The sequence below is a fragment of the Mya arenaria genome, chromosome 12, assembly GCF_026914265.1.
Source record: "Mya arenaria isolate MELC-2E11 chromosome 12, ASM2691426v1".
Lineage (NCBI taxonomy): Eukaryota > Metazoa > Mollusca > Bivalvia > Myida > Myidae > Mya > Mya arenaria.
Genome location: NC_069133.1, coordinates 45,673,349 through 45,745,437, shown reverse-complemented (window position 1 = coordinate 45,745,437; position 72,089 = coordinate 45,673,349). Strand labels below are relative to the sequence as shown.

The 72,089-nt window shown below is 34.5% G+C and overlaps 3 protein-coding genes across 7 annotated transcripts in view; 1 reads left to right on the top strand and 2 right to left on the bottom strand.

Moving 5' to 3' along the window:
- LOC128211125 (uncharacterized) overlaps positions 1–5,718 on the bottom strand; it is a 6,434-nt gene extending 716 nt beyond the window's left edge. Inside the window, exons 1-3 of the mRNA XM_052915549.1 lie at positions 5,552–5,718; positions 2,166–2,220; positions 269–370 (exon numbers count right to left, since the gene is read on the bottom strand). Coding sequence (XP_052771509.1) covers positions 269–370; positions 2,166–2,220; positions 5,552–5,677 — 283 coding nt within the window. The 5' untranslated portion in view covers positions 5,678–5,718. The remainder of the gene's footprint in view (positions 1–268; positions 371–2,165; positions 2,221–5,551) is intronic.
- A 5,826-nt stretch (positions 5,719–11,544) lies between these two features.
- Positions 11,545–42,432, bottom strand: LOC128212404 (uncharacterized). Of its 5 annotated transcripts, none has more exons than XM_052917854.1 (14): positions 42,339–42,432; positions 28,236–28,507; positions 26,752–27,983; positions 26,104–26,276; positions 21,418–21,459; positions 20,856–20,939; positions 18,861–18,947; positions 18,128–18,295; positions 16,252–16,406; positions 15,541–15,672; positions 14,901–15,015; positions 14,472–14,649; positions 13,873–14,069; positions 11,545–13,153 (listed from the first exon to the last, which is right to left on the bottom strand). In XM_052917854.1, the coding sequence occupies exons 2-14, from the start codon at positions 28,428–28,430 to the stop codon at positions 12,993–12,995; spliced, it is 2,919 nt and encodes a 972-aa protein (XP_052773814.1). In that variant the 5' UTR covers positions 28,431–28,507; positions 42,339–42,432; the 3' UTR covers positions 11,545–12,992. The 5 variants fall into 5 exon arrangements, with proteins under 5 accessions (XP_052773814.1, XP_052773813.1, XP_052773815.1 ...); XM_052917853.1 differs by lacking the exon at positions 42,339–42,432 and adding an exon at positions 38,718–38,815; XM_052917855.1 differs by lacking the exon at positions 42,339–42,432 and adding an exon at positions 35,244–35,299.
- Positions 42,433–44,890: 2,458 nt separating this feature from the next.
- LOC128210203 (kinesin-like protein KIF11-B) lies at positions 44,891–65,289 on the top strand. Its single transcript, XM_052914391.1, has 23 exons — positions 44,891–45,029; positions 48,396–48,623; positions 49,297–49,432; positions 50,037–50,162; positions 50,485–50,609; positions 51,114–51,204; positions 51,696–51,841; positions 52,583–52,679; positions 53,368–53,463; positions 53,880–53,968; positions 54,542–54,629; positions 55,042–55,251; positions 55,690–55,897; positions 56,930–57,102; positions 57,290–57,415; positions 57,959–58,126; positions 58,414–58,491; positions 58,884–59,045; positions 59,639–59,818; positions 60,211–60,433; positions 60,830–60,987; positions 61,685–61,846; positions 63,358–65,289. The coding sequence occupies exons 1-23, from the start codon at positions 44,968–44,970 to the stop codon at positions 63,508–63,510; spliced, it is 3,285 nt and encodes a 1,094-aa protein (XP_052770351.1). The 5' UTR covers positions 44,891–44,967; the 3' UTR covers positions 63,511–65,289.
- Positions 65,290–72,089: the final 6,800 nt, after the last annotated feature.

Sequence of the window (72,089 nt, the reverse complement as noted above, 5' to 3'; positions counted from 1 at the left end):
CTTTAATAATGTTCATACATGTCATAAGTCACCTTCTATTAAATAACTGTTACAGTTACATTACAGTGCCGCTTCGACTTTGGTTGTGTCTGCTTCCTTGTACTAGGCTCGGCAATACATTAGCACAACTTTTGGTCATTTTTTTTAAAAGCTTGTTTGTCAGGTAACGAAATCAGAAAGCTAACCTGTAAGTTTAGCGATCGCTTGACGATAACATCCAATTAAGAATAAGATGGCAGGTAAAAACCCTGTTTAAAAGGCTACTTACTTGCTCCGTATTCTCGGCGGTATTTCTTTTCCCGCTCTGCCTTGAAGTCAGTTAATGTTTCATACAGTTCCGTTACTGGCTTCTCCTTCTCAGTAAGGTATCCTGAAGAATTTATAACAATATACATGATCATTCAAGTAACAAGGTAATACCGGGTAGTTTAAACAATTTTACAAATTCAATTTGGCTTATTTTTGGAGACAACAGCGAGCAATTTGCTGCACGGTTTAAGGAATTTGGCTTTTTGTGTGTAAAAGAATAAGTGTTCTTCATTCCACAAGAAAATGTTCCCCTGGTAGAGATCAATTTCTGAAAATCTTCTTCAAAGGCAGACACCTTTACTACAAGACCATTTTAACCTTCTAAATCACAAGTGCCCTGGAGCAGGAGCCAATGCTTCCTCACCTTAATGCAATAAATCAAAATCAGCATCTACAAGTATTTCTATATAGTTGTTCAGTTATTACACAAGGGAGATGTATTTTTTCATTACGGTATATTTTTTGTAACAACCATTGGAGAATGGTTTAAAGTAAGCTTCTGCATAATGCTTAAAACATTTAAAGCACATATTAAAACACACACTTAAATTTATATATATATATATGTCTTTTAACAACTGACTATCAAAATTGTGTAGGTAGGGTCGGATAGTCTGACCCAAATGTATTGGTACACATACATGTAAGCACTGTATCTTGCAACATGTGTTCAAAGTATCATGTGGATATCTTGAACAGTTTTGAGTTAAGGTTTTGCATGCTGATCCAAAATTCAGACTAACAATGGCATTGGGTTGCAAATAATTTATACTCCGGTTCTTTAGTACTTGCAAACAAGCTAAGCTAAAGCATTCTACTACCATGGTGTTGTCAAACTACACATGGTAAGTGAGTCATAGTAATACTTTATTACTATTGACAGAATCTTGCCTTAGCCAAAATATTAAAAAGGCGACCCGCGAATAAAACTAAAAAAAATTGAAGTGCTTGGGGCTGTTTGTATAAGTTTTTATTTGTAAAGTCAATGATCTAACATCTGTATAAATGTAAAAATATGGCAATGGATCGTAGTTTGTATTTTTTGTTCATATTGAATACTGAAGTTCAGTTCACACAATAATGTAGCAAATAAGAGCTGTCACAGAGACAGCGCGCTCGACTATTCCGCCGCTTTTCGGTGTATGGATTGAAAAGTTTTGGCGAAACATGCATGGATCACTGTTAGATTAGATTTCAATGCAATACATGATGTGCTGAGATATTTACATAAATTGAATGGAAAATATTTGAGGTAGAACGCAAACTTTAACGTAAGTCGAAAAAGGGGCATAATTTTGTCAAAATGTTTGATAGAGTTACCTCCTCCTGTGTACAGGCTGGGCGGCATGATTGTGAACAAGCGTGCAAAGTTTCAAAGCCAAATGTCAATGGACTTTGAAAATATTTGAGGTGGTACAAAAACTCTAACAAAAACTTTTAACATAAGTGGTTACGCCGACGCCGACGCTAGGGTGACAAGGATAGCTCTCCTTATTCTTCGAATAGTCGAGCTAACAATTGGAGCTATGACTCATACAATTTCAATTTAAGACTTAACTCGACTAAGATCTTGATTGACATCAGTAGTATATAGCAGATTTTTTTTAAATTAGTTCTGAGCCACCCTCTTTAGATCTTTAATATCTTCATACGCGTCTGCCATGTGGTCATTGTGTATCTTGTCATTAGAAAAGATTAATTCATTTAAACAGAAATATCTTAAAGAGTTAAAACGATAACTTACAAATCATCCGTCTCAAATGGTTTAATCAAATAAAAATAAATGTACCTTTAACGAGTTGTATTTCGATGTGACTGTGTTTAATTAACAATATGAAATAGTTTAGCATACTCACGTAGTCTTGTAAATCCATAAAAGAGACCAGAGGCAAAAAGAATCCATCGCATACCCTGAAAACAAGAAGATCCTTTGAATGTGTTTGAAATATGATAATGAAATCTGTAAAATAACATTATAAACTTTAAATTAAGAAGACATGCAGACTACCATGACAACATATCAGTGGTCGAAATTAACACCATTTAAGTCCGCAAGCCTGGTCAAATGTTTTCCAGATTTGCTCAAATTCTTAATTCTAAATAGCAGGGCTTGTTTTTAAAATTTGATGCTAAGCAATAGTGTAAGTATTCTAGCTTGTTCATCAAAAAGTCTTTATTTTGATGACTGCAGATATTTTGCTTTTTCTTGCACAGACTAATCTGCTACAGTTTAATAAGGGATTCCGAATCAGGGGTAGTTCCGAATCAGTCGTTTAAATTTACATGAAAATATCTGAGAATGACCTGCATATGAAAATTTTTCTTACATATATATTGTGTTTGACGCTTTGTTATTGCTTACAACAATTTTAGAACGTGTACACATCAAAACTACCTTTGTGTACATGTTTACAAATATCGCGCATGGAACAATTTTACCGACGCACCGGTAATGGAAATGCGCTTTGGATGAAATAACATCAAATAAATAGGTAAATAAGTGGTAAATACTTGTTATTTTGGGTTTTAACATAAGATGGATATTAACTTTAACAGATGCTAGCACCCCACAAAAATATATTGAGAATGAATATTGATTTTACATTGAAAATGAAAGTGGGTTATTGCGGGAATTCCGGGTCACATGTTGGGGGCTGTCTCAAAGTCTAGTGCATTGTATATTGTACAGTAAATAACGTTCTGGTAAACAATTCTGCATACTTGTGTAAAAATATTTGTTGAAAACTCAACTTTCTACATAAAATCACTTTTTAGTTGCAAGTAAAATTCATAGTGAATGGTTTAAAGCTGCACTCTCACATGTACACCATTTTTACAACTTTTATTGTGTTTATCTCAGAAAGAGCAAATTTTTGCATAAATATCTGCAAACCAATGATATAAGATTGCTGACAAAAAATCAGATTGTAGACTATTATATTTCCGTTCAAAAATTTATGTTTTATGGCTTAAACCCTTACTTAATACGGTTAACGGTTTAAGAAAAATGCATAAAACATAATTTCTTAACTTAAATATAAAAATCTGTGATCTGATTTTTTGTCAGCAGTCTTATATCACTAACTTCCAGGGTTTTTTGGAAAAATTGGCTCGTTCCAAGACAAAAAATAAGATATAAGAAAAGTTGACAAAACGTTCAATCTGTGAGAGTGCAGCTTTAAGAAGTTTGAACCAAAAATACTTGTCTGAAAATTAAATGATAGAAATCATGGCCTGAAGTTTACAGAACATTAATAAGCCATTGGTTCAGTATATAAATTTATGTTATAGTAAACTTGTTATAAAATTTTAAATGTTGCTAGATTTTATACTTAATAGTAGAAGCAACTGATGGCCATGAGGTTGTGGGTTTGCAGGGGCAAACCTCGAAATTGGAAGTTAAGAGGGGGGAGAACTTGTGGTTGCAAATTTGTAGCTCATTTTAGTTAGAAATCATCAGTGAGTATCTTGTAAGTTATTTAGTGTTTTCTTTTTACTTAATTTCTTAAAAACTTAGATGAGTTTAATCACCACATACAAGTACACAAATTTACATACAATTCATTGACACAGTATGAAGTGTTTTACTAAAAGTGTGTTTTATTTCCAATTTTATGGTGAGAGGAACTGTGTATGCTGAAACATGTGGTGATCCAGTACCAAGTACATGTCAATGGCCAGAGTAAAATGAAGTTACATGGTGATGGTGTGGTGCTTCAAAGTCAATACACCATCCAGCCAATGGCATCATGCTTTGATGAAACTGTTAAGAATTTGGAAGATACTGTTGCTGAAATGACATCTGGGAGTGCAATGAACCTTGTGATCAGAAATATAAACAGTTAGATTTACTTTGTATTGAAATTTTATCAGATAATGGGACAATCATACTTTTAGCTTTATACTTTTAGCTTTTCTTTTTTGAATTTTAAGAAAACAGTCGAGGAATTGTGATACCCTTGGCATTTCAGATATGATAACGTTTAAGATATTCAAATGAAACTTTGTACACATGTTTCAATAGCAACTTCATTGGGCAAAACTCCAGCTTAGAAAATGAGTGAGTAGTAATGCCAATTTTCTACTATTTTCAAAACCATCATTATCTTATTCCATCATATCACCATTTCATAAATACCATGTTTGTTATCTTTATTTGTTACATATTCTTTTTATTTAATTTCTAGTCAGTGACTGGTACTGCATGTGTTAAAGGTATTAACAAAGCCAGTAGACACTGGTTTATATATTCCATGTATATTTTGTCCCAATTTATTTTTGTTACTGGTCTGTGTTAAAGGTATTAACAAAAAATAAATATAGTTACAAAAGATATTTGTTACATTCAGCCCTACTTCAAATACATTAACAAGATTGATGGCAAAATCAATCATTTTGGATTTTCACTTGACCACCTGTCTGAAACCCCACATCCTTACTTTAACCCACCAGCCTTACTTTTTCATTTGACTTGGACAAATGATTATATAAAATAAAGTTAAATATGACCAACCTTCATATTTATAAGAAATAAGTGCCTGTCAATGAGAGACTGCAAGTTCATTATTTCTAACTAGCCTTTTTTTCTAAATAAAATCCACCCAAACACCCAATTTAATTTTTAAAGTCCGCATGAGAATTAAAGAAAAAAAATCTTTGGCCTTTTCCATGTTTGTATCGACATGTGTTTGACAGTTCAAGTTGATTTTGAAACGACCCCCAACTTCAGAGAACAGAAGATTCAGTGATAGGATAAAACAGCCTAACATAATATCACGTGATCCTAAACACCTTCAATTGATTCGGAATTCCTACGACGAGTGGGTATATTTAGACAACAAGATATATGGACTTCAGAAGTCTCATCATTATTTGAAAGTAATAAAAATCTAGTCCATATATATGAGCTCATGAACATGTATTGTTTCATTTAACTGACTATCCTAATATTTATACAGCACTGGATTTGTCCTTACTGATTCGGAATCCCTTAATCGACTGTATGACATATTGCCTTTACAACCAGTCTCTGTAAGACAAAGACTGTAAAGGCAATAAGTCAAAGCAGATTAGTTTACATGACATAAAAACATAACAAAAATGCAAGGGCACAGTTATTCTACTGAAAGAATGCTTTTAAATGGAATAAGATGTACTTAATGCAGAACCTTTAAAAATGTTTACTTTACCCCACCCACTCGGTTCAACCTTGTACAACTTTTCTGACAGCATTTTTTATTACCCGAATGAAAACTGTAGGCTTTCTAGGTGCCAACTGTGTTAATGGGTTGGGCGCACCGGTCTGAGAATGCCATGTTTTACTAAGGTTTGCAATGTAATCGCCGGTAGATTTGTCTGGGAGACTCATGTTGCCGAGGTCAAACCGGTGTCGGCCGAATAAACTGCCTGAGTAACTAACCCTAGTTAGAGCATAATCCCGTACATTCTCCGTACATTCATGTTCCTTTTTATCAGTATTCGTTATTCTGCTTCTATTCGTTTAAGGGCTATTTTTATTAAACGATTTACGAAAAATCGAGTCGGGTTGGGGTATGGGTCCAAGATAAAAATCAAATTCAAAAAGTGAGTGTTTGACTGAAAGATTTAAGGGTCCATGCCAAAGGTAAATGTTGATTTTTTATGATAATTATCATGATATTTAGACAAGTGATCGTTCCAATTTAACATTGAATTTTTTCAACTTTTTATTTATAACTTTCGGATTGTTTTTTAATGCAATATATACAGGTAGGTGAAAATGCAGTAAAACTGTCCTACATTTAAAAAAAATCTCTAGAGAGCCTGGACTCCCATAACAAACCGGTCCTGCACCCTTGCTTTCCTGTGCTTGGGTAAGAACCGGCCTTGTCTGCTCTATTGGTGTGAGCACCGTGCAGCCAGTGTTTGTTGCGGAAGTTGTAGATTCGAGCCACGCACCGGGCTCACTTTCTCCAAGGTAAGGTTTTCTCCGATTTTTAGGAAAATGAGTAGGGAGTTTAGAATGTGTGGGTAAGAAAAAGCGGCGGCGGGTAAGGTTAACTTGTAAGAGCGCCGGTCTACTGTTCCAGCGGTTTAAGGTTTAATGCACACCAAAATTATTTTGATTCCCATAATGGCGAGTCAGTCGCAGTCACAATGGCTTAAGGTAAATGCTATTATTGACATTTAATGTGTTGTGTGCTCGACTATTAAAATTAATATCTACATATACCAGTATCTACTTAGGCTTGTTGACATCAGCTAAACAATCTGCTGCATATTGCGATATTGTCTTAATTAGGCGGATTGATAAGTTTGATTAAAGTTTACTCTTAACCGTTTAAAATAAAAAAATGAATCATTGGTTGCTTAAAAAGAATATGTGGCTAGGAAATAAGTGTTTGCTGAGGAAGTATTGGTTGCTAAAGAAGTCATTGGTTGGTTTCTAAAGAAGTAAGTGGATGCTAGGACTTATTTCGTTGCATATATAGTCATCGGCTGCTATGAAAGTCATTGGCTGCTATGGGGATCATTGGTTGCTATGCATGTAGGTAGTTGCTAAGGTTGTCATTGGTTCCTAAGGAAGTCATCGGTGGCTAAGGTAGCAAGTTGTTGTAAAGAAAGTAAGTGGTTGCTAAAAGAGTCATTGGTTGCTAAGAAGGTTACTGGTTGCTTAAGTAGTAAGTGCTCGCTGAGTTAGTCAATGGTTGCCATTGAGGTCATTGGTCTCTAAGGTAATAACGTAAAAAACGTTAATGATATGCTTCTTAAAATTCAATTTGGAAATTCCTATGATGTCATAGCGCGAGAGGAAAACATACTGTTGACTGTGGAAACAGTCATAGAAAAATGAAAAACAGCAGACATGAACAGATTTGTATACTGTCCTTTGACACAAACATAATAATGCTCTTAATTGCAATTAAAGCACATATTTACGTTGAAAATGTGGAACCTGCCACACTACGCCTCATCATGGTTATCCTACATGGCAAGTTTTTGAAAATCCTATGATGCATGGTAAAGATTACAGCCCGGCCAAGGTGCAGTCCAGACCAGTCCTATAAACAGTACACATTTCGACATTTAACCTCTAAGTGTAACCTTGACATGAGATACAACCCTGGGTTTTGCATGCGACATGCCACTTAATTGTCATAAACATTCACGTCAAGTCTCTTGGAACTCTTGTGATGCTTGGTTAGGTGGGCTTCTAACAAGAGTAAATATTTCAAATTTTGACCTCTAGGTCTGACCTTGACCTTTGAGATACAGACCTTTGTCTTGTGTTCGACACGCCACCTCATCATTGTGAGCCTTATGGTAAGTTTTTTTTATAAATCCTATAATGAATACATGGTCAAGATACAGTCCTGTAAAGGTTTAGTCCGTACTGTTTAAAGGACGCATGTACGCACGCCAACAGAACTGCCATCGTGACAGCTATGTTTCTCTCACCGCACGTAGTCTCCACATTTTCACGTTTCAAACTTATTATAGAATGCAAATTCTAAGAAGTGTATATTAAGTTGTAGGGACTGTATGATGACATGGTGCATGCCAGGCTATGGGTACGGAGAACTCAGGATAATCGAGAAAATATTACATGTTATAACCATCTGGTACAATATATGATGGTCTAAACACTCGCACTAAACAGTAAGTCAATCAAGCTCTTTTTGCAAGGGAAATGGGGGCTACATTTGGTCATTCACAAGTTCTTCGGAGGTAGTCCGGACAAAACCAACATGTGGCCCATCTGAATTATTCCTCCCTGCTTATCTGATTGGATATATTCGGCGTACTGCTGAAAAAGTCGAGTGAAAAAAGCGGTTGGGACTTAAACCGAGTGCTCTCTGGATAAAAATGTTTAAATCCATGTAAACATTAATTCAGCATGAACTTAGGACAGCTCATTATTCTATTAACTATTAAAATGCTCATTTATCTGGTATCCTTATTACTAACATAAAAACAAACAGGGGAGCTAACTCAACATCTATTAATGCAAGAGTTATGGGCCTTGCTATGCATGTGGGTATAGTCTCTGACAACGTAAGTACTAGGATAATTTGATTATTATGAAAGTTTTTGTTTGAGTAATGGCAAATATTTTGCTGATGAGAACAAGGCTATGATAACACAACATTTTTTTGTAAAAAAGATGCATGAATCTATCACAGAAGCGACTCCTACATGTGCATACCAGCACCCTGGAGCTGGAACGGAAGGATGTAAAATAACATTTCAAAGCTGTTTTTTCCACAATATTGTTTAAATACTGGCATTAATTGAAATTTCGTGTGAATCTCTATAAGTGTTTTAGTCAAAGTCAAGTTGTTAAAAGCTTTTGCATGAGGATGCCACAGCATGACACATGACAACAACTGGCCTATGAGATTATGTACAGGATGCTCATTTAATTTCTGAGCCTTCAAAAACTTGAAATTTGCCGTTTCATATTCAAGGAAAGCCCTACTAAAAAGCCCTTTCCTCATAAAAAAGGAAACAAGTTTAAGAATTTGAGTACTCAATTTGGGTGTATAAAATCAATATCCAATATACAGATATTTGCATTTAATAAACAACAATGCATCAACTAAATTATCAATAAATACAGGGTAAAAATATAAATAAATAGTGATCAATAAATTAAGACACTAGCACAGAAACAAGATCAACAGAAACAAATACTAAAATTCACAATTCATTATGATCAAGTCCTCATTTAACATTTTGTCACATGTATGTATGGCATTGTCATTGTCAACAGCAAGCTATACCTCTGAGAATAAATATGGGTATAACCATGGAAACAGAACTATGTAGCCCTGTTCATCTAATATTGAATATATTTTTCAAAAAAAACATTTTTAAGTTAAATAATACATACTATTTTAAAATCAAGGCCATAAGTACATCTATAATGTCATTGTTTTCTACTACAGCTTGTAATAGTTTGTTTTCTTCAGAATAATGTATTGATTATTTATCATTGGGTCTTAAAAATTAACCAACCAAATCATTAATGGATTCACTATAATATATGTCAATTAAAAAATGTTTCCTTAAGTTTTTACGCAAACTACACAAAGCAAATATTCACTACCACTTTCAGTATCAAACAGGACCAATACTGGTCAATATTCACTAACATATTTAGTACAGAACAGGGTATGAATTCACCAACATCTTTAGTACAGAACAGGGCCTAAATTTACTAACTTTTAGAGTACAGAGCAGGGCCCAAATTATCTAACATCTTGAGTACAGAACAGGGCCCATATTCACTAACTTTAAGAGTACAGAGCAGGGCCCAAATTTACTAACATCTTCAGTACAGAACAGGGCCCATATTCACTTACTTTTAGAGTACAGAACAGGGCCCAAATTAACTAACATCTTGAGTACAGAGCAGGGCCCAATTTAACTAACATCTTGAGTACAGAGCAGGGCCCAATTTCACTAACATCTTGAGTACAGAGCACGGTCCAATTCACTAACCTCTTGAGTACAGAGCAAGGCCCAATTCACTAACCTCTTGTGTACAGAGCAAGGCCCAACTCACTAACCTCTTGAGTACAGAGCAAGGCCCAATTCACTAACCTCTTGTGTACATAACAGGGCCCATATTCACAAGCATCTTGTGTACAGAACAGGGCCCATATTCACAAGCATCTTGAGTACAGAGCAGGGCCCAAATTCACTAATCTTGAGTACAGAGCAGGGCCCAAATTAACTAACATCTTGAGTACAGAGCAGGCCCAAATTCACTTACATCTTGAGTAAAAACACAGGGCCAATATTCACAAACACTTTTAGAACAGAACAGGGCCCAAATTCACTAATGTTTTTAGTACAGAGCAGGGCCCATATTCACTAACCTTTTGAGTACAGGACAGTGCCTTTATTCACTAATGCCAGAATGTAAATTAATATGGGCTAAGAAATATGGACTACCTCAGACTTAGAATGATAATGAATACTGGGCCCAGAAATATGTACAACCCTAGACTCAGAATGATAATTGATAAGGACACAGAAATATGAACAACCTCAGAGTCAGAATGATAATTGATAAGGACCCAGAAATATGAACAACCTCAGAGTCAGAATGATAATTGATAAGGGCCCAGAAATATGAACAACCTCAGACTTAGAATGGTAATTGATAAGGACCCAGAAATATGGACTACCTCAGACTTAGAATGATAATTGGTAAGGGCCCAGAAATATGTACAACCTCAGACTTAGAATGATAATTGATAAGGACCCAGAAATATGGACAACCTCAGACTTAGAATGATAATTGGTAAGGACCCAGAAATATGAACAACCTCAGACTTAGAATGATAATTGATAAGGACCCAGAAATATGGACAACCTCAGACTTAGAATGATAATTGATAAGGACCCAGAAATATGTACAACCTCAGACTTAGAATGATAATTGATAAGGACCCAGAAATATGGACTACCTCAGACTTAGAATGATAATTGATAAGGACCCAGAAATATGGACTACCTCAGATTTAGAATAATAATTGATAAGGACCCAGAAATATGGACTACCTCAGACTTAGAATGATAATTGATAAGGGCCCAGAAATATGAACAACCTCAGACTTAGAATGATAATGAATATGAACCCAGAAATATTAAAACCATGACTTACATATGATTACATGTATACACCCTTGCAAGCATATTTGATCGATTTATTATTTTTATAGCTAAAGTTGCATATTTTGTGATGCAGTATGAATACATATTTTGTTATTCACTTGTCTTATTCATCTACACTGCATATACATGTAGGATATTTTATATCACACATCACATTGCCATCTTGAAATAATGTCATTTTATATTTCTGGAAAAAGTGTGATGTTACGTCATTAATAAATTGCTTGAAAATGGCTGCAAAATTACAAAGGTAATAAAGAATGTAAATTTTAATGTGGCCTAAAAAAAAAATACATTTGGTTCGGGCTACCCGACCCTACCTACGGAATAGGCGCCGACCCTAACATTTTTATAGTCAGTTTGAAAAAAAAAATTAAAAATTAAAAAAAAAAAAAAAAAAAAAAAAAAAAAAATCTTTTTTTTTTTGCTTTTCAATATGTAGTTTAAAACCTTAATTGCTTATATAGAAGATAACTTTAACACCATTCTCCAATGATGAAAATGACATTCTTATATAAAGCCTAATAAAAAAAAAAAAAAAAAAAAAAAAAAAAAACCTACCTACCCTACCTATTTTTGAAAAGGATGTAACCCTAACCAAACAATTTTTTTTTTAAGGCCTGTGTAAAAAAGTTTAAAACAAAATACATGCATGCACATTGCAGATTAAATGTATACACAGTCTCAGTAAAACTTAAGCCATGTATTTGCAATCAGACTAAGGTGTTCAAAGTAAGATTGTAGTTTACATGTAGCCCTCATAATTATTTTTTCTATACACATATCTGACTTTCTTAGGACATAATGTTCAAAAAATTTATGAGACTACAATGATTTAAGCAAAATTATCTTCCTTAAGCAGGAGGATTGAGTAACTGAAGGCAACAGCATTAAATTTGAATAAGTATGTAGAATTTTAAAGGACACAAACTCACAAGCAGTTATTGAGACATCTGGGGCTGATTTCTTGAATGATAATTAAACTTGTTTTAGCTGCATAACGTATAAATCATGAACATGTTAATTTTGCTATTTCATGATCTATCATCTACTGCTTCGCATCTCCTTTTAAAGTGGCAACACTTTTTAAGCAAAACTACCTCATAAATAATTGTAAGAATCAAGTTAATATTCAGCAATCAGGTTTAAATGAGATTTTTCAGCTAAATTGTGTAAGGGATTTCAACCTACTAAATAAAGTATTTTCAAAAAAATGAGCCCCTGACTACTGAGCATTTCAAAGACTTTATTATCCAAATCTAAGGCAAAGTGCATGACCATTAACTTGGAAAGCCTTATTCTCAGTTTCTGCACATGTATGACTTTTGGTTGGCTTTCCCAATATTTTCTCATTTGGACCAAATATGAATGAAACATAACAGTTATAAAACAAAAAAACAACCTGTGGATATTTCATAAAGACGTGTAAAAATATAGCTGCTTTTAAGTGCTACCTATAAATAATCTCATTCTCTGGTTTGAAAATTTATCTCAAGATTGCCTTGCGTAGCATTTACCCCACCAACAGTCATCAATTCATCAATTCGAAATATGTAGGGCTGTAAGTCAGCCCTGTAACACACATCAGTTTCACTGTGTTTTGTGGTGATCTCAGCTTCACAAAATGTCAATAAGTCCATGTAAAGCAGTGGTAAGTTGGATGATCTTGGATAAATGCAGCCATCAAATCTCAGAAGGATCAGGGGTGAAGACATTCCAGAGATAGTTATTCCTTGAACCCACCTCCACTGTCCAAGACACATTAAGGGTCAGGTTAAGCCTTAATCAGCCTGAGCTAGTCCTCCATAGCCACCCTACACAAATTGTGTTCACTGTAGATTAGAGCTAAGACATCTTGAAATACTTTTCTAGCTCCTCTCCCTCCATCCATTCACCTGGATGGCATGCAAGCCAGGCATAAGGGTTATGAGAGCTGGAGTCCATCTTCCTCATTCACATCCATCAATTTGATCTGGTTACAGCCCCCATTTCATTCATTATGGATCAGGGTTCAAACTTCACTGTGGATCAGGGTTAAGGCATCCTGATATACTTCTCCAGCTACGCCCTCCTCCATTTACCCGTAGGGCAAGCCAGTCGTTGGGGTTAGACACATGACTGATACAGTCTTCACTCTCGTAGACGGATCGTTCACCTTGGATATGTGCACTGTCTTCATCTAAAATAATCCAATTTTTAATTATAAAAGACATTGTCAGATTGAATTGCTTAATGACTTGAATTGTGTAGTTCAGTGGGCTGTTATCATCTTATACAACCCAGTTAATAGATTTGACATTAATCAAGTTCATGGCTTTAAACTTGCCTATTTTATTTTACTTTAACAAACACAAAAGAGCACAGCCTTTTATCAATTTCTCAGTCAATAAAAACATATAAATTGACAAACATTTTGCCAAATTTATGGAACTGGGCAGAAAAATTCCTATTGTCAAAGTGAGCATGTGCAACACATTTTGTATTTCTGGAGAGAAAGCAACACTTAGGTTTTTGAATGCTTCCACTTTACTGTGACAAAAAAAATACATTTTGTCTATCAGAATACCAAAATATTTTCTATTTACGGTCACCATGACCTTAACTTTTGACTGAAATCTATGGAGGCATACCACATTTGAAGACTACAACTAGTCATTTTACAATAATCTATCAGAAATGCCCATATATTTTCAAGTCAAGGTCACTTTAACCTTTGACCTATGCACCCTAAAATCAATATGCAGCATTTACTGACCATGTCATACCAATGTCTCCAAGTTTGAAGAATCTTCACCATCTATTATTATAGTTATTGATTGGAAATGAAAGCAATCTTTAGGCATCTGCCATGTTTTGCGAGCAACACAAAAATAATAAGCAATTGCCCTTAATTATTACCATTTTCTGGTTCTCCACGGAACTTGCTTGCAGAGCGTTTTTCTGGCTGCCTCATGAGTAATAGTACCACACCGGTCAGTGTTTTCAACACAGGCAAATCAAGGATACTCTGTTGAACTGCTTCCATGGCAATACTCCGCTTCAGCCAGGTACGCATATAGCGGGCATCTACACCCAGCTGACAGGCTCCGGTGTAACTGGAGAAAAAAGCATATATAAGTGCATGTGACAACAGTGAGTTCAGTGAGCATCGCCCTATTTTTAAAAAATAATAATAATAAGCTCAATGAAAATGAAATATCTTTTTGGTACTCTAGGAAAAGAACTAGAACTCGATAACTACATATAGAGATAGAAGCTGTTATTGAATTCTTGCACTTGTTGATGATTTGTAATGGACTAGTACCATGATTTTGATTCAAGATTCAAGTTTGATTGTGCTTTCAGGCATAATATAATATAACAGTGGCTCAGATTTACTTAATACAAGGATGAAAAAGGATCACACATAGATGTAATAAATGACAAAAATTGACAAGCGTCTAAATACCATAAAGCAACATTTTATTATATTATGTTTCACAGAAATAGATCAATACCTGAACTTGATCTTCTCCTGCAGTATAAAGTTGAGCCAGGCCTGACAGAGGGCCTCCACAGCCTGGGAAATAACGGTGAGCTGCACAGTTTGTCTGAGTTTCCCCACCCCCTCTAACACTGGCTCCAGCACTGTCTCCAACACATGCTCAATGTAGATGTTGTGGCCGGATACTGCCCCTGATAAAAGGCATCTTTCATGAGAATTAATCGTAATTGTGACATTAGTAGTGAAAATACATACTGTTATGGTTAAAGCGACATTTTGTATCGTGCTACATACACAGACTTTTCATGGCCACAGTTTTAACTCGGATGACAACAATGACACCTTTAACACTAAGCTAATTATTAAGCAATCAAGCAGATTGTTTAAATGAACACAAAAGCAACTCAATGTGCTAACAGATTGAAGCATTGTATGTACTTACCACTGTCTGGTTTCTTTCTCCACTGTTTCCCGGTGGCCATATTGGTCTTGAAGTAATCATGGGCTGCGCTTGTACAGTTCTTGGCAAACTGCTTCATGCACAGAGATGAAAGACTCTGCAGAGAAATGAAACAATTGTAAGAGCTTACTACAACAGTAAACATAATGCTCTCTAAGTGCTATTTAGTCAGATTCATGTGAAAAATTGAATAAATATACGCATGTTTTAAGAAGAAATTCATTGATAAATAATGGTTCTTTTATAGAGTGAAGCCAAAACAATGAAATTTTGAACTGCAGTCAAAATTTTCATAATATTGTTGAATGTGACCTTGACCTTTGACCAACTGATATATGTCCAAATAAGAGGTACTTGGCGATCTACCACAAAAGTTTCGAGGTTCTAAGACTGTTGACTGTGACCTTCTGATCTAAAAATTAGTGGTCATCTAATGGTCAATGGGAATCAACCAACTAAGTTTCAAGATTCAAGGTCAAACCATTGTTTTTGCAAACCTATATGCCCCTTTTTTCATCAGAGAGCATAAAAATGCATTGACCAGGGCGTGCAAAATCTATCATTACCAATATTTTCATTATTTCTTTCCTTCCTAACAACCAACCTCATAACATTATTTTACCTGTAGGCTGTCCATAAGATTAGAGAGCTGGCCAGCTATCACACTGAGATTCTCTGTACCCTCTCGCTGTCCAAGAGCCTTAATGACCATTTGAACCTGGTACAAGGAACTTCGCGTCTCGTCTACCAACATCTGGAAAATAGAAAAAATCATTTTAATGCAATCTGAATCAACGGGCTCACAATTGGTATTACCAGAGTTATGTACCTTGTTACTCATGTGCTTATTGACACTGGTAACATAATGAATTATATACTAAGTTTCATGATTATGTCTTGAATGTTTTTAAGGTTGAAGTTTATTCGCATTTTTTTTCATTCAAGGGACATAACTTGTCAATCACTTTAGCACTTGGGGAGTTATGCCTTTGGGTATACATGTGAGTATTGTCATAGGCAGCATGTGCCCTAAGCTTCCTTCATCTTAAATAACATACAGTCAAACCTTGTTGGCTCTAACTCCCACGCACTGGCAAAAATATCTCAAGCCCCGAAACATTCTAGCCAAGCAGGAACGTTTACCAGTACCTTCAGTATAAAGAAATCGGTCCTTAACATCCAGTTTGAGCAAACAAGATATTCCAGCCAAGCGAATTCAAGCCAACAGGGTTTGGCTGTTTTGCCAAGGTTAAAATATCGGCATGCCCCCAAGAAGGCAATGACCAAAAAACAACAACAGATAAGCTTAATTGTACATAGTTATCAACAATACCTTGAGGTCTGTCTGTGAGATAAGGAGGAAGTTGGCGACCGCCATGCTGGCAAGGTACTGGTGTGTCTTGTAACGGCACCACTGCAGAGATGCACTGGACGTCACCACCAGCCTCATAGACACACTCGCCATTTCACTGACTGAAGATGGGATACCTGACAATATAAATAATAGGTGTAAATAAATAAATTTTCTGGAAAGGTACTGGTGTGTTTTGTTGCGTTTGTAGAAAGGCCCTTGACATAGCCACCATGTGAACACACTAACATTTCAACTAGAGCTGTCACCGGAGTGACGAATACCCCCAAATGCCGCCTGGACACAGAAATGGCAAACCATTCCTTTGAAAAGAGGCCATAACTCTAAGGTTACTGCACACTGCATCTTCTTTTATCATGCATGTATTGTTTGTCCGGAAACCTTTTTTGTATTTTTGTAACAGTGCACAAAAACCTTTACTCCACTGGCCCCATTTTCAATCACAAGCATTGTCTTCACAGAGGCTGCCTATACAGCAAGTTTCATCACAATATCTCATGCCCAATTAAAGTTATGAAGCAGAAACCATTTTTCTATTTTTAGTAACAGTGACCTTGACCTTGGCCCCACCAGCCCCAATATCGAACTTGACCTGTATCTTCTGACGTTACACCTGTGTACCAAAAAATGTTCAAATCTGTCAAGCCTTTCATGAGTTATCGTCCGGAAACCATTTTTCTATTTTTAGTAACAGTGACCTTGACCCCACCAGCCCCAATATCGAACTTGATCTGTATCTTCTGATGTTACACCTGTGTACTTAAAATTGTTCAAATCCGTTTAGCCTTTCATGAGTTATCGTCCAGAAACCGTTTTTCTTTTTTTAGTAACAGTGACCTTGACCTTGGCCCCACCAGCCCCAATATCGATCTTGACCTGTAGCTTCTGATGTTACACCTGTGTACCAAAAAAATTTCAAATCTGTCAAGCCTTTCATGAGTTATCGTCCGGAAACCGTTTTTCTATTTTAAGTAACAGTGACCTTGACCTTGGCCCCACCAGCCCCAATATCAAACATGACCTGTATCTTCTGATGTTACACCTGTGTACCAAATTTTTTCAAATCTGTCAAGCCTTTCATGAGTTATCGTCCGGAAACCGTTTTTCTATTTTTAGTAACAGTGACCTTGACCTTGGCCCCACCAGCCCCAATATCGAACTTGACCTGTATCTTCTGATGTTACACCTGTGTACCAAAAATTGTTCGAATCTGTCAAGCCTTTCATGAGTTATCGTCCGGAAACCGTTTTTCTATTTTTAGTAACAGTGACCTTGACCTTGGCCCCACCAGCCCCAATATCGAACTTGACCTGTATCTTCTGATGTTACACCTGTGTACCAAAAATTTTTCAAATCTTTCTAGCCTTTCATGAGTTATCGTCCGGAAACCATGAAAACCGACCGACCGACCGACCGACCGACAAGCTCACTCCTATATACCCCCTCAAACTTTGTTTGTGGGGGTATAATTATGGATGGTTGGAAACCAGATCAAGATAAAAGTTGTTTTTTTCTCGATTTCTTAATTAGTGTTACAAATATTAAAGTACCTGAAAGTCAATATGAACTGTTACTATTTTTTGAAAGAAAACTTATATACTCATTGGTCAAAATTAATAATGGCACATAAGCTTTGGTCATACTTTAATATACATGTATATACAGGGGTTTTAACCGCTGATAATTCTCGAACCCGATATATGTATAAATCTTTAGCAGATTAAAGTTTTATTAAGGTTTGACTCAAAATTAACAGATATCGAAATTTCTTCAGCAAAATATTTTTCAACAAAATGAATCCAAACGAATATTGCATTATTTCATCCCCACACCCTACCTCCTTGTGATGGCTCAATGCTCTCGGCAAGTTGCTCCCTCAGCAAGTTTAGGACTGGCTGGAAGGTGTCACGCAGCAACATCCCAGTCCTGGTGCTGTAATCTCCACCCACCAGCGGGCACGGGTAACACTTGTCTGAGCGCTGGGATGCAAGGGCTTCACAAATACCTGCAAAAAAGTGGGATATTTAAGCAACTGATTATAAATAAAAAAATGCTATCTAGCTAGGACTGGCTTGAAGGTGTCACATAGCAATGTAAAGAGCAAAGTATTTTGTTTATAACTTATTGGTATTGGTGTAAGTGACTGAGTCGATTCATACATTGGGTCGTTACTTTATACATTATTATCGACATCATGGGTTTCAATGATAAACTATAATTTACGTAATATTTAAAAAATTACAAATTAACAAACATATTTCTTCCATTGCTATGGCTCCTTTGGAATGAATTTGTTCAATTTGTAATACCAGACTATAACCTATAAATTGAATCTCAACTACATGACTTTAGGCGGAGCTTAACCATGCAATAAACAGTATGCAGAAAAATTAAAATGTTTTTTACTAATATTCATGCTAGTTATTGAATGTTGACCTTGACAACATGATATAAAACACATGCTCCCCTCATGATTGTAGTAATACGCTTGATCTGAAGTGCTCATTTAGAACTTTGACTACTTGGGTGGTCAGGGCAGTAACTATTACATGTTTGCTTGTAAAACTTACACTTGTCCCAGGCTCCGAAGGCTGCAATATGCATGCTCTTTTTCGCAGCAGTCAACATGGGCGTTACACTCCCGGGGGGAAACAAATCTGAAAACAAATTTAAACTTATTTTACTTCTATGTCTTAAATAAGTAATTAATTCCTCCATTTGTTCTTGCTTGGAATGGAAATAAAAAGTTACAATGAGTGCATTAGATGCTTTTAGAATTAGGATTTTACCATCGCAAAAAGAAGCAAAATAAATAAGAAAATTAAGGCACTTTGGGTTAACTACCATACATTCATTTAACTTTAATCAACTTAACAGCTTCATTTATTCTTCCCAAACTCACTTGAAAAATTCTAAAGGAAACATCACAAATGGACTAATTTGCTTGAAAAAAATAGATTTGTCATAATACAGTGGGATTTTGAACACCATTTTAGGAATGGGGCCAGGAACTCTCTGATATTGGAAATTGCAAATGTGATGAATCAGGCAGCTATAAAAAAATTGATAAAGTATGTATCATACAACAACGACTCAGGATCCAATTTCTCATAAAAAAAACCCATTTATATTTAAATTTTATTTTCATATTTGGTAAAAAAACCCAGTTAAATTGTTTTAACATTAGGATTGGAATCAATAAGTTTCGGCCCTGAAATTGGTCAGGATAAAACACTGCAATTCGTGATATAGTAATAAAATGCTAACATGCCACAACCACACACACACGCATCATGCTAATGTAAATCTGTGTATTAGCTCAAACTTCAAATATACCCATCAAAATAAAACAAAAAACATGCAAACAACAACAACAGCAAGCAGCAGCAGCAGCAGCATTCAATATGAGCATCTGGCATCAAAAACATAACTTTTGCTTTTTTCATACTCCAGGTATGTGTACAAAATGGCCATGTTTTGTGCCCTTCATACTCCAGGTATGTGTACAAAATGGCCATGTTTTGTGCCCTTCATACTCCAGGTATGTGTACAAAATGGCCATGTTTTGTGCCCTTCATACTCCTGGAGCTCGTTCTATCAACAATTTGTAAGTTTATCATAAGCTTCTACATACATTTTCAACTTACATAAAAAATATATAAATTCTGTGTGTTTTTTTTATAAAATTTGGTAAGTGTAAATATTTGCGTAAGGGTAATTAATTCTCAGATTGGAGGTAAAAATCTAATACCCGTGCAGCTGTCAAAATAGTAAACAATCGCCTGAGTAAAAAATGGCGCTGACTGCACCAAAACATTATACAGGTTTAGATTGTTATGTGAGTATCAGCGAGTTTACAAGTAAAAGTTTAAAGTGAAATTACTCAAACAGTTTTTAAACCCAACTGTAACTATTAGTTAATTTATGTGTAACTATGTGTACATTATTTAAAGTACATACATGTCATGTTTCGTCAACTTTCTTATAATTGTTAAACAACTTCCATATACTATAGCAATGTGGTTTTATCATTATTCTGTTTATTTTAATTGTAGCAAAAAAACAAATAGCGTATAATTTGCTGAACACCATTGCAGATTTTGTGCAACTTTCATATACTAGCAATGTGTTTTTTTTAATTATTCTGGTTTTACAATTATTTTAAATCTAGAAAAAAAAACAAATAGCTTATAATTTGCTGAACACCGTTGCAGATTTTATAAGTTGGTGTTTAGGGAAATGGCAACTATGAAAGCCACACTTGAAGCATAAAGCCCTTGCCATTTTATGATAATTGAAGCATTATATAATAGCCCTACCTGCTAAGGTTACAAAGCACTATTAACCTCCTTAGAACCCTGACTTTTTGTTACCATGGCTATGAAGACTCAATAAAGGTCGAAATCAGTTTCATACAACAACGACCATTTACAGCAAATACGGTAAAACATCTCCAACTCACCAATTAATCTTTTACCATGGAATTCCAGACAATATTTAGGAACAAGATAATATGCATAATGCCATGGTAACAAGGTCAATGCTTTGTGGCATTAAATACGAACCTGGTTTGGGTTCAGGTAAAAATAGAGGGACCCCAAAATTGGGGTATAGAGGGTCTATAAGATGTTGATAAAAGTCAACAGGACCTAAAACAAATCGCTCCAGCATTAAAAATATTAAAAATTAAAATTAATAATTTCAGCCTCATTACATAAAATAAAAGGCTCTTAAAACTTTTTGAAATGTTAATAAGTGACCAACGATAATGAGGACATCAAAAAAATTTTTTTTAATGTAATAGGAAACTACAAACAAAATAATTGTAGGTTTATAAATATACAACTCTGCAGAAACCGTGAATATGTTTCGAGTTAAAAGAAGTTTTACATTTGCATTCAACAAATGAAGGAAAGCGTTCAAATTTGTCGTTGTTTTTACATAATTGACTGTTATTAATAATAGCAACTTAACATAAAGCTATAAAACTGACATAAGCCATTTTCTGTAAGAAATTTTCTTCTCTTTTATAAGCTGAAAATATAAACCAATCAAAAACTGTGCAGGGTATAAAACAAGCATGCTGATTGGCTCATACTGAAATGCCACACACATGTAACAAAGTACCTGGTTGGTTAGAAGCAGATTCTTTCTCAGGTGGAGCCCACACTACGGAAATGCATGCAAAAATATGAGACATGAAAAACTATCTACACTGTACACAGAACTTCCAAGACGTACATAGGTAATTTACACTAACTAATTTTTTTAAGCCTGTTATATGGAAACTGCCCTCTTGATTTTGTCTAGTAATATGTGTGTATATTATTTCCTATCAGCCTTGAAAGTATATAATTCTAATTAGTGATTTCTAAATGCAAATATAATTATACTGCTCAAAATAAATTCAAGACAACAAAGAATGAGAGAATATATATAAAATTATAAATATATATGGAAACCTAAAGTTTTTCTACGGTCATGGCGAAGAAAACCTTGGTATGATATTTGTACCAAATTAAAAATTCATGATTAGTTTTTAAAAATATATATGACATCCCTTAATAAATCATTGTCATTTTAATTTTGAGCAGTATAAATCTTGCGGTACATAAAACAAGTCTAAAATCAAAACAAAACAGTTACTACACTGTGCTGAAAATAATGACTCTCTGACTAAGAGCTCAGGGATGCCAACATTACATCAGATTTTTTTTCTTTATTCATTTAATTGATAAAGGAAGCCTTACTTAAAAACAAGGCTTAAAAACTCTATGAGACTGCGGGTGATTGGACAGGTTCCTATGTATGAGTACACTGTGGTATAATGTTTTATCCATTAATCAAGAAAGTTTCTCTTAATCTACTCATTATCAACCATTTACCCCACATCATGATCAAAAAAAGATTAGAATATGTGTGTATGATGATTATTTTCAAGTATTAAAATTACTGACAAGAAAGAACTTTGTCCCTCATAACTGAATATTCATGAACCAGAAACCATACTGCTGCATATTTTTAATTAGGCTTGTTTCAGGGAGAGCACTGTATACAATAACTTAAAGGCACATTTCGTGCAGTCTCTTAAACTTTTATTTCAAATATATAAAAAATAGTGTGCCATTTTTTTAATGAAACAATTTTCAACCTCTTTTAAAATAATATGTTTAATTGACAAATTATTGTTCTTATATACACTTTTGAATGTTTTTACACAAGATAAAAAAACAACATCTATACAGATGTCAAATCTTAAAAAAAAAACTCTGATCCCATGCATACTTTAATTATCAACCTTTTTTAGAAGAAAAAAATAGTTTTCCAAAAATCTTCTGCTTACTTTAAGTGTGTCCCTTTAATAAATGCAGGCATGTCAGAACTGTTCAAGGTCAGAGATTTAAAGGTATAATGTTATATTGATATATCAATCAGTTGTGCAATTTCTGTTTGTTTGAAGTACATGTACATATTAACATATTGCTGAGGTCTGTTTACTCAAGAAAGTATTGTAGAATGGCAGTTAGCCTTGAAATATTAATGCCGTTCCCATTACCCCGGTAAGTATGTGAAAAATGTTAATTGAAATCAAAGACCAAAAAAAAAAAAATCTAGCAAAGTCAAATGAGCTTTGATACCAAACATAATTAAATCAAGTTGAACGCTTTCATGGGCTTTAAACCTGACATACACAGTCATGTACTACAATAGGAATAGTGTACTATATGATATAGTATATAATTATACAAATACAACTCTCAAATATCTAACTTATAATTATTATTTTCTTATAATATTGTGGACAACATGAAATAAGGTGAAATAATGTACGAAATTATAGGACATACAATACACAGAAATACATTATAGGGTGCTTACAAAATTCAATTTCCTCATTTGATAAACTAACATGGAAGCACTCCTTTCACCAAACTTTAAGTTACAATAATTATCAAATGATAAAATAAATAAAATAATAAATTTGTTAATAATTAGATATTCATAAAAAAAACTGTAAAATTCAAAGCTGAGCACATCAGTATTCATGGACAATGCGTTGATCATTCAGGGCTTTGTTACACAGTTAACAAGTGATTCAGGGCTTTGTTACACAGTTAACAAGTGAATAACGAGATAGTTGTTAACTTTTAATGTTAACTATTTAATGATGTGCAAGTACATTTAAATAAAACAATTGCAGCTACAACAGTTGTCTCAAATCTTGTAAGAAATACTGCAGATTACAAATATATTCATTAAACTTCCACAGCAGTCAAGATTTGATAGAAAAACATTGTTAACTTTAACAATTCTGAACAATCGGCCCTAAATATAGTCTCCGTGGCCTAGTGGTTAAGGCATCCACCTACGGAGTGGGAGGTCGAAAGTTCGAGTCTCACACGGGGCTTGTTCTGACATGGCTGGTTGCCGACCCAGCAGCTAGTTTAATCGAGGGGTACCGATTGCCTTCCTGCCAGGCGCCTGGCATTTGGGATAGGAATCGGGGTAAAAGATGTTCACGAATGTAGGTGTCTCATAAGCCCAACGGGCTGGCCCTTAACTAAGAGGGGTGACACTATAATAAACAAACACTTTACTTTTATAGTCACCAAAAAAGGACTGAATGCTACCAGATTTATCTAAAGCTACCATAATAATTGAGAAATTTTAACAATAGCATTTATAGATATTTTTTTTAGTTTTTAGCCATTCCATATGCAGTTGAGAACATATGTTTTTTAACATAGTCATTTTATTCTTTCGAGAATTACAACTTGTGTATATGGCTATCTTCTAGTCAAGTCCTTAGAATTAAAGGAAAGACTAAAAATTCAAGGTTTGATTTCAAACATATTAAAGTTATAACAAAATTAGTCTTTTAAAATTGACTTTCACGTATGGAAGACTTTAAGTAAACTACATTTTAGAACCTGACTTATTAACACCTACATGTACATGTACTTAAGAAGCACATATTTTCGTGACCCAAGCTATCAATTCCCCTCATTAAAATGAAGTACTAGTAGCTAATTGTAATGAGACCCATAACAGCCAATATTTGTATTCAAGCTGAGCAAAATCAATAGACTGTTATGTATACACTGTACATCGTCTTTTAAAAATAGCAGGAATTTTATCTAATACTGAAGACCCCAATGGTCATCTTCAAGTTCAGACATTTGAAAATTCCCATAAAAGGTCAGTTAAGATGCAAAAAAAGGTTGAATACACTAATTCCTATTAGTAATTACATATTTTTGCTCTAAAACAATACCTTTATTTTTTTTACCAAAACTACTTAATATTCTTATACATATTGGAATGAGAGCTCACCCGGAGCCCCCCCCCCCCCTCCTCAAAATTGTCCATTTTACTTTTTATTTCAATACAGGAGAAAAGTAATAAAATATACCCATAATGCACCATTTTGATCAATAGACATTGTAAAAAAATTCTGTAGGCAAATACTGCCAAATCTCTCTCCCAACACATTAAGGTAAATAAATTTCGGTTCTTAGGAAGAGGCCCAAGTCAAAAGGTTACGCTCCTAAGTTACACTCCCTCTTAAGTCAAATCCTTGATCCGCCCCCACTACATGCAGTATGGTAACTAATTGCAATAAGACCTTTAACAGCCAATGTTTGTATAAAAGCCAAGCAAAATCAATATGCTGTTTATGTATATATCTTCATTTTACATTGTGGCAGGGAACTTTATCCAATATTAAAGAGCCCTAATAAACTCATCATCGTAAAGTCAGTCATTTGAAAATTCCAATTGATTGAACCCTGAATTCTAGTTTTGATGATTACTTTGAGGTAGAGGAAAGTGTGTATAGATATTTTTGATGTCATTTAATGGCAGTTTCTTCAATGAAAGTTAATGGATTTCAAGCGCATACCAATCCTCTTTTTTTCTATTTCTGCTATGATGAAGAGACTTAATCCATTTTGTACTCTCCCTAGATTTAAAGACATTTATCAGTGAAAAGTGGAAAAAATTAAACTGTTTGAATCAATGAAATATTTTCTTTTTTTTCACTGATAAATTTGTTTGATAGTTTTTCAAACTTCAAAAGAATTCCTTTCTGTCAGGTTCAAATAAAAAGTCAGTGCATACAGGGTTAGGACAACATTTCAATGATGTCATAAGTTATATGATCATAAAAAAGCAAAGAAAATACCTAAATACCTATATCTTAAGCATTCAATGCTATCTATGCTGGTGTCCTAAAGGGTTTATTACAGAGAGGGGTGCTACTGAAAAAGTGCAGGGTGCAACACCCTTACCATATAACTCTTTAAGGCGCCCATTATATAGGTTGATGGGTTTAATATTTTAATGCATTATCATATATTAACCCATTTGACATTAGTGACGAAAGCAAACAAAAAAGCATATGATTTAGGTACTGATAAAAAATGTAAGCCATTATAAATGTTTGTTTTTATAATTACTAGCAACAAGGCCACAAATTCTCCTGTTAAAAAGGTGCTAAAATATCGCTAATTCTTTTTATCTGTACCTAAATCATATGCATTTTTTTACTTTTTGATCATGAAAGTTGAATGATTTAAACAGAATAATGCATTAAAACTAAAAAACAAAACAAATTTGTATCAACCTACCTGGTATATTATGCGCCTTTAAGCTAAAACCCCAAACTATGACACTGCCTTGAAATGCTTGTCACAAGGTGCTAAATAAACAGATATATATGCTAATATTGTTTTTTAACAAATCTATAGTTAATAATACCTAATACAATTACATTAAAAAAAAGAGGGGCATAGTTTTACAAGGTTGTGGTACCTTTGAGGCAAACATGCTGCATCATGTGTTTGACAACGGCGATGATGGTTGTGTTGAGCGGTATTACACTGCCGATGTCGGAGTAGTAAAGAGACTGCTTGCGGATCCAGCATGGTTCATAAAACATTGTGTGAAGATTGGCACCAAAGTGACTCCAGTATAGGTCCATATACCTAGAAGAGAATATTCAAGTTATGTCTATCTAGAACATCTAAAAACAATCAGAAACTACTATCAAATGGTTCCATTCAAAAAGCGATTGTAGAATTTGATCCTTTGGAAGCGGTATAACACCACAGATTCATTAGTTAGACGAGGCATTTTCTAGACTTGGACCCTAAAATTTAAATTGGGGAAAACTATTGCTAAATCAATCCTTGTTTTGAAGGATAATGGTAACGTGTCAAGATTAAAATTTTGGATGATGTTTTTTTGCCATTTGGAATGGGTCCGAAAATTTGGCCCTTTGGATGCCAAGAAAAAAACCCATAGAGTGATGGTGCTTTCTAAAATTGAGTGTGTTTACTCTTGAATATCTTAAATGGTTTCCAAGATATAGTAAAATTTCAAATTCCATCACTTAGAAAACATGATGAAACCAGGGCCATGATCATACTATATAAATAAAATTACAATTGAATATTCTACCTTGAGACAAGTTGAGACTTTATTGAACTATCAGCAGAATCACCCCAGGATACAGACTTCCGGAGAGAATCGCTGCGGGACAAGACTGGAGTATCCCCTTTCGGTGGTTTGGCACTTGAGAAACTTTGAGTTAACTTAACCGCTCGTCGCGAACGCTGATTATCTTTTTTCTGGAGCAAATTTGTTGAGCTACAAACAACATAGAGAAAATTCTCCGCAAAATTATGTTCTCTCCGACCCAACTCCACCAATGGTGAATCGGAGTCTGTAAGATCAGGGGCACGAATGCTCCCGACCTTCAGTATAGCTGCACTTAGTGATGTCATACTGCCCGTCGCCGTGTGATAATCTGAGGTCTCCTTTTCAATCTTATCATTTGTGTGACTAGACTCTTCCGTCCATATATAATTCGGAAGTCTTCCTGAGTACAATAATTTCACAAACTCTCCATTATTTGTGAAAAATCTGTGAGTCTCGAGAGCGGCATATTTTGATCGTTCATTAGCAAGAATACTGAGCACCCTGGTAAATGGCAAAGCTTTCACATGCTCCCCTAAGCATGCAAATGAGTTAGAAGATTCGGCACTAAGAGAATAAAGTCTGAGCACATTTGTTGATTGTAAACCATGTCTTGAGGTAGGTGACGGTGTCTGAATGCCATTTACGATGTTATTAAAATCCTCTAATCCGCGAGTTATATTCCAAATCATTTCATGGGTCACGGCATCCACATTTCCATGAGCGAAAACCTGCAGGCCAACTATCACAAACTTTTCAAGCCACCAAATGGCTTTTTCTTGTAACTTCAGTAAATTCACACGAATACGATCCAACTGAAAGACCATAGAACCAAGCACAGGTTGAAGCCAGCGATTTGTGTGCAGTTTCTGTTTGATACACTTCCAATGCCCAACCAACGTTCTTAAATCCTCACACAAGGCATTGAGGCAAAATATCTTACTTACAGGAATTTCGTCAACACAATCATGCGTTATTTTGTAAATCTCTTTATATTCATCAGCCACAAGTATTTGAAGATCACGTACAAACGAGGCACTAGTTTTGAGTCGATACAAACAGTCACGAAGGAGTTCCACTCTTGCCCGCTCCTCAAGGTGGTGTCGGAGACTGATGTATGGCCGCCCCAACTGAGCGGAGTGCCTACAGTGGACGAAACTGCTGCCACCATTCTCCGATGGTTTTCTGCTGACATGGTCACCAGGGCGCAAAATCTGAAACATAAATGTTGAGAGTGGTCAAGTATTTTATATATATATGTACCTGCCTCTCATTCAGGAGACTGTGGTCATACCCCACTAGGGAAACTTTCTCTTAAGCTCTCACAATGGACTCCTGTAGTGGGCTGTTCTCACAAGTTTCTATGCACAGAACAGATTTGAGAGGAATTTTCAGCATATCATGAGCTACATTGTATTTTAAAGTAAATTATCGTGAACTATAATGACACGCTTTGTAAATATTACCTGGAAAGCTCGACGTAGACACTTCACCGCTTCCTCTCCATCATTCACGTTGAAAGCTCTAGTTTCTGTACCACTTTCGTTCACATGTTCACGCTCAGATATGAACCCTCCGACTCCAAATCCATCGCTAAACTCCACTGAACTATTGGCAAACGATAACTGGCCCTGCAGGGGTGGTAACGAAGACAAATCCATATGCTGCTGACGGAGTTGTCCCTACCTGCTCTTCAGAGTTATAACCCTTTTCAGAAATCGATTCATGCTTTCAGTGTCTGTAAAAGAGAAAACAAATCATTGAAAATACATTAACGACAAGCTGTATGATGGTTTACATTGAAAACAAATACTTAAGTTAATGACTACAATAACCCATTAATATATTAACTTTGAAGAACCATCAACAATGGATGAAAGCAAGAAGGTTCTATTTGCCACTTTTTTAAACACCACTTAAAACCTTTTTCTCTTTCACTTCCTTGCATTGTTCATGTTAAATTCTTCTATTTCAAGCATCAAGTCTTTTCTCATCAAATATTAATAATTAATATAACCTATTTTACCATCATCCACTTCAAACAGAGAAAAATATCCCTTTAGGTATATAACAACTTCCGATGACCGATTTCACAAAACCTTTTCTATAGAAGATCAGAATTACAAATATACAAAAATTAAGTGAACTTCACATTGATGACTTTAATTAATATTCAGTACACAACCAGTATAATCCATGAGTCCAAAATCCATATACCGGTATTCATAACTTAAATATTACTAAACTCACTCTAATTCAAAACTTAAACATCAATGTCATTGCACACTCAATGTATCATTCTTGTGATTTAAGTAAATCCGCATAAAATAACTGTCCATCCTTCAAATACAAATTGACCAAAATGTAAACCATTATTTGGAATAAAATTCCGACAGAATAACTGACCATCTATCTAATACAATTTGACCGATATGTAAACAAAGCCTATCTCTAGATAAATGTTTCAAAGTAAATATTGATCAGACTGAAATATGATCATAAACATTTTGTAACAGGAAGAATCCATTAATTTCCCAGACCTATCTCACACCAGGCCACCAAATCATCACCTCCTAGAGTTGTTTTACATTTTCAGACTTAATTACAGCTAACTGCAGGAACTTGATAGAAGATCCGTGGGGAACGAAAAGGCTTTTGATTGTTTTTTTCTTTGACTTAGCCATTTTTAAATGCATATACTTTTTTTTATATGTTTCTTGGTTCATGCCAAAAGCCATTAGTTAAAAACAACTTTACCCATTATCAAAACTTACCCAAGTAAAAATGTCAGTGGAATACCAGTGGAATACCACATAATACCAGTGGAATACAACTGCATTTCAGTGGTTAACATTATTACTCTGGTAACAAATTCTACTGGTAACCAATAATCAGTAGTGGCATGCCACTGGTCAAATTTATTTCAGTAGCATAAATCAAGGAAATAACACCATCAGTCTAGTCTTAAGTATATGTTTGTATATTAATCACTTATCAAGTACCATTCAAACATTAAAAAACATGTCGAATTATAAATTAATGTTTATTATTATTCAGTATTACTCATGATAAGGCCGTTTTTAAAATAAATGTTTGCTTGCAGTGTCTGACCAAATCACTGATAATATACCTAGCACTCAAATTCAATGAGTAACAAGAAACACTGCAATGCGACGAAACCAGGTTTTTTATGATTGACAGAAGAACTTCAGCCTGTGTCTGTTTTTCTATTTTTAGTAACAGTGACCTTGACCCTAGGGAACCCAAATGCAATCCCATGAAAGGTATCCATAAACTCTTCCTATAGACCAAGTTTGGTCAAGATATGTCGACCCTAACTAAAGTTATTCAGTTTCAACTGTTTTTCTATTTTTAGTAACAGTGACCTTGACTTTGACCCTAAGGACCCCAAACGCAATCCCATGAAAGGTACCCATAAACTCTTTCTATAGACCAAGTTTGGTCAAGATTTGTGATCCCTAACTAAAGTTATTCAGTTTCAACCGTTTTTCTATTTTTAGTAACAGTGACCTTGACCTTGACCCTAGGGACCCCAAACGCAATCCCATGAAAGGTACCCATAAACTCTTCCTATAGACCAAGTTTAGTCAAGATATGTCATCCCTAACTTAAGTTATTCAGTTTCAACCGTTTTTCTTTTTTTAGTAACAGTGACCTTGACCCTAGGGACCCCAAACGCAATCCCATGAAAGGTACCCATTAACTCTTTCTATAGACCAAGTTTGGTCAATATATGTCAACCCTTACTAAAGTAATTCAGTTTCATAGGTGAGTTTGACGCCGCCTGTCCGCCCGCCCGAACAACGACTTTCGTTGTTCTAATAACCAGGTTTCACTATGTGAAAACCTGGTTAAAAACAAATTTCAGCATTATATTGTTGTTGAGTGCTTAAGAAAATACCCATATTATAGGGGTTTTTTTACCAAAAGAGATATGGAAGGGCCTGATCTTTTTAGGTAGCACCCTTCTCCCCTCATTGAGACCAGCATGGGCACATGTATCTAAGGGTTTTAGCTAGAGAGTAATTGAAGGGTTCTTACACCAAGCTGCACCCTGTCTTTTTTGGTAGCACCTTTCTGCCATAGTCATTACATGATTAAGCTGTCTACTTAATTGATAGTCTTCTGATATGGGAATTGATGTATAGACAAAAACATGGTACAAGTCAATAATATATAGTATAATCAATGTGCACCACACAAACTGTATCTCTCATCATGTTTTCATATCACAGTTATCATATATTACCTTGGCTGAATATGTTTTTGATTTTCTTAGATTAGTCTCCAACATATTTTTTGGCAAAACATGATAAACAAGATGGTGTGTGGGGATCTGTTAGCCAGGAATTGCTGATTTGTTTACATGAGATGCCGTTAAAAGAAAAACATAAGACTTCTGCTGATTTATTTCAAAAGTCTCTTTTTTTTTTTTTTCATCATATTCTTATAATATGAAATGCACGATCACTAAATTTCACATTATCAAAAGTGAAGTGTAATATATTATTGTGATATATAATTTTGGTTATTCAAGTATACATAATATATTTTTTTGTTTCTCTGATTCGGGTTTTAGCTTAAAAACTTAGGGTCAAATTTTTATTTTTAAAAAACCCATATCTATTTGACAACTTAAAAGGACTGTACACCAGATTGGCACCAAAAAAAGTTTTTTTCTGTAACGAATCTCAGGACAATTATCTAATAGAATGTGTTACGCTTTGAAATCATAATTGTAAAAAAAGTACCAAAATGTAAAATAAAATTGTGTCGGAGACTGGGTTCAAACCAGTGTTGCCAAAATTGCAGTCCAGCGTCGTATCCACTAAGCTATGAAGGCCTACTCTAATTGGGTGACATAATTAAGCTATACACCTACCTTGGTAATATCACGTGATAACACAGACTATCCAATCACGCATAAGGAATGAATTCTACCTGGTAGACATACATGTGATAACGTCCCGGACGTCCGGGATTGTCCCGGAAATCGTATCTCTGTCACGGAGTCACGGAGGGTGCATGTTTATCCCGGAAAGTCATAAAAAATAAAACGAAAAAAAAAATCTCGGAATCGGAATCGATTATCCTATTTTACCAATGTAAGTCAGCTATTTTGCCTGTCCGGGACACTGGTCGTAAAACACAGGACATGTTGACACTAATCCGTTAATTGGTACGTGTGTCGTCGAGGTCATCGTCAATCACCCGATAATTGATCTATCGGCCTATTGTTGTGCTTAACGAGTGGGGGAGGGTTCTTGTATACAAATTCATTGTTTTCATATGGATTTGTTTGGTCTTATGAGTGATAGCTTTAAATTGATGAATTGATATTTTTCACACATTTTACCGACAAACGAGCATGAAGGTAAGTTCAAAGAAAGTGACAAAATGAGTAAAAAAACAAAATTAAAACACGGAAAACATCCCATATTCCTTTCAAATTTCAAAGTCGATACATCGTTATACTTTAAACAACTTTAAACAACTTACGCGTCCATAAGGAATTTTAGTGTTTTGACATTTTTTTCCGAACTATCGTGTGTATTTTTACGCCGAAATAAAACTGACGATATGGGGTTTACAGGTGGTTATATAGAATGCTTTAATCACGTGACCATGGTAAGTCACGTGATCGCTTTATACAGCCGATTGTTGACATGTCTCTATCAAAATTATATGCATCTCCAAACGGAAAAAAAGCTCATCGACTGGAAAATCTTTTTTATCGTCTGGAAAATATTGTGTGTCATAAATTGCAAACGTTTTAAATGTGATGAAAAAATAAATATTTTATAACGCATGTTCTCAAAAGCGCGGGAAAACAGGTGCCCGTATAGTTGTTTATTTCCTGTTTTGATGAAACCGAAAGTAGACTGCATATCCTCCTGGTTAGCACTTCATTTAAAGCCTGGGAAAATATCTGGTGGTTTTATTTTTTCAAGAAAATGCAGAAAAACAACAACCATGTCAAGTAAAAAATACGTCTTGGCAGTCAAAATAGGTACATTTTCCCGACGTTAAAAACGACTAAAATAGTCCCAGATATGCTCTAGAATGCACCACAGACGTTCCCCATTTAAAAAAAATTCCGGGGGGGCATGCCCCCGGACCCCCCTAGTGTGCGTTGACATAACGACGAGTGTCCCGGAATCGACCCAAGAAATTATCACATGTATGCTGGTAGACATACCCAGTAATCTTTTTTAATGGAAAAATACGGAATAACTGCTAAACTTAAATTGTAAACTATGTGGTACTTCAGTTAGTAAGTTTCAATGCATTGTACACATCGATGCTAAGTTTACGTCTGTTTTCGACAAAAAAAAAATTCCGCTATTTTATCATACGGAATACAGCCCCTTTAAAAAACTAATAAAGTTCAGTTTAAGCAATGTTTCTAAATTCTGATTTTGTAAGTAAAACTTTCAATCTCACTTAATATTCAATTGACATCTTGATCTTTCTGTATTTTCTCATACACTTCTTGATGCCTTTCACATTCCTTTTCCTATAATATTTTAATGAACCGCATTCATTTAATACTTTAAATGCTAAACACGAAATAAATGCATTAGGACCACTTTGTATCTGGGCTAATCTTTTGAAAAGGTAAATAAAAAAATTGATGGAATTTAAGTAAACTTGGACCAATTGAAACCAGTTAAGAATCAAAATGTGTTTTTAGATCTGAGTACATTTAATCAAGATCAGAAAGTATATAGACGGAATTCGTAAGTGGTGCTCAGATTCACTAACTCTAAAATGGATAGGCCATACCAAATTCATTTAGTGTCCGGTTCCAATTTCAAATCACCTACCTTCCAGGCAAAAACTAGAGCTGTCATAGGAGTGACGAATACCCCCAAATGCAGCCTGGACACAGGAATGGCAAACCATTCCTTTGAAAAGAGGCCATAACTCCAAGGTTACTGCACACTTCATCTTCTTTTATCATGCATGTATTGTTTTATTTAAATCTGTTGAGTAATTTAGAAGTTACACTGCTGACAAGAAAAACTAGCCTTTCTTGAGTTATTGTCCGGAAACTGTTTTTCTATTTTTAGTAACAGTGACCTTGACCATGGCCCCACCAGCCCCAATATCGAACTTGACCTGTATCTTCTGATGTTACACCTGTGTACCAAAAATTGTTCAAATCTGTCTAACCTTTCATGAGTTATCGTCCGGAAACCGTTTTTCTATTTTTAGTAACAGTGACCTTGACTTTGGCCCCACCAGCCCCAATATCGAACTTGACCTGTATCTTCTGATGTTACACCTGTGTACCAAAATTTTTTCAAATCTGTCTAGCCTTTCATGAGTTTTCATCCGGAAACCTGATGAAAACCGACAGAACGACCGACAGACCGACCGACCGCCAAGCTCACTCCTATATACCCCCTCAAACTTCGTTTGTGGGGGTATAATAACACAATTAAATGTTGAGAGAATAGACGCATTAAGTACCGATAAACTTCATTCAACCCCTTTAAGTTTTAATGAGACATTTTATGTTGGCATTTGTTGCTGCAAAAAAATAATACCATAATACTTTTTTATGCATTATTATGTTTAACTCATTTGAATTAAATGATCAGAAACAAAAGAGCAATTGATTAGTGTACAGTTTCAAAAATATAAACCTATATTATTCCTCACTATATACTTTTTAACTGGTGTCATCATCATGTTAAGCTTCAATATAAATGCAGTTTTCTTTGATATTTTGAGTTTTTTTAAAACATTTTTTGGGGAGAGGGTTCAAATTGAACCAAAATCTACAAGCCATAAGACACTACCAAAAAAATCAACCTGGCAAGGTTTTTGATATAAAAATTGGCCCTTTTGGTAATCAATATAATATGTACTGTAAAATCAAATAGACAATATCTAAATCAAGGCCATTTCTTAAAAAAAAGCCTTTTAACAAACATTTTTTATTTGTAAAAATGAAATAAATTCGAAATGTCAAGAAAGGATTGGACTAAATCAGAAATGAAAACTGAGCAAATAAATCTATGTAAAACATTAAATCAGTTTAGCAATCAAATTGCTAAAATGTACTTTTATTTCAATGAAGAACTCGGGGAAGTTAAAAAGCCTTAAAGCTCTATTGATGAATTAAAATATTTCAAAGTAGATTAACATGCCATGACACAAAAAACTTTCAAGGACAATCTGTCATAATTTCTTGTATTAAAGTTAAAACTATTTTAATGAACAAGCACATACATGCATATACAATACCAGATAATAAAACAATGAGAGAAAGTGAAATTCAATTTTCTAAACCATAATTAAATACCAAAATCTTTAAAGTCTCTTATAGTTAACCTTTTCAAAACTCCTTAGAATTAAAGTAAAATCCCATTTATATCCATTTCTATGAATTAGTATCATTTGACTGGTAGCATCTAACATTACAAGCCAACACTTTTGATTACCAGATATATAATGCACGAGAATCACAGACAGCTTCAGAACTAAGTGTATCTCAAACAGCAACTGAACTAAGTGTGACTCAGTAACAAAGAAACACAAATCATAGCTAATCACATGTAAGCATTCAATTAGTCAACACCTTTATTCCGTTTGTTTTCTGCTCAACGCATCATGTACTGTTTTAAAGAAACATCAGTGATTCATGTTGCTGGGCATATACAGAGTCCCATTATATGAACCTGATACAGGTCTGAATCTTGTCAGCATTGATCAGCTTTTATTCAGACTTCATTCAGATACAGGATTTGGTTGTTCAGCAATGATTCAGTTACCTGAATTTTGCTGTAAGACTGAATTTTAAGCACTCATTCAGCTTAATTCAGACAAACTTCGGACTTTCTGTTTCATGAGGGTATTCAATTGTGCATCGATCATGATTTGTAAGGATGCATTGTTTCCCATTAATATGTTCACAAAACTTATTTTTTTAATGCTTGTGATCCTCAAACATAAGCTCAAAGCCCATGGTTGTAAAAATGGGAGTCCTAAAGGATGCATTTCAGCAGATTTGAAAGCAAATCACAGAGACGGCCAGATGATGTTTAGATGCCACAAGGGACCATATCCAATACAATTCTTACCCTTATTAATCTTAATGCACCAGTCAATTGTATCCACTGCCCCCCAGGTCCGGGGAATAGCGGGGACTTTTTGATTTTCGGTCCAGCTAGCCTGGGTAAATTCCCAAATGCCCCCGCACCCCAGGGACCCTAGGTAAGGCCCATTCCCCACTATTTTTGGCGCGAAGACAAAACCACCGCATTCACGGCACTGCAGGGCCACCTGGAAGGTAAAACCGTGGCCCATTTCTCCGGCTATCCCCAGTATGCCCTTTTTTGGAAGCCCTCTTCCACCCTCATCAAGACCACCATGTATGCAACCCTCTGCCTTCAGTTTATACACTTCCCTAAACATTTGATTTGATTTATAACAATAAAAAAGGTATCTCCCATTTCTCCTAAGAAAATTCACTCACTTTGAAGTTAGTTCCTGTTAATTTTTCACAGATGTAATCCATGTTGCATCTGACTGGAAGTAACCACAGTTCTAGTCCAGCAGAAAATGTGTAATCTCACAGCTATTCATGATTATTTTTTTTCGTTTGATAACTGAATTAAAATAATAACAACTTTAAATTATGTGCATTCCCCAGTCTTAAACAAAATATCAGTCTGAAGTAGCTAGCATTCTCAATCTTGAATACAAATAGTGCATCCTGGACCACATCCAGGTTTTGGGCAATTTAAGCTATAAACGTACCTTAAAAGAATTTAATAAATAAAATTACAGTATCAAATATTTCTTTAGTTTGATTAAAACTTTTTTTTTTATTATTATTACCCGTACCATAAATACCGGTATACATATCTGGCAGTTGAAACCTAATTTTTGAACCTAGTTTTTCACAGCCGGGCAAAATGTGCCATTTTCTCCCTTATTTTTTTTAGCACCCTGCCCGGGAGGCTCTTCTGCAGCAGCCTATGAAACCTGGCTAAAACCTGGTGTCAGACTAATTCGCACTAAGACATCTCACAGGTCTGAGTTCTGACTAAGAAAATCAAATCCAGCAATTCCAAAGGAAATGAAAATCTGAGAGCATGCAATATAGATGATGTATGATTGACTCTATGCCGCATTATCACAGGAAGATGAAATCAGCTATCTCAGAAATGTGTCAGGAATCTAGTAAACATCCTTTCATCGTACATCAAGCTACATCCGGGTAAAGTAATCATTAAGCCACTTCTTCAGGTTGTAAATTGTAACTGGGGAAACAATGTTAAAAGATGCACTCTTACTCCCCAATAAGATGTACGGTTGGGGCACAATTAATACGGGCACAATTAATACAACTGTTTTAATTTACTGAAAAGGTTAAATGAATAATGAAATGAAGGATATCGTGAATAGTTTAAAGTAAAGGTGCAGAAAACATGGGATTTCTACCTTATGAGGCATTTATAGTTGACCAATTTTTTTTTAAGACTGAGTGATGCATGAATATCAGAAACAAAAGAGCAACATAATCATATGTTACAAATTTGTTTTTACAACTGTATTCAAGGGGTACAAAAACTTGAATCTTTGATAATTTAGTGAGATTGTATTAGGCCATTGAAATAATGCAAACAATTTATTACATTGGCCTAATGAAAATGTTATGCAGACAAGATGTCTAGTCTGTACATCTACTAACTTCAGCACCAAGATGCAGATGTGACAATGTTTGCAGAAAGTTACCATGGAAACCAATAAAACATTCTCCAAGGGAATACAAAACATGTCTGTCATTACGAGAACATCAACACTTCAGACAACAAAATTATAGCATATTACGAATACTACTGGGTCATAGCAACACCTTCCTGTATACTATTTTTTTAATTTTTCATAATATTTTTTACAGAGAGTGAATCATTAAAAATATTTTATATGATGCTCTGCATTCAATAAAATCTTTTGCAGGATATTTATGAATGTCACAGTGGTCGAAGTTTTAAAACACAAGTCCGCAAGCCCTGCATGCACTGGTAAAATGTATTCCGGGCTTGCTCAAATTCTGAATTTTATATAGCAGGGCTTGTTCAAAAATTTGATGCCAAGCAATAGTATTTTAAGAATTCGGGCTTGTTCATCCAAAAGTCTAATTGTGATAACTGATGTCATAATAATCAACACCATCTTTATAACAAAATTAAGAAATTTTTAGACATGTACATAATTTTTAATATTCCATTGATTTAGGTCAAAGAATTCTTTCCATCAATAAAATATTGGGCGTTGGTTACTCAAATACATAACAGCATGATCGGCAGAATGCCATAGAAATATTATTCAGAACATCAAGCAACATCCAACATAGAATAATAAAAAAACCCATAAAATTCATGCCTCTGACTAGTAAACTACATAATTGTGGTAGAGAAAGAGCTATTTTAATGATTTTCTTCACATTGGTCCTTATAATTATCAGAAGTGTTAAACCACCCCCACAGCCAAAGGTATCTAGCGCAAAAGTCAATATCTGTGAGACAATCCTTATTGGTCAAGATTAACAACATTTGTAATTTATATTGATCAAAAGTAGATGCTATTGAAGAGCCAAATGATGAGCAACACGCCAGAATCATAACATTACTATAGTAAATGGCTTTGAAAATTTTATCACATTGGAACAAAATATGTCAGCTCTTTGCACTGAGTTTTTTTGTTATCATATACCTGGCAGACAATAAATAAAGATTCTTGTGTCTTGTATTAAGCCTGGCTGAACTAAGTTCAAAATATCGAAAAAAGCCCTCTAACCATTTTGATTGTGATATGTATTAAATACTAATCTTTACCAATGAAATTATTAGCATTTCAATGTTTCAAAGCATTGATTAGTGGTCAGTCCGCCCAAAATCCATGATTACCTTCTGAAAGAATTATGTTTCGGGAACATCAAAATATTTTAAGAGTGCCAGTAATGGATGTAATAGTCATGTGACAACACTGCTGAATTTGAACTGCCAGACTGCGCTGCAGGAACTGAAATTTAAGGAATTTGGGTCAGTGCCACTCATTGGTGACAGCCAACAACAGACAGAACTGCGAATACCAAAATTTATGATGTCTTCAAATACAACGTCAAACCAGTTTGAAATGTTGGCTGTGACTCTTCAAGTTTTGGCAGAATAATGAGACCTCATTTTTCCAAAGGGTGCCTAATTGCAAAGTGACTGTGCTTTCTTTGACTGATGAAACAAGCAGATATTTGCAAGCAGTCACATATTACCATACTTTATATATTATATAATCATAAAATATATAACTGTTAGTAGTAACAATGGAACATACATGTTCAATGCATCACAACTTACAAGATGAAAGTCATGGAATATATTTCTTGAAACCACTTGTAAGGTATAGCACATTTAATGAGGGATGACTGCTGATTGGAAAATACATTATTGATAAGGTTTTCCCTGTATTGTTTACCCAGCCTGTGATAACAAAAACATGCCAGTACTACAATGTGATGTCTGCATTACTACCGATAAATGGCATTATTTTATGATCAAAGCAAATGTTTTTCTGTATACACTGATCTCCTTTATTATTCACTTTAAAGTACTATCTCTTTCCCAAAATAAATATCCATTTTTCCAAAAACAAATTTATCCAAGTGAACATCAGCTTTTTACAATGAATTATTTAGTAAATAATAATGTTTTAAACTTGACTCAGAATCTGAATAGATTTTAATTGGGTTGAAATGTGTATGTCTATAATCTTTCCATGATCAATTATTTTTTCTTGTTATTTCAGACTTGTGCAGCCCCAGCTTGTTTTGTTTTAAATCGTCAGGTTTCAATTTCAAAACCTAGATACAATCAGAAAAAAACAATAACAAATGTTGAAAACATACTCGTATTAAATTTATACTTAATTCAAACTCTTTGAGATATATATAGTAAGGAATTTTGCAATGTAACAGTTAAACTTGAAAGACAGCACTAAGCTCTAAGTATTGCAAGTTTTTTACACTATCTAAGGTCATCCTTTTCATGCTTTGTAATATACTACTATAAAACCTGTTTCATTATTATATTGGCATAAAAATGCAGTTTTCATTGAAATGTATCAAATTTTGGATGATTTTTTATTAAAACATAATAGTAATGGTTTTGTAATTGATGAAACACCAATATCATACACATCTATACATCAATACTTCTGACATTGCCTTCAAATTTCACATGTCATATCTAAGTGCGTGATTGGAACACTACATCACTATAGATGCCAATCCTAAGAAATGCTGACATCAGAAATCACAGCACAAATGACTGTCATCAATTTTGTTTCTCAAGAATGAATGATATTTTGAAAAACATTTATAATATGTATCAAAATTAAAATGAGTGATTTTAAAGCTGCACTCTCACAGATATACCGTTTTAACAAACAAGATTTTTTGTCCTGGAAAGAGCAATTTTTTGCCTTAATATCTACAAACCAATGATAAAAGATTGCTGACAAAAGATCAGATCACAGATTTTCATATTTCCGTTCGAAAATTAATGTTTTATGGATTTAAGCATTACTAACGGTTTAAGAAAAATGCATAAAACATCAATTTTCCAACTTAAATATAACTGGTTTGCATGCATCTTCGCAAAAATTGGCTCTTCGAAGACAAAAATTAAAAAGTTGTAAAAAATATGAACCTGTGCAAGTGCAGCTTTAAATTACGTTTATGCAGTTTGAAAAGCTTCAATAAATGTTCACAAACGTGGTTTTGACTAGATTTAATCTGTTAATGCTTTTATCCTTTGGCTGCATTTCCAAGTAAGAATCTGAGCTGAAATTGGATTCTGTGGTCTTATGATCATGAAAATAATAAAGGTCGGACACAACTAAATATATTTCCTGCAACCCCTAACACCATATATGAGGAGAAAGCTCCACTTGTGTACTAAACATTAAACAATGTTCGAAAAAATGTTACATTTTAAATAAGAAAAAGAAAAATGGTTAAACACAACCACTGCATATTCGTTAAAATGACCATATCTGATGGATGAGTACAAGCAATGCAATTTTAATTAATTGCTATGCACCAATCAATTGTAACCATGCCCCCCTCCCATCCCCAGGGAATAGCCAGGACTTTGACTTTCGGTCCAGGCAATCTCGGGTAAAATCCCCACCCTGTGAATACAAATTGCTGGTAAAATCCAAGCCAAATGCCCCCACACCCCGGGATACCTTGGTTTAAGGCCCATTCCCCAATATTTTTGGAGTGAAAAAACCCCCACCGCATTCACCCAGCACAACGGGGCCACCTGAAAGGTAATAACACGACCCATTTCCCTCGCTATCCCCGTTATACCCCCAGACCTGGGGGGCCTTGGTTACAATTGACTGGTGCACTGCATGGCCACAAATTTCCCAATGGGAAAAGCCCCAAAATATTGCAAATATTATTTATTTGTATACAAATCATATACATATTTCCTTTGATAATTGTCAATCATAATAATAAATATAATAATAAAAATAAGTCAAATCTATCTAGACTTTGTACCTTTAAATACAAAATAAATATTCAATTATCATAGTATTTTATTCTATGAAGGCAAAAGGGTGCACATGTTGGTCTCAGCGATGACTGAAGGGTGCACATGATGGTCTCCATGAGAGCAGAAAGGTGCTTACATAGATGGACAGGGGTCTTTTGAGTTTATTTTGTGTTTTGTGTTTCTGCTTGCCTTAGCTTGTTCAAGTGTTCTAGCTGCATGCTCTGTTCTTTTTGTATAGTTGTACATTACTTGATTTGCTTTGACTGCTTAATTTTGCTTACAAGTACTTGCTATGCAGCAGCTTGTTTTAATAAAACTCTCTTTGTATATGCTATCGTCATTGTCATACCATGCTTTATTATTGATTGTGCTCTTGTATGTGCTGCTGTGAAGGAATTGCTGCTCAGGTCATCTCAGATCTGAAGTGTCTCTTAGGCCTCTGGTCTAGAGCAGCAGATCTTTCACAGGTTCAACCTCTTTTACTTGCTTTGCTATGTGATTATTTAACAATGCTCAAAATTATTTTACAGCCTTTTTACCATGATATTGTGGTTCATCATGTATACTATTGTTATAGTCGGTTCAAAAGCGCTTGTCGCTTATGTTATATTGTTATTTCTGACTTGCCGACTTAAAATAAAATTTATTTTAGCTTATCTTAGCACCCTTCAATAACTCTATAGCTAAAACTCCGGACATGTTTGTGGATAGGAAGCAGCAAGGGAAGTGTTGACATCACAGCAGTAACAAAGTCTAATTTTTAATGGTAACAATTGTAAAAAAAAAAAAAATCGAACGGTTATTTTAGGGAGTAAATATTAATGATTAAGTGATTAAAAGTGATGAAAATAATAATGGACCAATGTCCAGTGCACTGTGTTTTAAAGTGAGATACAGTATCATAATTAATAAATGCAACTAAAAAAACAAAATAAATAAAAGTCTATATAAATTAGCATCTATAGTTACCAGTACTAGCTTGTTTCCTTATGGTCACACCTATTTTAAGCACAAAATTTCATTAAATACTTATAACCATTTGTAGTCATGATCGCATGTAAACATTTTATCACGTGATTCATTCAGAAACATTCTGCCGTAAGGTTTACGATTAGGACAAAACGGCAAAAATAAAATGGTTATTTTTAATAACGGTTCGGCGACTCAGTCACGCTTTCAAGAGCAATATTAGGAAATCTTTGGAAAGCAACGCCAATTAAAGGTTATCATTCGTGACGGTAAACAGTTTGGACGATCAGAAGTAGAAGTTAACAGTAGAAAAGTTAACAGCTAAATGTGAGAAGCCCCATTCCCCCGTGAGTGCTGCGTACTGCTTAATGTTTGAGCGAGTGTTGATGCAATTAAGTTCAAATGTTTAGTGAGTCCTGACTCCGGTACATAGTTAATACATTTTTTTCAGGGACGTATATTAGATTTAGGACTCACTGAGTGGCTCAGGTTGAACATTGAATCTCAAATAGTTACATTCATAAGTCTGTGTAATCACACTGTTTTTTTAATTTTGATTTCGTTTTCATATTTGAAAGATTTTGGGTCAGAGTCTCTGTGGTGTGATTTTCACTGGTGAAATTGTTACCTTTCGTTAAAATCGCTATGCGATCCACAAGTATGTTTTTTACGGCTGGTCTTATTAGAAATCATAGTTTTATCATAGTTTCGGTTTCCTAGGTTACACCGCCGAGTATACGAGAAAACCAGTATACCGTCTACAATAATTATTAATGATTAAAATGATAATTACAACGATATAACTGGTCTATATATTGCTGAATCGTGTACCTATCCTTGCGAACTGTATCAACAGCATGTTTAATCACTCTTGCTTATTTTTTCTTGAGTTTGACGGCCATTGAGTTTCTATGTCGCTGTAGGTGGATCTTACACGTACTATATATATGTATAACAGCCTTCTTATTCGAAGTCTACGGAAAGGGCCATTCCAGACAGCAGGGGCAATATTTGATCAAACGTGTATGCCAAATAACTAAAACATGTGTCCTGTAGTTTCAGACAATAAGGTGATAAATCATATAAATACATAGATAGAAAATGACTCCAATGCAGACTCAACCGGATCATGGGAATATGTTTAAATAGCTTAGTAGATTTGCTCAACACATTCATTACCTCCAGGTTTCAGATAATAATATTTTATCTCATATAATACTCATAAAAGAAGTCTCGAGTTGTGACCGATTCAACCTTAGGTATGAATTGAAAACTTGCTGTTGGATGTGTTGCTTACGCCAGAACCGAACTCGTTAAGTTATATATGTTGTAGTTTTGTTTTACTTTTTTAGTTGCGTAAGTTCATATAGAATCTCTGACTCCAAGGGCATGACCGACCCCGGCCCGGTGCATATGATTTAATCACACTTTGGATAGGGAAAGTGACACCGGGGCTGAAATCATCGTCGGGAAATAAGTAGATATTAAAACAGTATACTGTATTACATCTCTGGTGGTCACGTTCTCCACTGTGGCGAAACTAGATTGAGAGAACTACTAAATAGTAGTAAGAATAACTATAAGCAATTGTAATAAAACTGCATTGGGGTTGGACACCACTTCTCGCAATAAGTTTGTTGTAGTTAGTTTAAAATGGCACGTTCTTGTGTAATTAGGATCGAAGGTTCACACAATTTTCAACTCGAATAGTTTGATACAAAGGTCCATGTTGAGGATTAATACAAGGAAGAAATACAAAAAAAGCCCCGGTGGTCCACTCCCATAAATCAATCAACATTTATCTGCACAGACTGCACAAATTACTTTGCGAACTCACAGCTTCTCACTCTGCAGTCGGACACTCTACGTCGATGGTATAATTAAAATCTAGCTATATATCGAGACTGTATTTGTGCTGCTATAGACATATCAAATACCCGGTTACATATTTCGAACTAATTATCATTGTTTGATATCGTCGGAACGCAAGAGAGTTTGGAGGGTTATACAAACTGCAGTATTTATTTCCATCCACGCAGGAGATAATCTATGGACACATGTAGTTCTTTAGTTAGAAACAAGCTGTTACACAGGTTTCGGATGGTAATCTGTTCATTTGTTTTTATCCAATTATGAATACTACTGAAAATGTTATTAAAAGAATTATTGACATGAATAAGTTTTCTTAAAGCATCGTTGAACGTGTTAAACTTAATATTCTGACGTTGGTATTACAATTCGTAAATCATTGAATGGCACAAAATGTCTGCATGAATTTGATTTTGAACTACTACTCATAACACCTCAAATAGTTTTTTTATTCCTTGATAAGTATGAACTTACGATATTTTTTCAAGTACTTGGTATTTAAAAAACAAGTAGAAAACGTCACATAAATAGATCTTGAGTTCGTAGTTCTTAAGTATTTTAGTAATTATGTACCAATATACGGTACGGTGTACGGCTTATGTACGGTAAATAGTGATAATAAATAAAATTGTTGTCTGCTCCGTTATTTCTTACGAAGGTTTTCATTGGCTAGTTTAGTTTATCTTTACGTGCGCGAAATTCGAAAAAACTTCCGGTCTTGAAACAACGAAGCGTTTAATTTCGCTACAAATTTGTAAACATGCCGCCCCCAAAAGGCTGCAAGCAAGAAAACCAACATATTCAGGTTGCTGTGCGGTTAAGGTGAGACTCCCAAATATGTATTATTTTAATGTAAACATAATTGCTGTGCTTGTTAAGTTCTGCAAAAAATATTGATGAAGCTCAACCATGTAAACAGATAATATTTAAATTTTTACTATGGCAAACTCGTGACATCCAAAAGTATATATATCCAAGCAAAAAGTAGCGAACGGTCCTTGCGCAGAGATTCATCGCGGCCACAATTTTGAAATTATCTCCGTTATTTCTATGAAAATATTATTTCCTACTATTTAAACACGTATTTATTTATGTCAATATGTCAAAAAAAACATGTTAAGATATCATAAAACACTTTTATGTCTCGATTGTTTATCAAATATCCCGAGATCTGTAAATCTGGGACAAATCTGAGAGATTGTGTACATGTATAAAACTGTATTTGTGACCCAGAAAAATCAATATATTAATGTGAAAACGACGACTCTTATGACAAATTCAATCCAGTTTAGATCACTGTCGGGTATGTATTGAACAATTTTGTCATTATTATTCATAAATGATGCATAATATTACTATATATTATATAGCCGCGTGTTAAATGTTAGAGAGTTGTAGTGTTATGCACCAGTCAATTGTAACCACAGCCCCCCCCCCACCCCACCCCCACCCAGGTCCGGGAAATAGCGGGGACTTTTGACTTTTGGTCCAGCCAACCTCGGCTAAAATCCCCGCCCTGCGGGGATGAACAGTTGGTAAAATCTCCGACAAATGCCCCGCACCTCAGGCACCCTAGGTAAGGCCCATTCCTCGCTATATTTAAAGCGAAGACAAAACCACCGCAATTACCCAGCACTGTGGGGCCACCTGAAAGGTAAAAACAAGGCCCATTTCCCCGGCTAGCCCCGATATACCCCTGGACCTGGGGGGGCCGTGGTTACAATTGACTGGTGCATTACAGGGATACATGGGAAGAAATGTCAAAATGATAAAAAAGTATCCCTGATCGCTCATTATTGTAGCTAAATTGACCCCCATTTTTTCAAGACATTAACAACTTAAAAATGTTAAACTAGGCCATGTCAGTACTGAAGTTTTGAATTTGCCAAATCTCTATTGTTAGGAATCATTAAATGTCAAATGTTCCATGTTACTGCTGTTGAATCTTGACTCTTGAAACAAAGTTTGTAAATATTATCTGAATTTCTATTATATATATATTTGTGTGATGAAACCAAAAATCATAAGCCTGAATGTATATCACTCAAAGGAAGATTTAAATTTCCAGTTTTTTTAGCATGAAAACAAATTTACTAGCCTTGTAACACTCTATACTTTAGTTTACTGATTGCAAGAATGAAGTGAATATAGAATCCTGGTGGGGATACAGTCATCGAAATTAGACTTTTGGATGAACAAGCCCGAATTCTTATACTATGGCATGGACTCATATTTATGAACAAGCCCAGCTATATAACATTCATAATTTGAGCCAGCCCGGAAGACATTTTACCAGTGCAGGGCTTGCGGGCTTGTGCTAATTTCGACCACTGGGGATATATATATATATAATACATTTATAAGGCTACCGCAGTGTTCGAAATTCGCGGTAGTCCGATAGCCCGAGGCTACCGAATTTCAGCTCGGGCTACCGGATATACGTAAAAACTAGCCCGATCGGGCTACCGTTTTTTCCAAATGTAATTTAATAAAACAAAAAACAACAATTAAAAGCGTAAAGCATCGTGTTTTATACGCTTATTATTTAAGAATGCGTCCTACCAGGCAACTCGAGCGACTTAGTCGCCTTGACAATGGCGAAAGAACAAAGCGAAGTCAGAATTGCCGAAATTTACGATGATCAAAAAGCTAATTGCTCTGCGGTTCAGGGCTGCAAGCCATGAGCAGAATGTTTCTTTATTCAATTAATATATATAAACACATGTCTAGAGTAATTAAAGCCCGAAGTGATTATCGATCTGTTTGTAACTACTAACTGTGTCTATTAGCAGCAGTCAAACTCAATGACGTCAATAACTCCGCCCATTATGTAAATTAACGATAACTTCGGCAGTTTTCGCTAAATACGATGGCAGTGAAAAGCGGCTAAGACGCTAATTATCAATATAAAAATCGATACTTTATTTATTTTGTTTAAATATATTTTATTATTGTCCAAAATTAATGATAGATTTTAAGTTTTTAATGCGTAAAAGAAAATTACAAACATCGTCTTTAATGCGAGGGAAACAGGTGCCCGTTTACTTCCTGACAAAAGTATTAAAGGAGAACTGTTGGACATAGTTAAATCGTTGTCAGTGTACAGTACAGTAAGGTTCTATTATATACCTTTAAATTGCTTTGCCATTTATTTTAAATAAAATTTATAGGAATATTGGCATCGATTTTTTTCCGGAATTTGAAAGTGAAACTGAAAGTAGAAAAAAAATCATTGCACAATCGCTGGTGCATTTTGGATTTGACAAGGATGCATTGGATAAGAGAACTAATTGTACACGCATAATTCTACTAATTGTACACGCATACTTCTTATAATCTTAAATGATATGTTCAACAGAGTCAGACAATATTTTCTCCTTTTTTTTACCTTTTTTAAGGCTTTTCCATGGGGTGGGGCGCCCAATTTTTTTAGTCTGTGAGAAATTCACTTTGCTTAATAAAATATTGACGCATTGACTTGTCCAGATTGAGGACCATTTATTGAATTATTGAAACTGAATGAGCGTGTTTTCATAAATGCTTCCAAACGAGTGATACTTTTAATATGGTGTTTATGTTTGGGCTAGTGAAATTGGTTTTGGGCTAGTAAAATTTCCTATCTGGTAGCCCGAATGGGCTAGTGGATTCAAATCCGAATTTCGTACACTGCTACCGGTATAATACCTTGAATTGGAATGGTCATTATATTTACAGAAAAACCTGCCTGATGTATTCAAGTTACATGCCCATATACATCATTCACATGATATAGTGAAAAACTGATACTTCAAGCGATACAACAAATTTTTGTGTTTTAGATTACTATCATGTTTTTACTTTAAAAATTTATGAACTGGCTAAGGAGAACAGTGTTTTTTACAATACTTTAGGAAATGGGCCAGTGCCATTCTAATTGTAAAAAATGCATCATGTTGACTTCCATGTTACCTGGTTTCGCAATTCCAAATTCATCTAGAAAGACTGTTAAAAAGTGTGATTCTGTGTTTTTTGGGGAAAAAGTAAATGATAATATTGGGAATGGGGCTGAATTTCGGCCCAAAATTGGTCAGAAAAATCACTGGAGTATATTGATACTGAATCATCGATTTTGTTTGGTACTGTCTCACTCTGTAATAGTCTACTAAATAATCTCTGTAGTCTTTAAATCATATTTTATTTGTATTCCAGACCGATCAACAGTACTGAAAGGAAGCAGAGTTCATACTCAGTTGTAGATGGAAATGCGGAAAAGAAAGAGGTCACGGTCAAAGAGAGACTTGGTGTCAACCCAACTACTAAGACATTTAATTTTGACCATGTTTTTCCTCAAGATGTGAAACAACAACAGGTTTACAAGTCTATTGTTAGCCCAATCATCGATGAAGTTCTTGATGGATATAACTGCACTATTTTTGCGTAAGTTTGTTTTCGTGGTATGCAGAATGTTGCGTGTCATTGATTCTTTTCATGACTGACTAAATCTAGTAAAGTGTGAATACCTTTCATATTAAATTAACTAACATTTAAGGTTTCCGATGTACTCAATTTTTTGCCACGGATTGTAGTCTAATATGATTTTTTTACAGAAATTTCAATGTCTTGCTGCTGACACATTTATCAATATGCTTAAAAATGGGACTGCAAACAGGGCTTTTTCACCTTCTTTGCTAGGGGCCGAAATAAGGCTACTTCACAATTGGGAAAAATGGCATTTTTTCCTAATTCCAGATAATTTTTTTCACAAATCCCAGATATTTTTCCCAAAAAGGTAGAGATCTTACTTCAAAAATTTATTCTGCTTGAGCAAATTATTATTTTTTATCTTTTAAGTTGACATAAGAAGAAAGCTGTATAATTTAAATTTTATTCCAGGACCAATTACTCCATAGAATTATATTGTTATCAATTTCCTTTTTGAAACGTTAACGCATTTAAATTTCCCAATTTGCAGAATTTCACACGTTTAAATTTCCCAAAATGAAAAGGCTAGGCCTCTTCACAATTTTTGGTGAAAAAGCCCTGGCAAAATTGAGAAAATTAATTTATAGAATATATTTTGTATGTAACATTGTGATTATGACATTTCTAGATATGGGCAAACGGGCACAGGGAAGACTTTCACCATGGAAGGTGAGAGGTCAGATGACCCTAATATGTCTTGGGAAGATGACCCTCTCACAGGCGTTATCCCGAGGGCCCTGGCTAACATCTTTGATCAGCTACAGGTGAGGAGAAGTGGAAATAAATTAACTGATTAATATGTATTCATTATAAGCAATTAAGAAGAATTAAAAAGTACTACAAGGCTTCCAGTATGTAAAGAGATTGGTTGCAACTTTTGTCTTTTATGTTCTGTTCTAAAGAAGAATTTCATTGGTTTGTAAATTGTTTATAATGAGCACTAGAAATATTCTGAAAGAACATCTTTTAAGTTAATTTTCAATTTTGTGAAATTTCTATTGTTGTGCACAGCTTTGTATCATATTTGAAAAAAATATAACTTATTATAAGCTGAAGTCGTTATTCATCTTATATTTTGACATTATAGGTTTGCCTGACATTACCTTTGAAACTAAATTTGTTCTTTGTACCATAGTCAACTCCCTAGGATAGGGAAACTGCAGGGGAATGCCTTTCATTTGAACCAGTTTCAAAGCCTAGACCGTCATGTACACAAACTTAATGTGCACCGATTTTGCAGATTGGACATTAATTTGCAGCAATTTCAAAGACTTGATCTCATTGAACTTAATTTTCATTGCTTGCAAAACAAAAGATCTGTTACTGTGTGACTTATGTAGCTTTTGATGTGTCTTACATGGTTATCAGGCCCAAGCGGTGGAGTTTTCTGTTCGAGTGTCATTCCTGGAGCTATACAATGAGGAATTGTTTGATCTTCTGGGATCCTCCATCGACCCCCTCCGGCTCAAGATCTACGAGGACAGCACTAGAAAGGTCAGGGTTCATACTAGAGTTAGGGTTTCACTTAAGGACATTATGTTGAACATCAGATTATTAGAAATGTTGACTAAATTTGTATCACATTTAATATTTTATGTACATATAATTTGTTTCGAACACCTAATTATTTTTAAATTATAACCATGATGTATTGGGTATTTTATAACATACATGACTTAAAGGTACAAAATATTGTAAGGGCATTCTATCCTAAACTGTCATTCCAGTACAGATGTTCCCTCCAAGATTTGATTTGCAGGACTTGTGCTCTCTTTAGAAACAACAAAAACTATAACAAATTGATATATTTTTCTAGGGCTCAGTGATCATCCAGGGTCTGGAAGAGATCGTGGTGAAGAGTAAGGATGAAGTGTACGAGATACTCGAGCGTGGCGCCTCCCGCCGACAGACAGCTGCTACACTTCTTAATGCTTTTTCCAGGTACTTTTGATGGTTTTAATCATAACAGGTGCTAAAAATCAGGAGTAGTCATGAAATCATGATTGAGAGCATTTAACTTCAGGCTATTGTACAGTTGTAAAGATTGTTTTACGCTGTGATTGCATCAAAATCAGTAGAAAATAAATATAGATTTTTTTGGAAATTATTTCAAAAGGGACATAAGCCTCTTTTCCCTGTTTCATGCATGAATTCTTCATACTCAAACAAACGTCCAGTGATTCAGGATTGACAATAACCTGCTATTAGAACCCCTTTATTTACTCCTGATTTTCATAACTTGAACTGCCAAAGCAATGTTCTTATCGATTTGACAAATCACTTTCAAGCTGAAAAAAAAAGACATTTGAAATTTAATATCATAAGCCTGCAATGTTATTACTGATAAAATACTCCTGGCGCTTGTTCAAATATCAAAAGAAAAATAGTAGGGTTAGAGGTGTGAATAATACGAAAAAAACAACACTGTCATGTTGTTTTTTTCAGTCGATCCCATTCTGTATTCACGGTGACAATTCACACGAAGGAAAACACAATGGAGGGAGAAGAGCTGCTGAAAACAGGCAAACTGCACCTGGTAAGTGGTTTTGAATAATGTGACAGAAATATGATGTCTTTGAATTCATTTGTGAAATAATTCCACTTTCATGTGATTTTTGGTTCCATGATGAAAACCTATGCGCAAGTTTATCATAGTTAGAAATAAAAAGGTGTACATTATAGGTTGAGGCCAATTTTTTTTATTTTAATGCATTATCATGTTTATCTGATTTGACTTTAATGATAGAAAAAAAACCACATACGATTTAAGTACAGTTAAAAAAGAAATAAGCGATATATAGACTGGGGATTTTGTGGTCACATAGCTATTTATTAATAAAAAAACATTAATAAATGGCTAAAGCTAATATTTATGTAGATAAATTAAAAAAAAATGAATTCATCAACCTATATTGTGTCAGAGCCTTCAATACCTTTTTTGGTGGTGAACTTGTCATTTCCAGTTGCTCTATGGTTACATATCATAAAGATTTAGTTGAAAACTTGTGTCCATCCATGGCTGTTTAGGTTGACTTGGCGGGCAGTGAGAACATTGGTAGGTCTGGAGCTGTGGACAAGAGGGCAAGGGAAGCAGGGAACATCAACCAGAGTCTGCTCACCCTTGGACGCGTGATTACAGCCCTGGTGGAGCACGCCCCACATGTCCCTTACAGGTATGTCTTCCCTGTGAAAAACATATGTAGATCTTGGGCAGTGGACTATACGCCCAGTGATTGGCATTGCCTAACATCACATGTCCTACACTACTACTACAGGTTTTTCTTGAGGACACTTTATTTTTTTAACATAAGCATTAGGAGGATGCTTTCTTTATAACATTGTCTTATACTCCAATACACTGATATGCTATGTTTCATTGTGCATCATGGGTGATTTGGCTAGGAAAATCTCATAATCATGAATGATTAATATGGTAGTTTCATTGAATCCTGTTTAAAAAATATTCTAGCAAAAGCATGAATTAAACCGAGTCTGCCTTTTCAGAACAATAATATCAAACAGCCGTCAAGACCACTCTGCCATGGAGGCCACTGACAATACAGGGTTATTAAAAAATATTTAATTGCAACATGCAAATTTATTGGAAGAAGAGTTGTCACCCCTGCCTCAGGCATTTTTATTGAAACGAGATTTTGTCAGTCAATTGTCCCATAGTACTTATGAAGTATAATGGGATAAAGTACCCTGGTTGCCGACGATGAGGTAATATATATGCACAAAACTAACTACATATATATATGCTTTGGACTCTCAGATTTTTGCTCTGGACCCAAGGTTCTAAACTTTATGAACTCCAAGGAACTTATTTAAACCGGAACTGAAAGGAAAAATGGCATTTGCCTGTATCACTTCAATGTCTTAAATGCATGTATACAATAAACATTTTCATCCAGGGAAAGCAAGCTGACCCGAATCCTGCAGGACTCTCTTGGAGGTCGCACCAAGACATCCATCATTGCCACCATCTCACCTGCATCAGTTAACCTTGAGGTAAACTTTTTGTGGCTTTTATTCTGAGACAATATGGCAAGCCATCCTTTTAATAACATCATTGCCAGCTTTTCTCCAGCCTATATCAACCTTTGGGTAAGGGCTATCAATTTAACATACAACAGGCAAATTAGAGAAATTCTGAAGTTGGAGATGGTTCCTGTTTTATTTTGCTTAATAATAAACAAATGGAAGGACAGTCCAACTTAAAAGCTTCTTTTTGAGTGGGTTAATATGTTTAAATGGAACAGCCCTTTGGCATTGGGCTTTGTTTTTATTAAATTAAGGCAGGAACGGTCCTACCATTTCATTTTTATTTTTTTTAAAGCACATGAAATACTGAAACGATAACGAAATTGCCTTCTATACATTTAGGGAAAACTGCATAAGAAAGATCAATTTAAGACAAGAAGATAGACTGGGCAAAAAAGCTTATAAACTAACAGTGCTCAAAACCTTGTTTTGGGTAACCTGACTAACCATGTCTTTTTAACTGCCATTTGAACGTCCAAAGGAATTTGCAGTCTGTAAACCAAATATGAATTATCATATTACATGAAATGAGAAATAAAAATTCCTGAATACTTACCATTGTTTTTCAGACTGATACTTACCCATTGTTTTTCAGACCATAAACCAGAAACAAACATTTTAAGGCCTGATTTCAGTGTTGACCTTGCTATTGCAGGAAACTTTGAGCACCCTGGACTACGCCCACAGAGCCAAGAACATCACCAACAGGCCAGAGGTGAACCAGAAACTCACCAAGAAGGCTCTCATCAGGGTATGAGACCCCTAATTTCAACTTACTGTGCATCCTTGTTGACAATAAAGGTTTTATCATCCCAAGCTGTTACTTTTAAGGAAAAGAACATGCTAAGGTCCACTTTTAAGGAAAAGAACATGCTAAGGTCCACTTTTTAGGAAAAGAACATGCTAAGGTCCACTTTTTAGGAAAAAAAACATGCTAAAGTCCACTTTTAAGGAAAAGAACATGCTAAGGTCCACTTTTTAGGAAAAGAACATGCTAAGGTCCACTTTTTAGGAAAAGAACATGCTAAGGTCTCTAGGGTTCTATTTTAGGAAACAATGTGTCAGTTTGTGGGTACTAAAATAAAATAATGACAGTAACTGCGATATAACATATAAATATCTTATATATACCTTTTAATACTAATAAGCCTTGTTATTTGTTATCAGGAGTATAATGAAGAAATAGACAAGTTACGACGAGATCTGCAAGCTGCCAGAGAGAAAAATGGCTTCTTTATTGCCGAGGAGAATTACAAGTAAGTTTTTCACCTCATTGTCCAAATAATGGATATCTTTTTTAGCTGAATTTTGCACCATTCTAAGTCCATCAATTTCCATAATTTATAGTTCAGATTGCGATTTCATTGTTTGGATCAGGAACTGAACAATCCATGCAAAACAACGCCGTGTAGAATGCTGGTATTGACGGTTTTAAGGAAAAGACCGATTTCGCTCTTTTTGCTTTTAATTTTTCATGATATATAAATTATGAATTTTTTTAAATATTGACAGTAGAATCTAGTCTGTTTTTAGCATGAATCATTTGTACTTGAAAAGCATTTTGATAGATTCAATTATTTTAATTTGTCACATGGGATGAATTATTGACTATTATAGCCAAAATGACAGATCCTATCATAATAATTACATTTTGTGAAATATTGATAGTTTGCCGGATTATTATTACTATCTATCAGATATTGCATTTCTATTGAGGAAGTACTTTTATGGCTAAAGCAATCATGATGCAGTGTTAAGATGCCATATCACAAAACCTTGTCACCAATTTGTCCTATAGCTTATACATGTAGTGCCTGATTTCTCCCCAGTGCCATGCATGTAAAGTTGACAGCCCAGGACGATCAGATCACAGAACTCTCCACCAGGATTGAGGCCATGACTGATGAGCTTAACAAGGTAACACTATCATTGTCTAGGATTTATTTAATATGCCTAGCTCAGTCTACAAGCTGGTTTGGAGAATAATACATTGATGTTTCTACATATAGATTAATTGTTTCTGCTTCAATCTTGTTAAAGGTTGTGCTCGCATTTATATTAGAAATCAATTTAACAATTGGAAATCATTGCAAGCTTAAGAACTAAAACACAAATGAAATACCTTTAAAGACCCCAATCACACTAATTGTTTTCTTCCTGTTGTGATTAAGATAATGTATTAATAAATCATTAAGAAAGTATGAAAAATAGTCTTTGTTATTACTCATTATTATTAGTTTGATACCTGGCATTTGGAGTATCAAAGATTATTTTTTCATGCATGTTAAACATTTAAAGGATTAAAATTTATCCCTTAATCTCTTTCCAGGTACAAGAGCTGTTCGCAGACACTCGAGTTGAGTTAGAACAGACTGCTGAGAAACTCACGGTCACTCGTGACAAACTTGGAAAGACTCGTTCAACTCTCCACGAGACAAAAGTCACACTGAAAACCACTGAGCTGGACAGGGACAGTCATAAATACCTTGTCCAGGAGCTCACAGAGTCGCAGGACACACTGTTTGAAACTGCTAACTCGGTATGTTCCTTAAGAAAGTTTTAATATTCAGGTAAAAACATCATAGCCCTAATGGATATTGCCAAATCTCTGTTTCACTGTAACTTGATGCCTTATGAAGTAAAAAACCTTTAACACCACCGTCACCATGATCGGTGACAATCAAACATTATTCAAAACAGTCATATTCTGAAATCTAGTTATTAATATCAAACAAAACCATATAAAATTTATTGTTATATACATAAGTATGAGTGTGTGTATTTGTCACCATTTTTTACAATATTCTGGTAAAATAAATGTTTTGTTCTGTTCTTGAACATAGATTTCAAATATTTATAGATATGTCTTAGAACATGGTGTGCAGTTTTCCCCTTAAAACAAACATTGCCAGATTATAACACTCATTTTATAATAAAAAATGAATAATTAGAATCAAATTCTTAATATTTCTGACAGCTGTTGAATACAGTGGACGAGGCCACATCAGATGTTAGTGGTCTACATGACAAGGTTGAGAGATTGAAAACTGTAGAGGCCCACAACCTTCAGACACTAGACAGTTACGAGGAGACCTACAACACGAGTATAACAACGCTTGAGACGTGTATTCAGGAATATGCTGAGAAGCAGGCTGAGGTGTACGCGGAAAATTCTAAACACATAGGTAGGTATCATTTGGCCTCGGATATTTATTTTTCTTGCAGGGTGCTTTTTTAAACCATTTTTGTGGCAGATATTCAGCTATGTTCTGGAAGCAATAATGCTTGAATTGCATTCAATTGAAATGTGATTTGAAATACTGTACTTTAATGTTGTTTAAAATATAAAGGCCCGCAAATAAATGGCTTGCAAGGGATTTAGAGTTGGAATAGTTTCAATAAAACAAAAGGATTTAGTAATATTTAGCAGTGTTCTCAATAAGAACCGACTGCCGGCCAAAATGGACGGTTTAAATGGCAGTAGGGCCGGTTCAAATTTGGAAAACTAAATGAATTTTCAGTGGAATAAGTAGAAGCTGGTCAGTTACTTTACTATTTGAGACGGTTCAACCGAAACTTATTGAGAACCCTGAGTTAGTAACGCTAGAGTGAGAGTATTCTAGTAATTAATGTGTACACCTATAAAAGAGATTATTAGTTCAAGCCCCACAAAAGTAAGATATCTTGACCTTTCAACAAGGACTTGAGTACTGGTGTTAAGGACTTGAGTACTGGTGTTAAGGACTTGAGTACTGGTGTTTACCAAGGACTCTAGAATGAAAAACAGCTGTCTTCATAATCAAACTTAAATAAAGTCGAATAAACTGTAATCAATGATCAAATTGAATATTTTGCTTTCAATAAACTATGAAAACTACAGGGACAAGCCCAGTACTTAGTCAAACTTCAATATTGAATGTTTTGGAATTAACTGCCTTAACATATTCAGATCAAAACCTCGTAAAAACTTCAATATTGAATGTTTTGGAATTAACTGCCTTAACATATTCAGATCAAAACCTCGTAAAAACTTCAATATTGAATGTTTTGGAATTAACTGCCTTAACATATTCAGATCAAAACCTCGTAAAAACTTCAATATTGAATGTTTTGGAATTAACTGCCTTAACATATTCAGATCAAAACCTCGTAAAAGTTTAGAAATATTAGCCTTTGACCTTTCAGTTTCAAGTTGTAAATTTTCATTCCATTTACAGCACAAAAGGTTGAGCGAAACAAGACCTATGTCTCCCAGCTTACCACACAAATGCGTGACTTGCAGTCATGTTTACAAGAAAACGTCACAGTAATATCCCAGCATGCAAAAGACACCTGCGAACAGAACTCATGCTGGGCAAATGGTATTTCTACAGGGGCGGCAGATTTTAAGGTTAGCAGTGCTTGCATATAGATAGAGGCAATGACTTAACGCTTGGAAGTTTGGGCACTGTAGGGCATCAGTTTAATTGTACTGTTAAACCGTGCTTTCGTAATTTTGTCTTAATTTTGACATTGTTGTAACAATTGTCACATGCAGCTGATTTATAAAAGGTTTATGCAATTTTATTTTAACACAGGCTACTGAGTCTAGTCGGTACGAGGCTATACAGGGCATTCTGGGGGACAAACTGACCAGGGCTATGACTCAGCTACAAGACATTGGTGAATCACACACACAGATATTAGAACTACTTGAAACCCAGGTAGAGTGTATATTAAAGATTTTAAATAGTATCTTTGTGGTTTAGATACAAAAAATGCTGTGATGTTTAGGGCATTTTATGTAAAAAGTTTGACTTTAGATAACTTTTTGATAAAGAGGTAGACTTACAATCAATTTTGTCTATTTACAGAATTTTTACTGCTATCATTTATGACATGTAACTGACTTTCAATAATTTGCATGAAACAATTGTTATGGCTTCGTGCAGTTAAAATGTAAGCCAATGTGACAATTGAAAAAATTATTTCACTCACAGTTATTTGAGATGGGTTGGTAGTCAGGGTATTTTTTCTTTATTACTTCCAAACTCTTAATTCCTATATTAAATAAGAAATGGAAAAAAATAGCACGACCACTTAAGAGGTTAAAAAAACCTTCCAGGTTACAGTTATGCGAGTTGATCAAATAAAGCTTAAAAAAAAATATTGATCAATAAAAATTATTGATTAATTATGTCTCAAGGCTATAATTTTTCTATTAGAATTTCTTACAAGCATTACTTTCTCATTTGTTTTTTTATCAGCGACAAGAAGGTGAGACCAGTGTGCAGGCCTGGTCAGAACGACTCACCAAGGAGCTTGGGGATCTGGTTGGGCTGGTGGAGACTCATACTCGTGTCCAGGAGGAACGCATCACAGGGCTCCGGGAATCTCTTGCATCACTCACTGACAACTACAACAGCAGGCATCAGGTAATAAGGGTGTCAAGACTGGAATTCAACTTTATCGAGAGTTATCTTTTTCTATATTTTAAGTTAATAAAGCAGGGCTTGTTAAAAATTTGATGCCAAGCAAAAGTATAAGAATTCGCCAGTGTTCATCTAAAAGTCTCATTACGAGGAGGACTGAACATGTAAACAAGTTCCTATTATTTCAGCTTAATATTGCAAGGATAATGCCTTTTGATCATGTATACACATAGACCTAAAATGATGAAAAAACAAAAATGCTTAATATCAATTTTGATTTGTTTTCCCAGATCATACAGGAGAAGATGTCTGAGTTGATCCAGTTGTCTCAGGAGAACCATGGTATAGTGGGACAGATGTCCTCGGAGGTAAGTATTGGATAATTGGACAAATTTCATATTCACTAATTGAATTGAAAATGGACAACCATAATCGATCATCAGAAATAACCAGTTTGTATTTCACCATTATCTTTAAGTATGAAAATAATGTTAATGTTTATTTTAATAAGTTTCATGTCTTTTATGTTTATATTCTAAATATTAAATGACAGAAAAAAATTAAAAATCAATTATTATTTTCTACATTCATGGCAGCAAAGCTCCACCAGATTATGGTTTCCTTTGCTCCATAAATGTCACTTATGGTTACCTACTAACCCCGTAACATAATATGCAGGTGTTGAAATTATAAATGGAAATGAGAACCAGTCTTATATGAAAATCATCAATAACTAACTTGCACCTTCTTACATTCATAGGTTGAAAGCAGGACTAAGGAGCTTTGTAGTGAGACTGGAAGCCACCTGTCCTCGGTGCAGGAATGGAAATCACAAACAGAAAAGGAGAATACTTCAAAAGTGGAAGCCATCATTGAACAGAAGCTGCAACATACACGGAGCGCCAGTACACGAATATCTGAGGTATAATTTTTTAATTCACTAGTGTAGTCTTGTAGGCTTAAAATCTTTTCAATGAGTTAATTATGAAGTATCTTTCTGTTCTTTTATACCTGAAGATCAATAACATCTAATTCAGTTGTTGTTTTTTTAATTTATTTTATATTTTGGATGTTTTTAATGTATACTACGCACAAATATGTGAAATTAAGATTCCTGCTGACCCCTTATTATTTTTGTATCATTTGAAAGGGATTTATAAAAAGTAAAAGTCTATGTAAAATATACACCAAACAAAATACCCCAAAAATGTTGTTGTTTTTACCTTGAAAGATCGATTAATATGTCATTTTACATTTCATTTGCAATTTAGAACAAAAAGCATTATCTCAAAATGTCTTCGGTCATTTAATTAACATATTCAAAATCCGAAAAAAAGAAACCCTTTCATATAATATCAAAATTATATGGGGTCACAAAGCATTACAATATAAAAAATTTGCCAATTGCATAATAAAATGAAAATCTTGTTTGTGCATGATGCTATATGGAATACTTTAAAAAGTCCCTTTAACAAATTTGCAACTGTCAGTTACTTCAATAGGGAATTGTTTTAGGTTCAAGCCATTGCTACAAAAACACATGAGGATTGTACAACAGTGAAGACTGATATCAATGAGCATGTGACAGCGGGGCAGACGTCACATGACCAGTACACAGAGCGCCTGAGTGACTCATGCACACAACATGTGACGGACCTCAACACGGCTCTCAACACACATAATACACATACTCAGGTACGTTAAGACTTATTTCTATAATTTTAATGTATAAGGCTAATAAAATCTTAATTACACATTGTTAATAAAGTAAATGCTGAAAAGAAAGCACGTCTCAATTCACCCTCTGATAGCAAATAGATAGGTGTTTCTTTTGCAGATATTGCAATCAAACATTGTAACATGTACTTGCTCTGTCAATGAGCTAAAAGCCAGTTGGTCAGGGGCATGAATCTTTACAATATTTGTTAACTCAATTTGGACAGATATGTTAAAATGAAATATTTTAATTGATTCAATCTCTGGACTCAACGCATAAATTAAGGGATTTTGCTTTAAGCCATTCTCACTCCTGGTATCTGCGAGAAAACACACGTATTACATAGCCATTTCCATTCATGTATTTCTAGGCTCTTGAGACCTCCGTACAGCGTCAGTGCGATAAGCTTGTTGATGTGACTGACCGGCAGTCGGCTGATCTTGACGGGGACGTGAAAACAGAACGGGGCTGTCTCAACTGGCTGCAGGGGGCCACAGCTCAGTCAGCTGCCCAGTTTATGGAGGGTCTGAATCAGAATAGGGAAGATATGAGACGATACATACGACAAGAGATGTCACAGGATAAACCTACAGGTATGGTGTGCTGGGGTTTTATTATGATGGGGCAGATTCCAGGAATTAAACTTAAGCTGCCTGATGACTACAGCAGTTAACATTTTCACATCGCCAAAGGTATCACTTATGACCTGGAAGTGGGGTAAAAAATCTCGCAAAAAGTGCCTGCCCACTTAGCTATTTATTGCTGTCCCTTAAAACCTAATGCAGTAGGCCCCCCCAAATCCTCGTCAGCTTCAGAACACATTTATCATTATCATTTTGCAAATGACAATGAGTATGATTAATGTATGTTGTATACAATTCTAAATTGGTGTGGATAAGTAATTAAACTTTGATGACTTTACCCAAATGTTTATTTTACTAGATAATACAACATATTTGTTAATGTAAAACATGTCGCCCACATTCCAGGTCTGACCCCAGTCCGGCATGACTTCCCCCACAAGCGAAATGTCAGACGGATATCAGACCAGCAAAAACTACTGGACAGATTCCGATCAGACAACATGGTGGAGATTGAGGAAGAGCCTGTTGATTCTGATACTGAGCTGGAGAATGTGAATGCACAGGTAAGCGGGATGCTTCAAAGATGGTTTCTCATTGAATTATAATACAATCAGAATTGTTAAATGTAATTAAGCATGCTGCTTTGTCTTGTAATTCTTTTTTTTCTATCGGCAGCTTATTATAGGAAATGTTTATCAGAAGTTCAGCCAACAATATAAGAATTAAGGTCAGCTTTGAGAACACCTACCCCATACATTATAATTAGCTTTTTGAAATTGATTCATGTGTAGTTTAACAAAATTCAACTTTTGAACAAGCACTGCAAGTCTATGGGAAGGCCTAATGGGCTTATGCTGATTGTGTTGGCTGTATAACATTTGTTGATGCATGAACAATTTCATAATCGACAACCACAGTATATATTCTGTTCCACTTCATAAATACTGCGGGACAGTTGACAAAATCTCGTATTAATGAATATGCATGGGGCAGGGGACACAGCTCTTTTCAAGGAATTTGCAGCTCAAAATTTACTATTCTTCAGTAACCCAGTATTGTCAGGTGTCTCAATAGCTCATTGGTCTAGACTGCTGATAAATAATTTGTAGTATAGTGGTGAAGTCATGGACAGAGTAGAAATCAAGATTTCGCCAGAATTCATAGTAAAATAAACCACAGTACACAACGAAGCATAGCGAAGTTGTGTATTGGGAAATCGTGATGAAACATTTCATTAAAACATTCCTCCTTTAATTGCAGTGCCTGGTCGTCGTCCATGGTCCGGACAATGAGCAAGGAATAGACACCTCTGGCCACAGCGACAACATAAGTGTGAAATCTTCAACATCTGGTATCAGTGTGAAATCATCAACATCTGGTGTGTCTGAGATGTCCGGGTCAGCTTTCAGCACAACAAGCAAGGTATGCCAACAAAAGGTTGTTTAGTAGAGGCTTTAAAGTTGGCCATTACATAAAATCTTTCAAGATGTTTATATAAAACAACTAGGTACACATGTTACAATGACAATGTGCACATGTGTATCAAGGCTTGAATAGTTGTGGAGTTATTCCCTTTGTTTGATTGAAATCAACAGACGAGTGTTGGTTCGCTTCATATATTCACTAACATGTATAAAGTTCTTGTTATTAAGCTATGCAGTGTGTGTATACCACGTGATAAATTGCGTCATAAATGCTACGTCGGAAGGCCATATTTTGTTCAAATGAAGACTTAAAACAAAGATAACTTCACTTTTTCTTCACCATATAAGATGAAACATAGCGCAGTCTACGCCTCTTATGGAACCCCGCCTTCGGTCTTTTACCAGAGTTTGATTGAGAGTTTAGTTTCTTCAAACACTTCGAAAAACCTTTTCACAATATGGCCGTCTGACGGAGCACTGTCAAAACATTATCATGGAAACAGGTTTGATGAAGTGTTTGAGGAAACTAATCACCTAATCAAGCTCCGGTAATAAAACGAAGGCAGGGCTCTTTAAGTGGCATAGACTGCCCTTTGTTTTATTTAAAATGGTGTAGTTAAAGAAAAGTTATCTTTGATTTAAGTCTTCATTTTATGCAAAATGTTGCGTTCCGACGGACGTAGCATATATGACGTAATTTATCACGTGGTATACACACACTGAATATGGTCGAAACTTACTCATCAATTTCAGTTTAGAAGAAGGAAGTCACAGTTGAAACTGAATAACTTTAGTTAGGGTTGACATATCTTGACCAAACTTGGTCTATAGGGAGATTTTATGGATACCTTTCATGGGATTGCGTTTGGGGTCCCTAGGGTCAAGGTAAAGGTCACTTACTAAAAATAGAAAAAACAGTTGAAACTGAATAACTTGAGTCAGGGTCCACATATCTTGACTAAACTTGGTATAAAGGAAGAGTTTATGGAGACCTTTCATGGGATTGCATTTGGGGTCCTTAGGGTCAAGGTCACTGTTACTAAAAATAGAAGAATGGTTGAAACTGAATAACTCTAGTCAGGGTTCACATATCTTGACCAAACTTGGTCTATAGGAAGAGTTTATGGATACCTTTCATGGGATTGCGTTTGGAGTCACTAGAGTCAAGGTCAAGGTCACTGTTCCTAAAATAAAAAAACGGGTGAAACTGAATAACTTTAGTTAGGGTTGACATATCTTGACCAAACTCGATATAAAGGAAGAGTTTATGGGTAGCTTTCATGGGATTGCGTTTGGGTCCCTAGGGGCAAGGTCAAGGTCACTGTTACTAAAAATAGAAAAACAGACACAGGCTGAAGTTCTTCTGTCAATCATTGAAAACCTGGTTTCGTCGCATTGAGGCGTTTCTTGTTTCATGTGTAACACTGTTTAAATATTTTTGAAAACATTCATTATAATGATTTTAATTTGACCTAGTATAGTTACAGACCACTGTTGTTTTTGTTTCAGCGCTCAAACCTTGACACCAAAGAGAACGAAAGACAAGGTCGTCCATTAGGAAACAAAAAGATGAAGAAAAACTTCATGAATGTTACCCCGCGGAAAACAAGATTGCCTCTTGCAAATAAACAATCAAATGCTGAACAGCAAAAGACAGAATAGGGTTCATGACATTTATAAATAGATTTGACCTTGACCCAGGCGAAATAGTGTTCATGACATTTATCAATAATTTTCATCTTCATGTTTTCTATTTACTCTATGAATGAACAACCAGTTAACATAATGATGGACTGTTTTAAAGATAAAGCATACCTTTATATATTTGCCATTGAGGACCAGTAGGGAGTGAAAATTGAGACATGAATATTTGTACTTATGCCATTCTTGTGTTCAAACTGATGTGATGATATGGACAAATTTTACCCTGATTTATATGCATGTCACAACTTGAATTTCATATGAATAATGTCTGTGTACACATGTTTATTGTATTGTTTTATTTGAAATGCAGTGTCAAATTTAAAATGCTAGACTGATGATTAGTGGGCAAATGTTGATGTGAGTGACACTTATTTTTATTCTTCAGCTGAACTATGATATTCAAGGATTCTCAAGTTCAGGATTATCTTGAAATAAGATTGAAGGCTTTTAAAACTTCAGGCTATTATACAGCTGTGGAGATTGCTCAGACATTTGCATCAAAGATAGTAGGAAATACCTTGAAACGAAAATAAATGACTGGAAAAAAATCAAAAGGGTTCTACCCCTTTACCCTGCTTGTCATGAACCCTCAAACATTAACAACAGAAAAAGGTGAAATAAAAAAAAAAAACTCAAAATCTTAACCATCTATAGTGCCTTACATTTTGTAAATTGGTGTTTTTTAAGGAGAGGATTATTAATTAGGCAAACACTCTGTCAATGACATCCCCTTCTGTGATGTAACTGAATGTACTTGTTTTTTTTGTAAAACATTACCAATTGGGTATACTTGTATGATTTTGTGTGCATGTACATGAATTCATTTTATTTTAGTGTAATTATTAACCTATTTATGACGATTTTTATCTGAAATATTATTTTACAATGATGTTTATATGTAATCGATAAATATATACAGCTTTTAATTTGGACATTTATACTCGAGATTGATTTGTCAACATTGATAATCAATGATTGATTTTAGTTTTAGGTGTATTTCAATAAGTTTGTGAATGTTCTAAATTTATTGACCATTTTAAGAAATGCTTCCATGTCTAATTAGAAAAATGATACTGGTAGCCATGTTTTCTAATCACATGTTCAACACGACAAATTTCATTTAAGAGACTTAGTCCTTTGTTTTACCTTTTAATTATGACATTGAATGTGTTCTCTATGTATTAAAGCGATTATTACACTATAGTATATATGCTTTACATGTCTTTTTTCTTCCGTCTTGAATCTATTTAGTAATTCACAGTATCACCCTCTGTTACAATGATATAATTATTTAATTCATTAAAGTAAGCCATCCATCAATGATCATTATGATGCAAAGATGTGTTCGTGTATTTTAGCTATTAACATTACGATTTTTTTCTGAGTTTAATTATATTGATTGACCATTATATTATTTTGCAATTATTACATTTTTGAAAACTTTTAAAGATATTCAAACCTTATATTTTGTAACTTTAATATGAAACTTATCCAGTATCTTTTTATATAAATGATATATGGATTTCCTTAAAGTGAAACATGAACTCATCACTAATGTTTGTACTGTCATCAGAGTGTCAGTAAATGCCAGTATTCAACTCAAGGATTGGATGTTACAATATTTTGTTCCTTCCTTGCATAAACCCTACAATTTCACTGTCTTTGTTTCTACAGCTTCTCAAGTCTAAACCTTCCCTCTTGTGCTTTTGTGTATCAATGCTGATGAATAAAACATGCAAAACATCTGGGTTTCTTTGATGTGAATTCAAACAAATTTACAATTAAAATGAAACAAATCTAAAATGTGTGTGGAGACGCAGGGTTTTAAGCCTTAACCTAAAATACTCTGAATAAATTTACATTCAAGTAATCGACCCACAAATGTATTAATTTTGGATGCTTGGTGATACCTTTTATAGAATTGCGTTTGGGGCCCCTAGGGTCAGTGTTACTAAAAGTAGCTGGTACTGAATAACTTAAGTTAGGGTTGTCAGGAAAATGTCCACCTCAAACAAAATTTTAAAGTGGATTTAATTTGAAAACTGATACGGTTGTTTCTTTAACTGTGGTGTTAGTCTTTTTGTGATATTACTGAATGGAATTAAATTGTCCATACACGGAAGCATAAAATCACTTCAAAAGATCTGTGTATAGTGTTGTTTACTCGGGGAAAAATTGAAGATTAAAATTTGCTGTACAGTTTCCGACTAAAGAAAAACACGAGAATGGGACATTGAATTATGCTTGTTTGTCTAAAGACAATACAGTTATACCAACATATCGCATACCATTTTAAAGGTAATTGACTCTCCTTTTCATGTCACTTATTTAAAAATGGATTGTTTATATGTTGGTTGAGAAATTTGCATAAAACTGGACTCTACCGTGAAATCCGGTAAGTTTGACTTACACACCTTGTTTCATTTTTGTATATCAAAGACACCAAATATCTTCAGATGTATCTCATTTTATGTACCCAAAATGGTTTTAATTAAGTGACAAACAATGATTCAGAAGCCTGTGGTTTTAACAGGGTGAGGCAGTTTGAAATGCGCTAAGATATCGTCACCTAACTTGGATAAAATATCTTTGGTATGGGTAAAGTTGCATGCATTTAGATGAACTTTATGAAGATTTACAGATAAATGAAAAATATTTTTCAGCTAATGTACGCAAACAGAAATTTAATACGGATGTAATAACTAATGATTATGGTCGAAAGCTAGTTGACTTTTTACAACTAAACAATATGCACATTTTGAATGGCCGTACTATTGGTGATTTCGAAGGCAAAACAACTTGCAAAGGTGTAAGCACGGTTGATTATTTTATTTGTACGCCTAATATTTTTGCTAATGTTATCCAATTAAGCATAGATGAATTTTCTAACATTTTTTCAGATGTTCATAATCCTGTACATATGTTGTTAAAATTTCAGTGTAAATCTAGTTTTAAACATTCCTGTGATGATAAAGTTGCTGCAAAACTGTGGAATGCTAGCAAAAAAAGATGATTTTATTAATAATATCAATTCAAATAAGATTGAGGATATACTTAGAGAGTTAACTAGTCTTGAAAATGAAAACGATACAAGTATAGATGCATTGAACCATGTTGTTTCGAGTATTGGTCAAGTTTTTCTAGATTCTGCAATAAAAACAAACGGATGTGAATCACGATTAAATAACTGATAAAAAGACAAACAATAAATCACGTTGTTGGTTTAATGCTGAATGTAAAACTGCAAGACGAAACTTTCATACAGCTAGGTTTATGTTTAAATTGAAGAAAAATGATGCAAATAAAGAAAATTTGAATGTACAAGGTAAACATTATAAGAAAGTTTTGAATAGCAATTTTAACATTTATAGACGAGAAAAGGCTATTAGACTGAAGCAAATGAGTAAGGCTAAGCCAAAAGAATTTTGGAAAGTTTTAAAATCTAAACAGTCTAGTAATGTCAATGCATCTTTAGAAGATATGTATAATCATTTCAAAAATATTAACTCCAACGCTAATTCTGATAATATTGACCTGAACGACGATAATATGGAAAATATTGATATTGACGGAAATGACTTAAATATACCAATTACATATGATGAAATTGAAAAAGCGATTAAACAATTAAAGAAAATACAGCGTGTGGTGAAGATAATATTTTAAATGAACATATCAAATATTCTTATTGTTGTTTCAAAGAAGTTTATATTAAACTTTTTAACATTATCTTTGATAAAGGTCTCGTACCACAAAACTGGACCGTTGGTATTATACATCCAATTTATAAAAATAAAGGTGATACATCTGATCCTGTAAATTATAGACCAATCACTTTACTTAGTTGTTTTGGTAAATTGTTTACCTTAATACTGAATAACAGATTTCAAAAAATTGTCAAGAATCAGGATTTGTTAAGTGAATATCAATCAGGTTTTAGACAAGGATATTCAACAGTGGACAATATGTTTGTCATAAATATGTTAATAGACCTTATTCATAATTCAAAGAAAAAGTTATTTTGTGCATTCATAGACCTTGAAGGAGCTTTTGATACCATAAATAGAAGCTACTTGTGGCTTAAATTAGATAAAATGTGTATAGCAGGGAAATTTATACAAATTATAAAAAATATGTATGAAAATGCTAAAAGTTGTGTACGTGTTAATGGTGTAAAGTCAAACTATTTCCCTTGTACTATAGGTGTAAGGCAGTGCGAGAGCCTTTCTCCGTTGTTATTTTCTATGTTTGTGAACGATTTACATAGCTTCTTTGCAAATAGTAATATTGTTAAAGGGTACAATTGTGTATAAACATGATGATGATGTTCGGTTGATAGATTTTTTAAAGTTATTTGTATTGCTCTATGCAGATGACACAGTCATATTGGCAGAATCATATACAGATCTGCAAAATGCTCTAAACATATATGAAAATTATTGTAAAAGATGGCGACTTACTGTTAACACCACTAAAACAAAAGTGCTTATTTTTTCGAAGGGAAGACGTGTTGATAACGAATTCCTTCTATGCGATGATAAATTAGAAATAGTAAACGAATATAAATATTTAGGTGTGTTATTTAGTAGAAGTGGTTCGTTTTTCAAAGCAAAAGAATATATCGCAAAGCAAGCCACTAAAGCTATGTTTGTTTTGTTGAAGAAAGCTAGATATCATTGTCTTTCTATTGAATTGCAAATTGATTTATTTCACAAAGTTGTCAAACCTATTTTGTTATATGGATGTGAATGTTGGGGTTATGGTAATATTAATATTCTCGAGAAAGTGCAACTAAAGTATTTGAAATATGTGTTAGGTGTCAAGAGCAGTACACCAAACTGTATTGTATATGGCGAAACTGGTGTTAAACCTCTAAATATTGACATTAATACACGTTTGATTGACTTTTGGTCAAAATTAATAACCCCGCCGTTACCTAAACTTACTGTATCTTTATATAATATTGTCCTAAGTAGATTTATGTTTTCCAAAAATCCACGACAGTCCCATTTCCAGTGGATTCGTAATATTAAGGAAATATTGATTAAATGCGGGCATATTAACATTTGGCAGAGTCATGACTTTTTAAACAGATCATGGTTAAAGAAAACTGTTTATCAAAAATTGTCCGATCTCTTTATTAATGAATGGTTTTCTACTATAAATACTTCTAGAAAATGTATAAATTATAGATTGTATAAAGAAAAGTTTGAATTTGAAAAATATCTTGTACAGACACCTTACAAACTCTTGCGATATATGATAAAATTTAGAACTAGAAATAACAAATTACCTGTGGAAATTGGAAGTTGGAATAATGTAGAATACAACGACAGAAAATGTTTATTTTGTAACGATAATAGCATAGGAGATGAATATCATTATTTGTTGGAATGTCAAGAATTTGCTGGTAAAAGAAAAAGTTGTCTTGATAATAGATATATTAGACATCCAAATATTATTAAATTTAAACAAGTAATGCAAATAAGACCTGATTCAGGTATACATTTTGAAAAACTCTGTAAGCTTATTAAAGAGATAATGGTTAGATTCTCATAATGATACATACATTGATGCATTTTGTTTCCCTTTAAATGCCTCCTCCATTATAAAGGTATAATGTTAATATTGGATGACACTGATTGAATTTATTTATTCTTATAGATTATGTCTTAAAATGTTGAGACTATTCTCGTTCTTTACATAGTTGTATATATATACATATATATTTCAATACTCTTTTTGTCATGTTTTGTGACATGAGTTATACGAAATAAACTTGAAAACTTGGAAATAAACTTGGTAAAGTTCGAATAACTTGGCATTCGATGAATTTAAACAAAGATAAAAATTAAATTCCGTCAAAGTATTTCATCAGAAAAAAAACACGCAAATACTTGCAGACTTCTCATGTGAACTAAGCCATATCTCTTCACGCGATGTCTCGATTTTAACAGACCTAGACGTCGTTCTGGCAGCCTGGAGCAGCTTGAAACACGCTTTGCCATCGTCACACGGCCAGGGTACAAGATCTTTAATACATGTAACGTTCACACAACTTTAGTTTCAACGAGTTTATGAACAGACAAGATATGAAATATTTCATTAAATAACAAGTTTTTTCGTATTCTTGCTATTATCTTCCTCCATTACAATTTTTATCGAAAGCCGAAATATTTCCGGTCATTATATATTGAAAAATGCTTGTCTACAAATGCCCTGGCAGCCTAAAGACACTATATTTTGCCATTGTAGCCGTGTTTTAATTTCACGGAAAGAGAGTATGTGGACCGGATACATAAAGACTGTGCTTCATTAATGTGCGCCTTTGTTTTCTTTATTTCCATCTTAAAATATCTTGATTAAAAAATAATAATACTTGTATGTAACGCTTCGCTACGGGGTATGGCGACGTTTAAAATAAATGTAAAATGTAAACATGAAGTGTTTTCAGACTGCCAGAACATTTTTTGCGCTTTTAAATATATTTTGACTGGAAAAAGGTTGAGATTTCGGCTATCGAGGGCGTTACATATGCGGATGATCTTATATCATATATTACAAGTAATAGTTAGATGACATGAAGTAAAATCTTAATCATTAAGAATGGGCAGAGTGAGCGTTAATGTTAATTAAGGTCAGCAATCTTGGGTTTAATTAAACTATTAACATTAACATTTCAATCTTCTGTGCGAAATATTCTCAAAATGCTGTTTGATTTAAATAGTGTTCATATAGTGTGTTCAAAATTATTAATTGGTTTATGACGTCATAAATTCTGTAGAGCATATGGTACACAGATATCGTCGTCCTCTGATATATCACGTGGTATGCAAATTTTGACAACGTATATGATAGTCAAGTGATTCACAGATAGTTACTTTGTTGTTTTTTCTCATCATACACAGTTTAATTTACCGTCTTTTTTCATAAAAAACTGTAATCACCTGGTACAAATGTATTGCGTTTTTCTCTTGTTTACCACGTGTGTCGTTTACAGTCACGTGATATATTGCTACATTCGCAGACAGGCTGAAGTACTAGTTTTTTTAAAATGAAATTTACAGATGGGTTACTTTAACCATCCAACACATCACAGCCGTATTTGAACATTGACAGATACCGGAGTTATTGTTTTAATTTATGTTCAATATTTTTTTCAACTTCTTAAGAGAATGATTTTCCCGTACATGACTCATTTATAGAATTAATGTGGGAAGCCCGTTAGGCTTGAGATGTGAAAACAATACCCATATATAACAATGTGACGTGTAGATCCGAGATAAAAGAGGGCGTTTAGATATTCATAAGAATGAGTAAAATACTGTAGAATGACCTGGTAAAATTCCTGATTGAAACTCCTATAAAGTGGTGTTTACATCCGTTATTGTGTATTTTTATGTATGTATTTCAATATCGCATGTTTAATTCTTTTTAAAGATAGCCGACCCACATGATGTGGCCAATTATCTGTGGTTTTCCTTTAAGTGGCAAAACAACAAGGTTTTCCATGTATCAGTCATCCTTTTAAGCAGCATCTTAAGCAGGCGGATATAAATTACTGATGTTCGACTTCATATTTAAAAGAGATGTCTAAAATCGATAATTCGATGTCATAAAAGAGAACAATGAGTATTCTTTCATTTACTTTATTACAGCGAATTGCTATTGTGCAAACTTTTTAAGTTTTAATTATTTAACTCTCGGAAGTCTGTTTGCGTCTGCTTTTAATCGGTATATGATAAACTTTAAAAACTCGCTATGTCGAAGTCGTTGGGACCTGGGTAAATACCTCGAAATAAAGAATATTCGATATAACCGAAATATAAAACATGTTTAACTTAACCCAACACATTTGAAAAAAAGTTCGACGTAACCAGAATATCTAAAAAACAGAATTCGACATAGCGAGTTTTGACTGTACCACACTTCTTGGAAACTTCCTTTATCGGCCTTTCCAACCAACCCGTAATACGTAAGTGTGTATACGTTGTTCGTTGGTCACTCCTTTCATTTGCGTAACTGTCGATAATAATTACATCACTTATGACTTTCTCATTAACATCTCAATGACTTCAATGAATGTTGGAAGTTAATAAACATTTCTTCCGGGTTAGGATATATTGGTACAGGATTATTTATGTTATGAAGAATGAGTATACTTCAAAACAACAATACCGTCGAAGTCCTATCGTTTAGGACCCTTGTTTAAACCTTCACGAGGGCAACAGGCTGTATTAACAATTTACTTTGAAATAAGGTCCGGGGGCCAATGCTGACAATAACGCTCATACAAAAAGCCATAAAGCCTGATAAAAAACCACCCTACCAGTTTTTGACAGATTGTAACCCTAACCAAACCATTTATATTTTTGGGTCTAAGTTATTATTTTTTACTTATTTTAAAAAATAAAAATAAAAAAGCCTATATTTTTTATTAAATTTAATTATATGTTCTTTTTTAGATTTCTTGCTTATTTTCATATTTTTGGTGTTATAACACTTTCTCTGATACTAAAATATGGTTCGCTAATACA

Excerpts from the sequence above, each read along its gene's own strand:
- LOC128210203 (XM_052914391.1), top strand. The coding sequence starts at position 44,968 with ATGCCGCCCCCAAAAGGCTGCAAGCAAGAAAACCAACATATTCAGGTT. Across the intron at positions 53,969-54,541 it reads ATTGCCGAGGAGAATTACAA|TGCCATGCATGTAAAGTTGA; the intron begins GTAAGTTTTTCA and ends ATTTCTCCCCAG. Across the intron at positions 60,434-60,829 it reads GTCACAGGATAAACCTACAG|GTCTGACCCCAGTCCGGCAT; the intron begins GTATGGTGTGCT and ends CCCACATTCCAG.
- LOC128212404 (XM_052917854.1), bottom strand. The coding sequence starts at position 28,430 with ATGGATTTGTCTTCGTTACCACCCCTGCAGGGCCAGTTATCGTTTGCC. Across the intron at positions 18,296-18,860 it reads CTTCGGAGCCTGGGACAAGT|GTATTTGTGAAGCCCTTGCA; the intron begins GTAAGTTTTACA and ends ACTTTTTTGCAG. Across the intron at positions 15,673-16,251 it reads TCTCACAGACAGACCTCAAG|ATGTTGGTAGACGAGACGCG; the intron begins GTATTGTTGATA and ends TCTATTTTCCAG.